Source organism: Falco cherrug, chromosome 8 (assembly GCF_023634085.1).
Source record: "Falco cherrug isolate bFalChe1 chromosome 8, bFalChe1.pri, whole genome shotgun sequence".
Lineage (NCBI taxonomy): Eukaryota > Metazoa > Chordata > Aves > Falconiformes > Falconidae > Falco > Falco cherrug.
The window spans coordinates 13,749,193-13,820,135 of NC_073704.1; the positions used below are offsets into that span (position 1 = coordinate 13,749,193).

The 70,943-nt window shown below is 42.8% G+C and overlaps 2 protein-coding genes and 3 non-coding genes across 7 annotated transcripts; 4 read left to right on the plus strand and 1 right to left on the minus strand.

Annotated features, from left to right (window-relative positions):
* Positions 1-18,191: 18,191 nt before the first annotated feature.
* SUMO1 (small ubiquitin like modifier 1) lies at positions 18,192-31,625 on the minus strand. 3 transcript variants are annotated; one of them, XM_014276226.3, is made up of 5 exons: positions 31,602-31,625; positions 23,179-23,253; positions 21,852-21,929; positions 19,984-20,055; positions 18,192-19,068 (listed from the first exon to the last, which is right to left on the minus strand). In XM_014276226.3, the coding sequence occupies exons 1-5, from the start codon at positions 31,608-31,610 to the stop codon at positions 19,000-19,002; spliced, it is 303 nt and encodes a 100-aa protein (XP_014131701.1). In that variant the 5' UTR covers positions 31,611-31,625; the 3' UTR covers positions 18,192-18,999. The 3 variants fall into 3 exon arrangements, with proteins under 3 accessions (XP_014131701.1, XP_005434601.2, XP_055573753.1); XM_005434544.4 differs by lacking the exon at positions 31,602-31,625 and adding an exon at positions 31,110-31,163; XM_055717778.1 differs by lacking the exon at positions 31,602-31,625 and adding an exon at positions 28,433-28,587.
* Positions 31,626-32,218: 593 nt separating this feature from the next.
* Positions 32,219-57,885, plus strand: NOP58 (NOP58 ribonucleoprotein). The gene is made up of 15 exons (XM_055717777.1): positions 32,219-32,372; positions 36,411-36,487; positions 38,184-38,236; positions 40,126-40,250; positions 41,283-41,419; positions 42,600-42,664; positions 43,940-44,074; positions 44,972-45,117; positions 46,059-46,185; positions 46,857-47,020; positions 47,744-47,878; positions 49,126-49,187; positions 51,837-51,970; positions 56,698-56,816; positions 57,553-57,885. The coding sequence occupies exons 1-15, from the start codon at positions 32,328-32,330 to the stop codon at positions 57,607-57,609; spliced, it is 1,581 nt and encodes a 526-aa protein (XP_055573752.1). The 5' UTR covers positions 32,219-32,327; the 3' UTR covers positions 57,610-57,885.
* On the plus strand, positions 43,244-43,332 carry LOC114014573 (small nucleolar RNA SNORD70). The gene has a single exon (XR_003558124.1). It is a non-coding gene; the product is annotated as a small nucleolar RNA SNORD70 (small nucleolar RNA).
* LOC114014575 (small nucleolar RNA SNORD11B) lies at positions 45,216-45,299 on the plus strand. Its single transcript, XR_003558126.1, has one exon. It is a non-coding gene; the product is annotated as a small nucleolar RNA SNORD11B (small nucleolar RNA).
* LOC114014574 (small nucleolar RNA SNORD11) lies at positions 46,349-46,434 on the plus strand. Its single transcript, XR_003558125.1, has one exon. It is a non-coding gene; the product is annotated as a small nucleolar RNA SNORD11 (small nucleolar RNA).
* Positions 57,886-70,943: the final 13,058 nt, after the last annotated feature.

Genomic DNA, 70,943 nt, shown 5'->3' on the forward strand with positions numbered 1-70,943 from the left:
CCAACCAGCCCAAATCAAATTTTGCCCTCCAGCTCTTTTAAAATAGTCTATAAAGCTAGTCACCATATTATCATACTTTGCATGTTTTCCTGGACTAGAGTCTTACAACAGCTTTGTTGCCAAGTTTAAGTGTCACACAGAAATTAATTCTGCATTGCTCAAATAGACCTTTAAGTCTTAAGTATCAAGAGTCTCTCATGCTATGTTAACAATGAATCCAGAAAGCCACTTCTTGCTAAGATCTACCTTACAAGAGAAACTATTAACTCTTTAGCTACTCTCCTACACCCCACTTAGATTTGGTACTTCTAACCAGAATCTTAACCAAGTTCACTTGCCTTTATTCTTGCCAGGTATCCTTCCACAAAGGATCAGTTACATGTTTTTCAGTTTTTGTTGCCAGATCCAAGCACTTTCTCTTAAGCAGCTTTTAGCACCATGCTTACTGTTCCAAGAACTGATTTAGTAGAAGCTCAGCATCACACAGATCACAAGGAAATGCACTTCACATGCTTAAATTTACACAACAGTGACCTTCACATCACACTGAGTTACCAATTAGCTTGTTACACAATTTATTTAAGTGAAGATATGGAGTAAAACATAACATCCTTGGTGGCCAGTTGCTGATGCTTGGTCACTGCAGAGTCAGTCTCTACATCTATCCCCCTAGATCATGCACAGAAAGCCACACTGGCAGTGATGCAGCATTTGGTAACTCAGGCCTAACTTCAGGCATATGGAAGTTCAAGAGACAAGGGAGGGAACAGATCAGAGCAAAGTTCAACAAAAGAAACTCATGGAAGAGTGCCACATGTTCACTTTTGTACTTTACATGTACAAAACCTTCACGTGTGTATCAGACTAGAACTGCTAACACTGAGTAATGCCAGTTCTCTCCTGCTGTTTTTAACACTAAAGAAAACAGTGTAGTGCATTAGTGAGGGAGTTTCATTCTCTTATCTGTTATTCTCCAGCATTTGTTAGCTAAACCTCTTAACTCTCCCAGCTACCCATTGCTCACACCGGGGAAGTTCCTAAAGCACACCTTTTCACACAGCATGGGTTTCATCTCATAGTTGATTTCTCTTTTCTGAACTCCACACATAAGGAATTTCTTGTTAGTAAGCCCATAACGACTGTACATCCCAGCTCTGAAAACTCCCTCTAGAGCCGTTTCCACAGAACTCATTTTTATTTTAGTTTCTTTTCCTTTTCTTCTCCTTACAACAACCTTCCAAAAAGTCCCTAGATCTTTCAAGGCAAAATACTACTTCCTGCAGCGCAGATACAGTGGTAAGGAGCTGAAGTTGCTGAAGGTTTGAAATCTCAAATCATTAAGGTCATACAAAGGTGAAAAGCATTTAAAGGACTGGAAGAGGTGAGAAAGATAAGATGCATCCCAACATACCAAAAATATTGCAGGATTCCAGTAATGTAAATTATGTAATAATTTAACTGCAGCAAACACACATGCTTTGACTGTGTTTGATTCTTTCTGTAGCTGGTCAGCTCTGTAATTTAAACTTACTACAATATAAAATAATAAGAAATAAGCCTGCAGAAGTAGCAGTGAAAATTCACACAAGGCTTAAGAGCTTTGAAGGATCAAACAGAAATGCAAAAAAAAAAAAAAATAATAATGAACAGAGCCTCAGGAAGTTTCCTTTTATATATTGTGGTTGTCACTGGAAAAAAGATTCATATTTAAAGACTTCTCTCCATTTTGATATTTTTATTACATAGCTGGCATGATATAGTTTTGGCTTTTCTTAGCATATAATGTTGATTCTGGATACTTGGAGTAGATCTCCTAAAGTCAGTATTTCCTATTTAAAGAAGGAACTCTGGCAAAAGGTAGTTTCCTTGCTCTTCCATCTGCACTTGAACTTTTAGTGACGATTGCAAATTATGTCAGCAAAACCCTGTTTTTCATGCTGCCATCACCGTTTCCTTTTTGCTGTCTCATCAGGGCTGGCCTTACATTGTACAGGGCTCTACATGCCAGTATCACATACAAGCTGATATCTGACTCCTTCCTCAATTATGATTAAGTCAATATAATCAGCCAGCATGGGGAAACTATGCAGGTGTTGCCTCCTTTTCCGGAGACAGAAAGATACTGGAGTTGTTCTCCCCCAGGCAAGAAACAAGAAGTGAGAGATGCGATTTGTGATGAAATTCAGAACCATGCAAAACTTGCCTGGTTTCAGATTTCATTACCCCTACACTGGAAAGGTCTGGCAAGGTAAGAGATCCTCCGCCAATTAAGGACCATATATGACATCAAGAATTCAGAAAGCTTCCAGCATGCAGCAAGGTGAGAAGCTGCAGCTTTAGTCAAGTCTTCTATTGAGATTTGTGCAAGCACTGAAGTCTTACAGAGTTTTGCTCATGGGCCAAGAAGCTGCCAAGCAACTACATGTGCCCCAACAAAAGTAAACAGACCTATTTCAACTTTGCAAATGGTCATGGGTAACAGAAAGCTAGGAATGCTGTGTTCCTTCTTGGGCTTGCAATATCAGTCTTATAGTCAAAAGAAGACTGGTACACACTCTCAGAAGGAAGCTCAGGATGATAGCAACTCCCCCACACTAAGGATGCACCATTTTCAACAGTGCTGACAGTGTTGTAAGTCTCAACAGCAACTGACAACTTCAGGAAGACGGTTCATGCTGTTACCTTGAATTTGATCACCACCACACTTGACATAAGTTCCAAGACTCATAAGCACATGTTTAGTTTGAATTCACATCTCGCTCAGCCCTTTCCTGACCAACATCCCATGGCACATGAGATTTCCCCCACTCTAAAAGCTCTTTGAGACAAGTTCTGCACATGTCCTAGGTAAGTCATTAAAGGCTATACATTGCAGGAAGCATAAAAAAAAAGCAAAGCATGGATTTAAGCCTTCAACTGTTAGGTGATCCTTGTACAACTTTGTCCAGATATTTGAGTCGGGGCAGGGGGGGAAGATCCTTCTCTACAAGAGATCTTTCATCTGCTTAAAAATTTATGTGAGCTTTCACAGTAACATGTTTCAGTGTTGTGCCCTGACAGCAAATTGTGCCATCTATATGGTTTCACACATATCCTTGGAACAATGGCTCTCTCTACTGGTGCCTTAACATGCTATACCACAGGCCCGGTCTGCAGAGAAAAGCACTGAATACCCACAGCAGGATGGCTTACTTTTTTCAGGGAAAATCCTGCTCTTTCCTCTCCTGGCCTGAGGTTCATTCTTTCAGCAAGTGTTTCCCAAGTACTGTCCTTAAACACACATTGAAAAGACAATCTACTGCTAAAGAATTGCTTACTTTTACAGTTTAATCTTGCACTTTCAGCTGATGCTAGCAAGAAGTTTCCTGGGGCTTTGTCAGGAAGATACATCTCTGTTTACAGATCCCCTTGCCTGCCTTTACTATTAATTTACCCAGCAGTTGAGGTTTGGTAATTGACAGCACGACAGTGTTGATCTAGCAGCTTCAGCCTGGCTCATAGATCATCTGCAAACTTTTATTTTAATTTTTAAAATCACTTTACTACTACTGCCTGATATAATGTTTCAGGAGACCTTTTACCTATCCTAACATTTGAAGACTCAATACTGGTTCAAAGATTTGGAAGTATAACTGTACCTTAAACCTTCAGTTCTAAAATACTACCTGCATGCATCCAAAAAGCAGAGGAAATGCATCCCCCCTCTCAAGCTGTACTATTGTCACTTTTGCCTTTAGAAAGTCTTAAACCTTAAATCTCCGTTTGGCGAGTTATTTTGGGGTTTTGCTCTGTCCCTCAATTCCCAACTAATTTGAGGATGTAAACATGAGTTCTTCATATTTAATCCTTATTAAGACATATTAAATAATTATTTTTATACCATCCTATATATTGAGAAAGAATACATTTGACAGGACTATCAGAAATCCGTAACTCAAGCCAGAAGTGACTGCAACATCAAGTTTCAAATTTCTCTTGGGGTGAGGGAGTTAAACATAACCACTAATTTTTTTTCCCCAATGTCAAAATCAGAACTAAAGCTATTCTCTCATCCTATAGCTTGGCTACTTATTTACTGAGACCAAGAGCACTGAACCACAGCTGCAGCACAGATGTTCAGCAAGGAAAACTCTTCTGCACAAATCTGAGCCCAGTCTAACCTGACCAAGAGTTGATCTTCACTTTTACAGATCCAGACAAGCAAATGGACGGAAAACTTGAACGCAGTATTACACAGAGGGAAACTTGCTCTACCATACAACAAACTTAACTAAAGAGATGTAAGTTACACAGAAACAGCAGGTTTTTAAATTTTAACTTTCATTTCTGAAAGAAGACTCAGACTAGGTTTCTACATCTTTTGTTCCTATTTTAGACAGGCACCTTAATTACTTTATTGTCTAGCACATTGTCTAGCACAGTGAAGCATCAGAGTGGAATTTCTCAGCAATCATACCCCAACAATAGATGTGTCTAAGGCCCAAATTCATAGCAAGAAAGTATAGTAATTGTCTCCTATTTATACAGTCAGAGACCAATCCCCTGTCAGAGTCCTCAGATTAAAATATTTGACTGCTACAGCATCAAAGTGCTTTTAGGGTGCTTTGATAGGATTTCTTAAAACTAGGACTGAGAAAAAATATAAGTCTACATCAATTTTACTGCCCAGGTATAAATCAGCTCATTCACATTAAACACAAAACCATACACTCCAGTCTAAACAGACTCTAGAGGAAAATGAACAAGTTATACAGAAAATGTATAGCAGAAACAAGCTGCACGGTGACACTGCAGAAAACTTACTCAGATAGTTAGGTTTCACACGCTTTGTGCTACTTAGATGATAGAAGACAACTATAAATTATTTATATTTAATATCTGTTAAATATTTATATTTACTGTATATAAATATATAAAATACATAGATATAAATATATTTATTAAAATATTTATATATTATTGTTAATTATATTAAAAAGGCCAGTTAAGCCAGGTTTATGACTCTCTTGCATAGTGATGTGATGCTAGTAAGTACAAGGGACCCTGGAAACATGGGAAGATGACGTGTACTTAATACATATTTTCCTCTACAATTCTCTCTATAAGCCTGGACAAGTTTATCAGCATTTATTTACAGTACATGCCCAAGAAGAGGGTTTTAAGTGGAATTTATACCAAATTACTTCAAGGAAGAATCATTTTTTGAACCAAAAATTGAAATAAAATTAAAATATCCAACTGCAATTAAGATTTTTTTTGCCTTCTCTCTCAGCCTAGTAAGTAAAATAGGATGTTTTATACAGAACTTGTGTTAAGCCAAATGTAATAGTATATTCCATGCACAGAATAAACATCTGTCTTTTTTTCCTTTTCACTACTCTCATATTGTGGCTAAAAGAGCAATGTGCCATAGAACCATAGAATCATTTAGATTGGAAAACACTCTTAAGATCATGGAGTCAAACCATAAACCTAAAACTATGAAGTTCACCACTAAATCATGTTCCTAAGCACCACATCTACACGCGATGGTAGTGTTAACCCAAATATAAAATCCCTACATTCAGGTCACAACTCAATCAACTGCCTGCTCTAAACCAATCTACCCTAAGACAAGAAGCAAAACAAAGCCTTTCATTTTTCTTTTAATTATGCTATTCATTTACAAATGCACCTCTTAGAGCCATATTCAGGAAATACCTTCCAAAGAGGACTTCACAGAACATTCATACATAACTTTCTAATTAAAATGTGAAATGTCATTATTTGTGGCTTGATCTTCAGAGAAACTGAGCACTTGCTGCTGCTAAAGTCACTGGAAGCTACAGATTCACATCACTCCCAAAATAAAAATAAAAATCAGACCATGAATTTCTAAAATACTTCAAGATCTTTTGATTGTAAGTGTTACAGAAATGAAACTGTAATTATTAAAATATTCATCATTATTAAATATGCAAGGCACTTGCAAATGAGTCTTTGTATCTTCATTGCAGCATAAGAGAATGGGACTCGCTTTCTTCAGTAATGAGGAGGCTAGTGATCTCCAAGGAGAGTAGCAGATACCTGCTAGGGCCATTACAATTATACGAGTTGTTCACTATATACTACTGACAAATTATTATGAAGTTTGAGGGCTTACAGATGTGCAAAATATGGTGAGAGGTTAAGGCAGGTCAAGATTTTTCTACAGCTCCCTAAGCTTTTTTTTTTTAAGAAAAAAACCTGGAATCTAGTCTAAATTTTGATGGTTAATTTTATTGTTGCTCTCTCCCATCTCCCAGTTATTTAAAGACAGGATACAGAGCCTGAATCTGCATCAAGAGTTCCAAAGTCTCCCAGCCATCAGAAAATGCAGAAGGAAACAAAACAAGTAACTCTGAAAAGCAGTATGCAAGGGAAGGAGAGAGCTCCCAATGAACAGAGAGCAGGAAAAAAAAGCAGTTTCTATATTCTAAGGAGAGAGCTCCCAATGAACAGAGAGCAGGAAAAAAAAGCAGTTTCTATATTCTAAGTCCTATGGCAGCAAAACTTCCTGCCCCTTCTCCTGGAATGTCTTTGACTATGTATTTGTTAGAGACTGGTTTCAATCACAGTTCAGACACTGAGTGCAATGCAGTAAGCGCTGTCTGGCTTGTGGTACAGTTTCTGTCTGCTTCGTACCATCAAGATAAAGTTAAGGTGGCAAAACAATCATTCATTTGCAGATTAAATTGTATATAGCCAACTGCTAAGAGACATATATGTACATATAAGTACAGATGCTACTGATTAATGGCAGAACATCATTCTTACTTATAAACTCTCCATAGGGCCAGCAGCACTGAAAAAATACAGCTGGAGTAGCAGAGGACAAGTTCTGGCTCAAAGTACATTCTGAGATCCCATCTATTTTCCCTCACTGGTCCAACTACTAGTCTCAGGGTAAAGCGAACCAGAGGGTCCCAGTGCACAGTAAACAGCCAATCTGGTATTAGAAGGAACTGCAGGAGCCATTATATCAACAGCAGGTAACAGACAAAACCAAAACCCAACAACCCACGCAGAGCAAACAGCAATTCTTTATGCAATCAATAGACATTGGTTTAACTTTTAGCTGAATCCTAAACTGTAATTTACAGGGGAAAAGTTTACTTTATCCTTTCTTCATCTATTCACCATCAGTGAGTTCACAGAGCAACTTGAAGTTGTCTTCATGTCTCAGATAGGTTTTCATGCAGAATTTTTAGACCCAGTAGCACAGGAATACATTTCATTTGGGGTGCTCGTACAACAGTGGACTGCAGCAGCTGTGGTGAAGTCCTAGTGTGCGAATCCTCAAGAGAGATTAATATTCTCTTCTCAGCAACTCTCATGAGGTAACTAACAAATTGGTACAACAATTTCAGCATTTGCTGTTTGCCAGGAAGTTAATTGATACCCCTTATCACTGTATATCATAAGCACATACACTTCCAACACTTGTTTTTTCTAGGATGTGGGAGCTGCAGCAACTAAAGTCACAAAGAGCATCAGACAGAAGTTGATAAAGGTGGATCCAGTATCCAAAATGCAGAAAATGAACAGTAATAAAGACTGGCAACACCACAAGGCAGTATTTGTTACAGGTAACGTTAATGAACAAAAAGCAGATCTTTCAGGATCTTGCTGAATGTGATTGTATGCACCTTTCTAGTTTTTTTCAGTGGGAGATATAGCAAGGGCATATAAAGGATTAGCATGGTACAGAATGAAAGAGAGGGTCCAGACAACTTAATTTTTTGTGGTTTTGCTTGGTAGTTGCTTGCAAGATCAAAGACCAGGGAAAATTCTTGTATTTAGGGATTATTTTGTAGGTTTTGTGAGTGGTAATAATCAACTGTTATTAAAACTAATTTCATTATTATTAAGCCTCAAACAAGACATATCAAGCATCACTAAGAGTCAGAATTATTTTAACCACACTTAAAGTATGAGGGTTTTTTCTTTTTTGTTTTATATCAAAAGTCAAGGATTACAAATTGTATTAACAAGCAGACACCGTAGCTAGATTTTTTTCTCTCTAGACCATGCCTGTAAAGCAAAAAATCCCCAAGCATGTCTACTAAAGCATGCACTTACAATAAACATGGTTTGAGGTTATTTAGGCACGCCTGTTTGCATTAGGTTTGTACTTCAAAACAGAAAGTTGGATTTTGTTGGGCCTTACCCTGTAGGCAGCAGACTTAAACTTGTGCAAAGTTAACCAGCAGGCCAGAGGCAGTACAAAGCTCACTACTCACCTGTCTCATATTGCAGCTTCCCTCTGCTGGATGTCATGGCCTTCTACCATTTGTCCACAGAAGAAACTAAGTGTGAGCATTTAATCTAGACAGACAGCTGTGAGCCTTAGCATTTAGGAAAGCATTAGAACAGCAGTACCATTGGTTAGAATGAGATAATTTATTATAGGTTAGTAGTTGTCTGCATCGAAGTCTTAATGTTTTCCCCCAGGTTGTCTGTCTGAAGCTCACTACAATCCTGATCATGCATTTGTTGCACCTTTTTGACCATAACAATGAAGATTCAAAATAATATTATTGGTGTATTTGACTAACTCAAGTGCATGAAACAGAATAGAAGCCGAAACACCAAGAATAAAAGTTTTAATATGAAGAGTCACCAACTCGTATCGTAAATTCTCTTACCTAGAATGGGATTTAGATGAAAAAAATACTTTCATTCTATTCATGAGTTTTTCTGACACTTTGTCTCACCACAAAAATATTACATAAATCCAAATATAAAAACAATGGTAAAAAGAACAGATTTACCTCTGGACTGAAACATTTGTACCCTGAATGAACAACCACCACAGCATCCCCAGTGTCAGCATATCACTTAGATCAAGGGTCCTCAAACTTTTTAAACAAGGCGGGCGGATGAAGTGGCAGGCAGTCATCTGCAGCTGCTTGGTTTCTCCCCCCAACCCCCGGTGGAGGGGGGGGCCGTATCTGGCCCGCCGGCCGTAGTTTGAGGACCCCTGACTTAGATCAACAATGTACTACTGCAACAGTGATTTGGCCATATTAAGGTTTGGAAAGCTTTCTGTTTTTCCAGGAAAACCAAAAGAGAGCGACAGGGAAGAAAAGGGCCCTGTGCAGAGACGGCTCAAGGCAGAGCAAGGTGACTGGAGGCCAACAGGCTGTGGCCAGCACACTCACTTCCCTGACAACCAGCCTCACGAAGATGGCTGTGGCCTCCCCCCAGCTTGGGCCACTTGCCTCACAACAGTCACCCAGCCATCAGCACGCAGGACCAGTGGGGGTGCAGAGGCAAGAAATGGTGCTTGAGGGTGCAGGCAGGGACGTGCACTGAAGCAACTCCCATGCAAGAGGGATACAAAAGCAAGAACAAAGATTTACTCAGCATGTCTCTGCCTGCTACTGCAGCAGGGCAGCTCTGCTGCCAGCCTCCACCACCACAAGATAGCTGCCTCCTCAGGGTGGCTGTGCCCCAGCACTGAGGGAGAGCTGGGCCCCCTCTCCTCACAGGCACCTTCCCAGCCCTTCGGAGGGGCAGCACAAGGGGCTCCCCCCAAGGGCATGGCACTGGGGAACCTGCCCCCTGGCTCTCATTTTGCTGGTCCCACAGCCTCACAGGGCAGCACCTCCCCTCACAGAGCCTGGCCCTTTTGCCTGCCCCATGCCAGGCAGAGCTCCACAGCAGCCCCAGCTCATTTTTCACCCCAAGCACAGGTGTAACTGAGCTCAGGCCACCCCCACAAGCATTTATCGAAGCAACAGGCTTTCTTTCGGTTTTTATTTGCCTAAGCATCATCCACACAGGCAGGTATGGGATGAAGCTATCACTCCTAGAGGCTTTTGAAGCTTTCTAACAGGTTAGTTTGACAAGAGAAAGGAAAGAAGCAGCTCCCACCTCCCATCAGGCCAGGGCAGCGTGTACCCCAGGACAGCCAGGCTGAAGGTGATGCCAAGCCGGTTCCCCACTCCAACACACAACCAGGCCGCTCCCTCAGATCCTCCCCAGGGACAGGTAAGACATGCTGGTTTCTCACCTAACCCAGCCAACCTCCTCCTCCGGCCAGGCAGGTGCAGAGCTGTCCTTCCTACCGTTAACTGGAGCTTCCTCTGAGGAAGCCCTAGCAGAGGTGGAGCCCCCTTGCCCAGGCGGGCTCCTGTTCACGCCCTGTTTCACCCTTCAGTACGGAGGCTTTCCCTCACGCAGCGTACCCGCCTCAGCCTGACGGGAGATGTTTTCCCGCCAACAGCAAGAGGCAGCAGCACACCGGCGCCAGCGAAGTGGCACGGGACACAGGGCACTGAGGGGCGCAGCGCGTGCAACCCCCAGCCCGCCCGTCCCGCGGCCAGCAAAGTCCGCCCTTCCCAGTCGGTGACCAGTCTCAAAGAAATCCTCGAAGCCCTCCCCGCTGTCTTCTTTCAAAGGGACAGTACAGACCAAGGTAAAAAGGCTGGTCGGGTATGCTCCAGAGCTGTGTCTTCAATCCCTGCAGCTCCTGGAAAAGTTTTCCTCAGTTCTAGTTTAGTACCAGAGAAATACAAACTGTTTGTAACCTTCCCGCTTCACCATAGGGATCCTTTAGCTGACTGAGCAGCTACCAGACTTTTAGGTTTTTTGAGTCTTTACTTGTTTCTTCAGAGTGGCCTCTTCTCTGGAATTAGCTGAAACCCCTGTGCCTGCCCCCTCATATGTTACAACTTCAAAACATTTAGAAAAAAATACAGCAGAAAATATGAAGCTAGCAGAGGTTCAGAGAACACAGCTTAAGTAGAAACATACTGGGACACTAAATACTAGGAAATTAATGTAAGAGTCACCAGATATCACAAAGGCAAGCACCTACTGGAATAAAAACAAAACCAAAACCCAAAACATTTACCATATAGAGAAAACAGGCACTACTGGCCACAGTGACAGAAGTCCCACATAAGTTAAATCTCTTTAATAAGTACATAAAGCATATCTCAAGAATTTATATCCCAGTTCATAACAGATAAACCATCACTCACAGAATGTCAATTTGAAGTACATTATTAATTATATTCTTGTTCAGATTCCTCTTGGAAAATGGCAGGAAGAGAAAATCTACACAGGAAAAGGTAAGAGTAGAAAAGGCAGAAAGGTGACAGCTACAAGTGGAGAACAAGAGGAAGGAACAATAACACAAATGGAAAAAGAACAGCGAAGAACAAGTGGAAAAAGTGAAGGCAGATCTGGAAAAGGAACAACAGAGGAGCACGGAGAAGATGTGGTTAGTGAGGATAATGTTCTCATTTGAGAATGGAAGATTTGAATGGATTCATGACACAGAACTACTGTAGTCTTTACTTGTTGTCAGCCAAGCATATGAATCCAAACCCATCAGTATTTCAGCATGAAGAAACATATACATAACAATATTCTAATACAATAGAAGACTAATAACACAGAGGAGTGTGAAGGCGCCAGCAAACTGATCCAGTACCCCTGGGGAAATTCCAAAATAGAGGATAACATCACAGACCTTTTCATATGAAGCATGTGTATACATAAAGTTCCATCTTTTAGCAGCATATTAGGTTTTCCTAAGTTTAGTGTTATGTTTAAGTCTACTAATTTAACTTCCTTTTTTTAATACTTTCATCCACTTATCGTTACTCTGAATTCTGAGTATGTCCTAAAATTACAATTTTCCAAGTCATTAATGAAAAATCAGTATTGACAGTGAATCAGTCATTAAACAAATCCAGTTTTTCAACCAATTGTACCTAGCTTACAGTGAGTTCATGAAGATTATATTTCACACTTTCCATATAGCACGAAAACCACTACTGAGCATTTTCCTTGTTCAAAAACCTCAGCACGGTTACAGCTACATGATTATAAAAGACATATCATAGCAATGTAGGTTATTCCTTAATGATACAAGAATTTTATGCTAAAAAAAAAAATGCAGTCAGAGCACTTTTGCTGTTTAACTCTGCTGACATAGCTTTAGAGGAAAAAAACCCAACCACCAAATACTTAAGGCAAAGCTCTGGAAACCCCTTCAGTATCGGAAAGAAGCTCTGGTGTAATATAATGATCACATTTCTATTCACCTTTTGAAATATTCTGCTTACACTAAACAACACATTCTGACACAATCTCATTGCTTTGCTTCTGCTGCACTTTTTCATCAAAAATAGTATTTACTGGGGAGAACAGCGACCTCCTTGGGTGATTTTGAAGAGCTGCAGCCTACCTAGAAACGACTGAACACCTCGGAGGGTATCCGCCTGGTCACAGGCATCTGTAAGAACCTGGTTTATGGGAGTAGCATGTTTTGATCAAATGGGTGAAAAGAAAGGAAATATCTGACTTATAAAGCATTTTTCGAGATTAGCGCAATGTCCTACTCAACTCTTTTTCAGGAAAAGCAAGTAGGCATTCAAGTCAAACTGCTGGACTGAAAACCCTGAGTTACTTCAGAAATTATCTTAAACAGCACTCAGTGGAACAGAAGACCTTTAGTTTGTTTTACCTTAACTTCCATTTCCCCAAAATAAGGAGACTATTCCATCGCTTCATGAATGCCTTGTCTTTCTTTCATGCTCCTTACTCTCAGTGCAAGTCCTCCTGCAAAAATAGCCTATTTTGACCACCATTCCATTCACACCTAAATCTCAGCCAAAGACTTTGCCAAACCATTGCCTCCTTGCTTGTTGCATAGGTTGGGGTTTTGTTCTGGGATTTTGTTCTTGATCCACAAAGATGCATTCCAATTTTTTCTTCCAGCTCTTGTTCTCTGAACTTTCCTAGCCATCCTGGTGCTCTCCTCCATCCCTTGTCTCCACTTTCTTGTTTCACGTAAGCTGTGTACCTATATCCCATAGTCCTCACACATCCTCCTCAAAAGCACACATGTAAAAGTTACAGTTCAGGTTTTCACGGCCTTACAGTGTGAAGGAAAGTAGACAGTACATTTTTTTAATACTAATTTGCAGAACTAACCAGGCATAGGTCAAATACTACTAACCAGCACCTGTTCTCTATTCTAATTTCTCTCCGCTTTGGCAATCTGCTTAGCAATTTGGGCTAGAACCTGCTCTTCTGGCAAGAATGTTCAGCAAACCCAGCATTGCTATAGCAATTAATAATCATTTATTACAGAAACAGAAACTATAAGAAGATGAAGGCACCAGGAGGAGGAGGCAGCAAAGAAGCCACAATTAGAGAAAGCAGGCCAAGAATGTACTTGGCAGCAGCAGGAGGATTATCATGGAAAGCTTTGGCAGCTCCAGAAGAGACAGCCAGAACAAGAAGGAGCAGGTGGTCTATAGAAAGGCTAATGCTTACTTTAGCTGCAGACAATTCATCTGAATGGATGATTTCTGGTAAGGACACAGACTTAGCCTATGTGTGACACCCTCCCAGACTTGCAGTACCCTCAGCTGCTCCTCATCCGTTAAACAGATGTGGTGACCAAAGTCCTCTCTTCCAGTCCCTGCAGCCTGAAGGGCATTTCCACAGCCAAGCTACGATGCAACTGCACAAGATGCTAGCAATAACAACATTCATGCTACATCTGTTCATTTCTTGATGTTTCCATTATACACGTTTTCTGAAAGCCTGAACCCCAGTAACCACAGCTGGAAAAAAAACCCCAGACATTCCTCTGCAACTATTTATTAGAAGGCTTGAAAACTTGAATGCCAAGCATATTAAAAAAAAATAATTACCCAACTACAATTTAAGATAAATCCATGTGTTTGAACCCAATATTAAATACTTGTAATGTCAGTATAACAGTATTTTCTTTCTATTGCTAATGGATGAAAAAATTATTTCCTAAATAGGAAGTATGTGAGCAACTAATAGTTGTTGGTGATCTGTTTCCAAGAGGCAGAAAAATGCAGACAGAAAGAAGGTGCAATGGGGTTAGAACACCAGCAGCTGGTGGAGATGGCAGAAGAACACCTAGAATATGGAAGAAGAAACTGGGAGAAGACATGGTATGAGGCTGAGGAGCAAATGAAGAAAAGAGGAAGATGCTAGATTAGTTCTAGAGGAAGCCAAAAACACAAGCAGAGTTTTTAATCAGGTATGTAGCTATTAAGAAGTGAAAGGTTTTTTTTCTCAGTAATAATAATACATCTTTACACCTAGTGCTAGTCTATACAAAAATACTTTAGTCAGGAGTTCTGTCAGTGTAGTTAACATTGAAGAGCAGCATCAGTACCTCAGTAGTTAAGCTGCCTTCAATTCAAATTCCCATACACAATGCAGTTCTTTTGCTATTTAACCAGTTTCCCTATGTTTCCCCAAATTCTATCAGCAATTCACATACATCATATCCATAGTCTTTAGCTATTTTAGAATTTGTAACACCTATCTACACTACAGAAAAAAAACCCAACTAGATTTCCCCACCCAACTGAAACCATGATTACCTTTACACAATCCATCGGCGCAGACTCCAGCACACGTGCTTCCTGAACGATCCCTACAGCACCTCAGGAGACAGGAACTAGTAGGATGTATACCACATCCTACAACACTGCAAATAGCATGATAGGCCTTCTTAAGGGGGAAGCCCACATCAATTTTTGAGCCACAAAGCACTATCAGGAGTAAGAAGATACACAGTAACTATGGCTAAGCAGTAATAACTATCTCCTTCTTGCTCTATTCATACTGCTGTGACAAAACATACTGGCCCACAACAAGGTATTAGCATAAGCCATATTTTCTTCCCCAACCCATTCCAAACCTTGCTCAAAGTCAACTCCTGGGGGGAAATCCAGTCTCCTGTCCAGGCTCAGTGTCACCGAAGGCACTGTATGCACTGTGGCAAAGTCAAAGAAACTGTCAGTGAACCAGCTCACAGAGCGTGTAGCTTTCAAGTTAAAGTTTCAGCTTTCTAACCCAAGGAGGAATTCTGTCCTTTGTCTGCAATCTGCTTTATTAACACTGTTCACAGACAAATAGCAGATCTGCAACATCCTCTGCAGTTCCAATGAGCACTACTAATAGAAGCTACCAGACTAGAACACGCTCCAGATGTTCCTCATCCATGGAGTTTTCTTACTTTCAGCTGCTTGAAAAGCTAGGCCTGAAAACCATATGAAAGAAAGAAAATACTTGGTGCCAGGAATGAATGGGTCATTGCAGTGAACTCTTTCAGTTGCCTTTTCAGGACAGGTGCTACTCTCACTTACAAATCTAATTTCCCAGACTGCAATAGTAGTCTGTGTGTACATCCTATTGACAGCAAGTAAAGCCATTTATGTTTCATCAGCCAGTAGAAATGAATCCAGACAGATCCGAGGTGCCAGATGGTCCATTTTGTGTTAAGAGAGAAAACAGTGAAACTATCAGTTTACAGAAAGGTATGAAGACCTCAGTGTGGACTTTTGGAGGAATCCCCCAAACCAATAAATTGCAATAAACGTGCTACTGTTTAAGAAAAGGCTAATTTCAGATTCAACAATAAGATGACATCAGAGAAACTATAGCAAGATAGGAACATTTCTTCCCTGGTTAATCTCATTTTCTGCTTCTCCAATATTATCTAACAGAAATGTAACACTTGTGGATCCCAGTCATATTACAGTTTCCTGTAGAGTCTCCTGTGGAGAAAAGTAATCAAATTTTGCGGTCTCTAAATTTAAGCTGAACTTCATTAAATTAAGTATGCATTAAGTACTGGTTCTAAAAGCAAAACAAAACCAGTTTACACTACTTCCAGCTTGCATAATTCCTATAGCTCTCTGTATGGTGCCTCAGAAGCCGATATTCTCATTTAAGAAAATTTACCTGAACAGCAGTAATTCAAAAGCACATACAGATGTGCAGGTCAGCTCAGATATTTTAGTACTGTAGTCTTTAAAATAATTTCTATTTAAAGTAGGAAAAGCTAAAAACTAATACACAGTTGTAGTGCCTCTAAAAACAATACATGGTTAGTAAAATTTCATGGCAGACCAAGTTTTAGCATTATCTGGCATCCTAATGGAAGTCCAAATCCTACCAACACTTACACATTTAACTTCAAAACAAATCTCTTTTTGTCAAATAGATGATCACGTAAACATATTTACATTTAAAAGAATGCATAAATCCTTTAAACACATCAGCTTTAAGAAAAGCTGTTGAGACTGATAGTTTTGTAAAGCACTTATCAATACAGCTTTTATATGCCACTATAGTGAATATTAAATATATTAATTTCATAATTAGAAATAAAGTATTAGCTTCCACCTCCTACTGCATAACTGAGTCAGTGAAGATTGTTTCATTCTCCCACCACCACTTTTTTTAACCGCATAAAACCAACCATCAACAGCTGAACTCAGTTGTTCTAATATACAGGTAATGACATAAAAAAAGAAAAATTGCAGGAGGAAAAAAAAGATTATTTCCTGGTTTTCTCCAACATATGAAGGCCAACCTGAATTTCAGTCATGTACTTCAAAGCTATGAGCGGCTTAGAAATTCCACTCCAGACCATCTTTTCCAAAAGAAATTCTTTGAGAAGTATTAGTTCTTCCAGAGAAATTAAGGGAATTCAACTCTTGTCTACTGCTTGACTTCAGAAATTCAGGTTTTATTTCCATGTACAACTTCCAAGAATGAACTTCCTTAAAAAGGGTACTAGTGCATCTGTGTAGCACTCATTTTACATGAAGCTCTGAATACTAATCTTTGAGGCAGAGTACAGTTTTCCTGTCATTACCATTCCATCAAGTTATAACAGTACAGACGTTGCTTTAGACCAGCAGTTCTGTTGAGGCACTAGCAGTTTGAGGCTTTACAAATCTGAGAAAAAGGTCAAATCAGTTTCAGTGGTACCACATCCACTCTTCTATAAAGAGATGTATTTTAGGACAAGGTTACACAACAGAAAGAAATCTTCCCCTTGAGCTTCACCTTACTGAAGCTGCATTCTGCAGGAAACCCTCCTCAATCTCAAGAGAACTAAATGCAGTGCTTTAACTAGTAAGCCAATATAAATGAGCATAAAAAAAGATTGGGAACAGCAAGAAGCAAAGAAAGTTGGTGAAGCAACTGAGTAACCCAGGGATCTGGATTCACTTCTCAGCTCCACTTTCAGCTTCCAGAGTGAGCAGAGTAAACTACAATCCCCTGCACCTCAGTTCCTAATTTACAGAAAAGAAATAATGGAATTTGTCTACTAACAAGCGCATTATATAAATTGAAATTAGAAGATGATCTGATAATAATCACAAGGCTGTTTTATTTCTGGTATTCTGAAGCAGATATATTTAGCATTCTAAAAATGCAATCGGAGTAAGTGCAAAGAAGCCACGTGGTTCTACATCACAGTTGCAATCCCTCTTCCCCCTAAGAATTAAATTACATAGAACACTTCAAGAAAACCCCATATTCTGACATTTTGTAAACAAAAATTTTAATCTTTAAAAAATTGCTTAGTGCAACTACGTGTACAAAAGTATTACTAAATCAGAAACAGGACACAAAAAAACAGCATGAAAGAAAATGCATTTCTAGCTTTACCGCAAGTGCCATAAAAAAAAGTAATCATCCAAAAACTGTAATTTCTTCCAAGTATGCCAGTACTAAAACGTCTTTAATGAAGCTGGCATTCATAGCGAACTTAATTTACTAAACCATAAATGAGTCCCATTGTCTGCAGAAAAGCTGAAGCAGGGACAGTGCAGAAATCTCACCACACTACTCTGCCTATAACCTTCCATCTCAGCTTTCATATCCTGCAACATGTTCTCAAAGTGACCATTTAGAACCTGCAATTAGGTAGAACATGAAGTGGACCCTCAATGATGCCGGATGAACTATCATGACACTTCCATATCATCCATAGAGAGATTATTTAATGGTACCATGATCATATGAAACAGACATTAAAAACCATCTTCGTATTTCCTTCCAACCTGCATTTGCAGTTTAACTTCTGTGCATGAAGTGAAGCTGTATGTAACTGTATGTGGATATTCTCCAACAAGAAAAGGAACAGCTATTAGTCTCAAATAGTCAGCTGCAAACCACACAGATAAAGTATTTTACTGGGGCAAGTAGAAAAAAGTTTGTTGTTTTTTTTTTAAAAAATGAGGTATATTTACAGAGCACAATTTTTTTCTGGCTTGAACATAGTTACTTGAAAAGCATACCCTAATTATAACCTGGTTTTGGTTTTGCTCATTTCCAAACACTTGAAAAGAAAATGCAAGTTGTTTATAAAATTGTTTTTCTTGTTTATTTTAAATGAAGCTGGTACAGACAATGTCCATTCAAAACCCACGTCCCAGGCCAAAATGTACAAACAAGAGTGTCAAAGTAACACCAGTTGTCTGCTGTGAACATTCTTGCATGAATACCTGCATGTACTAATTGCTATATGAAGTTAAAATGCTTCTGGGCTCTTCTGGCAAGATTTAAGAATCATAGGGTTTTCAATTTTATGTCTTCAGCAAAGCCATCTCTGGAGCAAGGTACAGATGACAACAGTTCTAGCTTTTCCATTTCCAACTTGGTAATCTTCTTCATTGGGCCATCAGCACAATTTAAGCAAAATAGCTCTGAGTTATGGATACACAATTTCTCCACAGTTTAGTTCTCTGAAAAACTTCATCTCGCACTGAAAGTTATAGTCCAGGAGTGAAACAGTCACACATCAAAACTTCAGGGCAGATATGGAAGTCATTAAGAACACTCGCCCACCTGGCAGATTTTACAGCCTTCGTGCCCGAAATGCACGAACCCAGTGAACATACAAATGCATGTGTGTACATGTATTTCTAAAGGGGGAGGGCAGAAGGGAAGAGGGAAGCAAGGCTGAAGCTGGTTCACAAAAGTTCAGCACAATGAAAACAAACAATAGTGTATAATGAGCACGAGAATTCAAAATACCAGACGCTTGAAAATAAAACTCCCAGAGATGGGGTGCCAGTTTCAATTCAGTGTTGAACACCACATTACAAAAGAACTATTATTTAAAAATAAAAAAGGATTAAGGGGGAAGAAAACAAACAGAAGGATCTAAACTGTTGAGTGACCCCCCGTCTGTTCCTGATAAACTTCAATCACATCTTCCTCCTCCATCCCCAGCTGTGAGAACAGAGAAAAACAGCATTTAATTGTTATAAATCTGGTGTACAGAATTCGGAGCAGGTCCTAGACAAGTTATACAACGGTTTCTTCCTCTGTCCCACCACAATTCAACAAAGAGTGAAACAATTTCAGTTGTTTCAATCTCACCAGCCAACACTCATGATTTTTAGTCCTCTTCCTTCAGTTTTATACATCCCAGTCAAAGCAAAAGCCTTGTTAGTGAGGTCTAAATCTGCTTGTGGAGCAGTACACATCAGCCTGGAAGTTGCTAGCTTTACCTTTCTCTAAATCCCTTCTTGGGCAACAGATGCACATAACCAACATCACAGTGAACACATCAGCTGTACAGCCACGTGAATTATATATAGCACACTACTAGCTCACAATACAGCCACAACCTACAGCTTGCAACTCAAAGCCTGCTTACAACTGTTCTCTCAAAGACGGTAACTTTTTTCAGTTCCACAGTACACAAGTTCATTAGACTTTTCAGAAGGTCATTATTATAACAGTGTTTCCTCCTGCTTTGCTGTAACAATTGGTGGAAGTCACTGGACAGCAGAAGTAACCCATTTTCTGTTTATTTACACTTTGATCTAATAAACGTGAACTAAATACATATTTATTTCAAAGTCACACCGAAGTTCTAGCTCAACAACTGGGAAGTTCACTTAGGGTTTCCCTCCCCCCAGGGTAAACAGTGACTACACCCTCCCTTCTGAGACAACATTACACATGAAGGTCCAATCAGCCTTATTAAAGATACTAGTTAGACAAATATAGTCAGAAAGTTGGCTATATTTAAAGCAGCACCTTTATTCTGGTTAACAGTTTAGCAGAACAGAGAAACTAACCAATTTGATATTTAATTTCTCCAGTGAACTACTTAACACTTTCTAGAAAGAAACTTACCTCCTTGGGGGTATGATTATCAGTAATTCTCTGACCCTCGAAGAGGAACCTGAGTGAATTCATTGGAACACCCTGAGAAAAAGGAACAGATGTAAAAGGGAAAAAAAACACTTACTGAAACTTGTACAGATTTACAAGAAAAACAATTTTAATAAAAACACACCTGAAAGTCAAAACCAAGGAGCTCAGCTATTTTGCGGCAACCAGGTAAGCTATGAAGTGATTCAAGGAGCACAACGGTGCTGAAATGCATGTTTATTCCAAAGTCTCACTGGAGTTCTAGCTCAACAACTTGGAAGTTTCCGTAGCTTTTTTTTCTTGTCTTTATGTTTATTTATAAAGTACTGACTACATCCTCCCTTCCAAGACAACATTACACATGAAGGTGCTGTCTTTTTCTGAATTGCATATCAGCCTTATTAAAGATCCTAAGACAACAGGAGGAACGTGATGCATACGTGATGCAAAAAATGGGGGAAAGAAAGAGCAGAGCTGAGGGGGAAAACAAGGAACAGCATTCAAACAGAGAGAAAGGAGCATACCAATGGTGAACAAAGTTGCAGTACATCTGTTGTACAGCGTGCCTGTGTTACAGAAGAATAATACTTCTGTATTATTCAGACACCTCATCATTTTCTTCCCTTTCAAGTTATGAGCAAAAGACACACAAGTGAAATATGACCTGGTTTGTGCATCTATGAGATCTCAAATATTGCCTGCAAATAGCTAGGCAGAAAAATTCATAGGAAAGAGCAGCTCTTCACACTGTTCCAACAATCACTCCGGCCACCTTGGAAGAAGCGTTCATGGTCTCTTTACCAAAGAAAGGCTGCCTGACACCAAAAAACATATTGACTGCCGATGAAGGAAATCACAGACTCCAGAATTCAGCCCAGGACACAAATACAGCTGTGTTCATTCAAACAATTTTCTTTCTTAAAAAAAAAAAATATTCCACACAAATGCATTTTCATCAGTCAATAAGATGGCTGCATGAACTATTTCCAAAAATCTTATTTTAAAAGTTCATGTTTTTCATAGAATCACAATTTTAATCATTTGGATACAAACACATCTGGTGTTTGATCTTTCCTTTCCCCCTACTCCAGAAGGATCATAAAAAAGAACACTTTCTACAGAAGAACATTTCAACTGACAAGTTCAACTTGTCTCAAGGTATTAAGAAAAACCCCAACCTATTATTTCTTGTATCTCCTGAAGCGAACTCCAACACAGTTACTCAAGAAAAGGCCACGCAAGGCATCTGTCCCCAAAGCTGGGGGTAAACTAGGCCAGGGCTTCTGGAAATAGTAGCAGTGAACCCACAGTATCTGCCACAGAACATGGACGTGAAAATTCATTTTTGTTCTGTAACAGTAGTTACTATTTACCTACACAATTAATGTTGTATATTTCTTTAACTTAGAGCATAATAGCTAGTGTTAATCAATCACCACATTAATGGCTGTAACAATGCCTAAAGCTGCTCTTATCCTAAGCTGCAGTATTCTACAGCTTTAAAGGAATTTCACTTGGAGACAGAAGATTTCACAGCAATAATAAAAGCATGCCTGGGCATTTTAAAATGTAATGTCTATGTTTTCTGAGCAGCCACTACATATTTTCAAACAGTAATTTTAACTTACTACAAAATTCACAACCATCTTAAACAGAAGTACCTTTACTTGTCAGAAGAAATTAGGAGATCCATTATATTTGTACTGTCAGACACCCGTCCTGCTGGTAACTAGACAGAAGCTTCAATGTCTCAACAAATGTCTTTATTTGAAAGAACACTGAGAAAAGTAAAGCTGAAGTGTTTGGCTTTTCTATTTCCTTTTTAAGGAGAACATCATTGTTTCACAAACCTGTCTTTGACAGTATGATTCTTTGAGTTTCTTGAGGTGTGTTGTCATTTTCACCTTGAAGTGAATTTCACTGCTGTCCTAAGACCAGAAAAGAAAAAAGTTACTTTCTTTGCAGTAACTGCTTGCTTTATCTATGCCAATTTAAAGACTTTCATTAAGAAAAATTTACATAAAACTAACACGGAATGCAGTTTAACTATCACCATGCATATATCTTGATGCATCATAACATGAACCTCCAGGATGATTTATCAGTCACTAAATTCATCATGCACTTCCACAGGAAGCTCAGTTTTAAAACAGATGGCATAGTATAGCTTTAGGTTCACTATGGAGATTTTGGATTTAAAAGTACTAAAACCATACATGGTTCAGCCTGTGCTTCCATCTTTACCCAGCTGATGTACTTACAAAATACAAACATACATATGCAGGGGACTTCTGCTCTAAGATTCCAAGAGACAAGTTAAAGCTTGCACTTCAAAATATATATAAAACCTTGTTCAGTTACAGTAATTATGTAGAAGTTAGGATACAGATACACTTGGCAACACAACACTAACCTAAGGAGGAATCTTAGGTCTTATTATTCTATAGTGCTTCCAAGTAACTACAACTGTCAAAATGGCTACAGATAAAAGAGACTGCAAGAGGTTCTGTGCAAAAAGCACGTGGGTCATATTCAGCTTTTGCATGTGTTCTCATCATTGCCGATTAAAGCAGCAAGAGGTAAGCTAGTTTGTGTTAGTCCTACTTTTAAGTCAACCATCTCCAGTCATAGCACAGCAACGGTGCCAATAAACAATACTGAGTTAAATCACATGAGCTAGGGGTTCTTTGCACAGAGGACTTCTGTTCAAGAAAGATCTCAACATTCACATCCCAACAACTTGAATTTGGACTTACAATCCACCATTCACATCTATCAACACGTCAGCCAAGAGAATCCTCTTCCTATCCCTGTTCAAGAAAAATGACTTCATATTTGGTGTACTACATGCACTCTAAAGACCTGATTTTTTTGATTTTGTCCTGTATTTCATTCATATCCTTGGATAAACTAACCCCTCAATGCATCAGGTCCCCTAGTTTTAGGACGGGGATCACACTGACCAAACCCTGAGTCATAGGGATAAATTACTCAAGCTTTTAAAAAACCACACCAGAGAGTACACTAACACACATTACTGGCAATTGCCAAGTAGTTTATAGCAGGGGAGGATCCACATTGGAGAACTGGAAGTAGCAACTTGCATTTGTTCATTTCTACAATACAAAAACCTCACACCTCCACGAAACGTCCACAAATAATTATGTAAAAACTCACCTGCCCAATGACTTTAAGTTTAATGTATTCCCCTTCTTTCTTATCTCCTAAGTCCTCAGCTGAAGGTTTTGCTTCCTGCACAAAAAACATTTAAAAAAATCTGATCAGTTCAGCACGTTTTTATTTTGACTGGACAGTATGACAGCTGTCATCCTCTATTACAAGAAATCAGAATATCCAAGGCACCTTATTTCTTCCTTTCTATGTGTGAAAACAGCTGCAATATAGTATTATGAAAGGCTGTCTGTGAAAAGTTGAATTAATGACAGAAGAGAAACACTATGAAGAACGTAAGAGATGAGAGAAGGATCATTTGGAAATAGATGACAGAAGCAAAAATGAGAAGCATGATTTTATACCACTACCTCAAGGTCAACAAACAGACTGAAAAAGAATAATACAGGAAGCAAACTAAGAGGCTCAAATATTTTACAGGAAAAAAAACCATAATGAGGAGAGTAAACAGAAAGCACCTATGACACTATCAATGTAGGGTGAACCATGCAAACATTTTTCAGTGTACTGCATCAACAGTAGTCACGACTTTCAAAAGGATGGTCAGCCACCTTCTTTTCTGTAACAACAAAACATCATCAAGTAACAGCTTCCTTCTCACATGTTTAAGACCACAATTCTTAAAAGTTGCCATTCTAAGAACCATAGTGTTTTAATGTCTTTCCAGAACAAGAACTGTACAAGGCAAATTTGATTCAACAACTCGAGCACTAAAGCTTATCAAAAGGGTTTAAGTGTTATGTTAGATAAATACATGAATTAAGGACATCAAAGTTTTCATGTTAGCTGCCAATAGATAATACATGATCTCTCACTTGTCTTATTAACCCCATCTCTTGTCTGTCAATACATATTCTGGACCAGGCCTTTAGTTATGTTCCACTGCAGCACAAAGGGATTTTACACAGATGCTGCCTTCAGGTCCAGATGGTGCTCGATGAAGAAATCTTCCCAAGTAGTCAGAAACAAGGATACCCTGCTAATCACATTTCAAATCTTCCTTTTGTATTTTATTGCTTAACATAGTAGACAAAATAAGTAAATATATACAGGTGCCTACCACATAAGTTTTCCCAGCCCCAAAGGGACTTTTTGCTGAGTATACAGAAATATCCTTTTTATGGTTGGACTCGAACTTTAGGATCAAATGCCAAAAACACATACTAACCTTCCATATTAAGTCCATCCAGATAGGTCTCTACCTCCAGATAAAAATAGCAGACAAGCTTTTCAGGCATTTACTTTTTCCTTACAGAGGTTAAACATGCACAACTTCTTTGAATGTTAAAAAGTTCAAGGAAGGACAGAGGGGAAAGTTTGCGAACACCTGCCCTATCTGTACCAGTCTCAGTCTGGAGGGAAAAAAAGAGAGAGGAAGTGTTCTTTGCATCAGTTTGACTCACTGCCTCAAGCCAGATCTATTCAGTTTCTGTGACAGCAAAAAAGTATGAGCCAGAGAATACAGCTGGTTTGAATACTTTTTTTTTTTTTTTATGCCCACCTGGGCACAACCTGGACTGCTGGGACTGATTCATCACCCCTTCAAGCTCAAACCCCAAAACTGACCCCAAGCTTTCAAGAAACCAGACACTCAGCCTCAGGTCTCCAAGCAAGTCACTTTTGAAGTGTGAAAGGAGTCTTCACTGGTAACACAGTCACAGCAACTGTGCTCCCCACCAGTTTTCCCTTTCTAACATATCTGAACTTTAACTTCCTGGGACTATTTGCAGGAATAATAATATACGTGTTTCCACTCCCGACTAAAAAAGAGAAAGAAAACCAAGAACCTGTGATTTGTTCTGTTAACTTGCACAAGCAGCATTTTTATTTTCCATGTGCAGGATTACTAACCTTCAGGAATCAAAGAGAACCAGATCTCTACAGGTCTGAAGCATGTAACTTCAAAACTATCTCCTGTTTTGCTATCACTGGAAGAATTAAGAACATACTGTCCCTTTTACATGGCATTTCAGGTCAGTCACTGTCTTAATTTACTTTGCATAAGAACGAAATTGCACAGCACAGAAGCATTTGTAGTAGTTTATAATTCTATGCATTGTAACAGATCTACCTACCTCACTTTCCAAATCATCTTGTACAAGGTATGACAAATCATCATTGCTACTGTGACAGTGCCTCTGGCCACTAGAGTGGAAAGCAATGATTCATAAGATGTTTGATTCCTACCCTCAGGGAAAGAGGGCTCTAGTACTAAAAACAAATAGGAGAAGCAGCAAACAGTAGAAAAAGCAGAGGGAATTGGAGTCTTGAAACGTCATACCATAAAGATGCTTGTTTAAAGCCCCAGCAGCTTCTCACCCACAAAACAAGAGTGAACAGAGCTGCAATTTCAGGAGAAGAGAAATCAGATCAAATCAATGTTGACAATGCCAATAACTGAAGCTTAAAAAAAGCACAAAATATTTCAAATCAGAACATAACAAGACCCAGCAAGTCTGAAACAGCTCCCTGCATTTTCTCAGTGAACTATACTGCCATTCAATGCCAAATGGTAAAGCCAACACAAAAACACTCAAGAACAAAGAAAGCAAGGAGACTGCAAAGTTACTAAACTACAGGCATTCACTAACAAAATCCTGGATCAGCAATCTCCAAGCAAGCCTCCAGACTTTTACTTGAACCATGAAAAGAACTGGCGTTTAGGGTATCTCATGAAACAGTACATTAAAAAAAAAAACAACAAACAACAAAAAACTGTACAAACAGAACAGGAATACCACAACACTCCAAGTTTAACTTTTCATTAGATGCCTAAAGTTTTAAAGGCTTCATTCCTCGGTTTTTCTAAATAGAACAGAACAAGGTTCCTAGTACTGTCTTCACATTTATATATCAACATTAAATTCATGACCGTAAAAAGCACCCAAAGTTTCTTGGAAACACACTGGTATTGCTATTACAGCTAATGAAAACACAAAACAAATATTGTTCAGCAATATATTGCAAGTTTCCTCCTCCAATTTTCTGAAGTGCTCAAACTTCAATGTCCAAGTTTTAAAAAAAAGTCCTACACTCAGCACATGTCAGATAATGTTTAAAAAAACCAACAACAAAACCCACAAATTTACTAGACGAATAGGACTACAACACACTTCCTAACACAGCAAATAAACTCTTACGTTTGTTATAGGAATGGAAAAACGCATACAAACTATAGCATTCTTTATTAGTAGTACATGAACAGATAAAAATGTCAGCATGTAGATTCCACAAAAGCAAAATAAGCGTGAGACCCTAGAGTGGAAAACCAATTTTTTTTGTTTCTGCCTAGAACCCACCAAGAGGCCATGTGTTTTTTGACATATGACCTTCTTGCAACTAATTTTACTTATCATAAAAGTTAATTTTCTATTGGAAATAAAGTAACTAAATCAAGTATGTGTCTTTATACTAAAAAGACAAGCCAAAATTATCATAATTGGTGAAAAATTATGTCATCTTAATTATAGAGTCAAAAAGAAAGACACTGTAAGAAATCTACAAGTTTGGGTAATCTAATTATTCCTGTAGGATTGATAAACAGAGCAATGAGGTTTACAGCAAATCACTACTGTATCCTGTACTGTTACTTAAGCATCTGCTTAGCTCTTGTTTGCACAGTCCCCCCCAAAGTGAATGACACAACATATAACAATGTTTAGCTTATCCATTAAAAAAAATAATCAAGGTTCTTATTCAAAAACCTTTAAGTTATGTATCCAAAAAAGCTTATCACACACAATGAATTTTACATACTTCAAGCAGTCCCAGAGAACAAACATGTATGTGTTCTTGCCTGGAGAAGGAATTAATGAAAGCTGCTATGTGTTAAAACATGCCTTGGTTCACAGATGCAGACAGCTACAGAGCAGGTCACGTGAAGATCAATCTACAAAATCTAGTTCAGATTTATTTATTTTTTTTAAACCGCAGTCACTTTCACGTATTTTACTACACTGGAAACATGTCCTAATGGGTACCAGCGAGAGCTGTGCTCCCAGCAGCCACTCTGCAGACACAAACAGCGGCACCATCCTCACCAGCAGTTGCATCGTGCTTGAAAGTCGGGGGCGGGGAGGCAGACCACCAGCGCATGTAGCGATGGTTTCTATTCACGGGGCATAATCTATCAAGGCTATTCCTCAAAGCAGACACCGTAGATACTAAGCTTAGCCTTGTCTCTGGGTACTTTTAATTTCACGGCTGGCACTAGTACTACTCTCGACTTCACAGCCCTGCAAGAAACATTTGTAGATACCGACACCGATTTTTTCCAAAGTCAAATCATCATGACAAAGTTAGAAAACAGTGCCATATGAAGGCAGTATGAAAAATAAAGCAAAACAGAACGCAAATTAAAATCGGAATGCTGTTTTAACTTTCCACCAGCAGGTTACATAGCCTAAAGCAGTAGTTGTAAGCAAAGGACTGTATACACACCACAGCAAGCCAGCCAGGAACTTAGGGTAGAAGTAAGGATCCGAGTCCCCCGTTGAGAAGCCAGAATTAGATGGGGACATTAACGATGTTCAAGGAGCGAAGGCAGGACAGAATCTTGGTGAAGGGCGAAGTGTTTAATACAGGCAAGCAATGCTCAGCTAAGACAGACTGGTGTCTTTCTTACATTCGTGTCGTCCCCGTCTCCCCCCACCCCCCCTTTGCATTCATTCCTAAGGCAAACAGAGGACCCGGCAGGTCTAGCCCAACCCGCACAAAGCCTGCTGCGGGGAAAGAGCATCCTACCACGCACCTGGGAAATGGAAAATGAAAGCAAACAGCAGTTGTGCAGCACGGCTCACCCCTCGCTGCACTCCCGTGTTTCCAGGGCCAGGGCTGCCCCGGCAGCGATCCCGGCCTGGGCCCCCGCGGGGTCGCCCCTGCTCCGGCCGGGCGCCGAGCCCCGGGCCCCGCGTACCCCGCGCCAAAGGGCAGGGGGATTAAATAAGGGCGGGGAGAGTGAAGGGGCGGGCGACAGAGTTTGGCGGCAGCCGGAGGCTGGCACCCCCTCACACCGCCCCCTCACTGAAGGCAGCGTCACTCCCAGCGCCCGCGGCCCCGCCGGCCCCCCGCCGCCCCTCGCAGCGCGCTGGGCCGGGCCGGGCCGGGGCTGCCCCACGGCAGCCAGGGGGGGCGGGGAGAGCGCAGGCAGCTCCTCCTGCGCCCGCGGGGCTGCGGGGCCTGCCGCCGCCCCCTCCCCCGCGCCGGCGGCAGCTCCCCCCGAGGCCGGTGGCGCCCGTACCTGGTCAGACATGGCTCGGCCCCGTTGCGTGCGGCAGGCTCGGCTGGGCCGCTGCAGGCGCTCCGCTCCTTTCTCTGCCCGCAGCGCAAACACAGGCCGCGGCGCGGGCGGGATTTCCTGTGCGCCTGAGCTCACTTCCCGCCCGGCGCGGCCCGCCGGCTCCTCCCAGCCCGCCCCGGCACCGCCTTCGGCCCCGGAGCCCCCGCACCCCCGAGGGGGTGCCACCGCCCGCGGCTCGCCGCGCCGCCCCGGGCCCGCCAGAGGCGGCCAGGCCGCAGCGCGCCCCGGGGCCAGGCCCGCCGGCGGCGGCCTACAGAGGCCCGGCTGCGGGAGAGCACCTAACGGCAGCCCCAGAGAGGGGCAGGTAGGGGGGTTATGCCCAGCCCCCGAAAGCAGGGTCTGCGCGGCCGCCTGCCCTGCCTAGGAGGGCCGGGCCGGGTCACGGAACCCTTCCAACAAAAGCAGGTTTTACAGCAAAAGTCACGCCCGTTATACCTACCCGTAATAATTTACTAAGGTTTCTACTAAAAGATACATGTAAGAACAAGACTCACTTTTCTATTTACGCACCGTTTGCATTTTTTTAGTCACTGCAACCACACAAGTAATGGGGTCCACAAGCATTAAGCAAATGATGTACACTGAGGCAGTTGCATTTGCACAAACTTCTCATGATGCACTGTACTAGCACGGAAGATGTCCTACTTTACATTGGCACAGCACAGCTATTTAGAGATTTGCACAAGAAGCAACACCTACACCTTAAAAACATTACATTTAGACTTAACCAGCTGTTCAGACTGCAGCATTGCAGTACTAATATCACTCTACAACAACTAAGGCATTTCCTGCACGGTATCACTGCTGTAATAAGTGCACACTTGGCTCTAAATCACCAATAAGTAGAAAAAAAAACAAAACCACAGGAGAGCCATATAGTAACAACGTCATTGTGAAATAAATGGATCAACAGAAGACAGCCCCACTGAAACAGATTCTTTCCTGGATGCTACTGGACCAGTTTTTAACTTCACCACCTACCTTTTGGGCGATCTCTACAGCCTCTTAAGGCTCCGTGTGCCACATTCCTTTGTTGTAACACAGAAGCAGCTGCACTGCATGCCTGCATTGCTGCATTTCATTGAACAGTGTTACAAACATAACTACACCAGGGATGCACTTTCACTAGACAGTGAAACTATGCAGTATCCAGACTCACAGGAATTAGTTTTCATCACAACTGTTAAAACAATTCAGAATTAACAAGGGAAAGGGAGGGGGAAAAGCCTAAGAAGAACTAAACCAGATGCTAATACAGAGCTACAGAATTAATGTGATCTTTCTTAGGCAATGTCTAGTAGGCAGGAAGGCCAAATATGTTCATACTATGCCAAGCTCACAGTAGGAACTTGTTATGAGCTTAATAACACTACACAAAGCACCAAAATAAGTCATTCAAGGGCTTCACAGCAGCACATGATACTAACAGAACAAAAAATGACAAATGCTTCCTCCATCCTAAACACCACTACTATTCATAAATGAAATCAATTTTAAGAGCAGGGAGAGTAGCCTTATAGCAATAAGGCTAAGGTCTCAGGCTCTGGCACGAAACCTGAGCGCAATTTCTCATGTTACCAATTTTTCTATGCAACCTTGTAATAAAAAAACAGTACTCACACGTGTCAGAATGCAGTTACCTACCCCTATGCACAGCGATGAGGACATAATGTTGAAACATGCACATCTGCATACACAACAAGTAACAGTAACACCACCTCACTTTACTCTCTTCTTATTCAGTTGGCTGTGGACACATTACCTGTTCAAGATACAAGCTACATTTGTACAGCATCTGTAAAACTATTCTTTGTTCAGCCAATAGAGGTACCAGCCCACTATGGAGATATATCAGTAAAACTCACACTTTTCTTCTTTGACAACCCAAACTCAACAAATAGCATACTTCAAATTAAGGCACAACAGAAATAATGCTGTTTTAAAGACTAAATATACCTATGCAAGCTTCTTCCCACAAAGCCACCCTTACTGTAGCAGCCACCATGAAAGCTACTTACCCTTATAACCTCACTTAATTCTCAGGTGTTTTATAACTTCTCTGATTTCCCTGCAATCACCTGAAGTCAATAAAATTCACCTCTGTTCTTTCAAGTTCTGGCTAACTAGCTTCACCAAAGCAGCATGTATGGTCTAAGAGCCAAGAACTGTTAATGGTTTTCTGAAAACTACTAGCCTATGTGGTCTCATACAAAGCCTTTTCAGTCCATCAAAACTAGATTTCTTAATCTAGTTAATTTCTTAATCTTAGACATTAAGGTAAGAATAATCTATACCTTATAATACCAACATGTTTGCTTGAGAGCAGTTAGTGCTAGCAAACATAATGAATACAGTGTTTAAGTCAGACAACTGAATGATGTTTGCTCTTCACAATAGTAGTATTCCCCCTGAGGCAGCAGCACCAGTACTTTAGAACAAGGGGGAACCTGGAAATTCTTTCTAGTTGAACACAATTTCTTCAGCAGTATTACCAGTTGTAGGACTTAAAAAAATTGGTTATCTAAAGCACAAAAAGCTTTCCTTAAAAAAAAATATTCTTAGAATTATGTGAATCCCCAGATTTCTCTGGCTGTTGGCTTTCTAGCGTATGCCTTACATGAGAAGCAGGAGAGGAAATGAAGCCATGCTGACTCATAGAGATGGTTGCGTAAAACGCAGCACGAACGCCTGATATAAATCAAGCCCAAGTGTTGCTTGGAGCCTCTCTTCCTGCAGGCAGGAAGAACTCTGCCTCTATTTTCGTTACAGGTAACCCTCAATGTGAAATAAGTGGGAACTTCTAAGGGCAAGGGCTGGCGCTTTTCGCCTGCGCTCCACTGGCGTGCAGCTTTTCAATTATTCAGTAGGGCCCAGATCCAGGTGCACAAGTAGGTCAGGCGCAGCAGCGCGTACAAAGACGCTCCTTGTCGAGACAGCAACCAGTAGGCGGCACAAACGGGACGGCTTCGGGCGCCTGCGGCCTCTGCCTGCCCCCCCACAGGAATGCCCGCGTCCTGGGGACACTGCGGCGGCGTGGGGAAAGAAGTAGCCTTTAAGACTTATGTTTTATATGCACGTGATTTGGTATTTCCCTGTTGGAGAAGCAAACCTTTAACATGCACGCAACTGCACAGTCGCCACAAATTCTTCACGCAGGAGCACTGTATCTGTATGGCGGCCCGCGGACAAGGCCTCAGCAACCTGCCCAGAGAGCCAACCCGGTGCGGAGGCCCGAGAGCCCGCCGACCCCGGCGCTGCCGGCTCGGGCCTGCGCCGGGGCTGATCCGGGAAACAAGAACGCCCAGCACGGGCGCCAGCCCTCCGCGGCACGGGCCAGCCGCCGCGGCCGTCCCCGCCGCCAGCCACGGCACCTGCAGCGCCCTGCAGGCACTGGGCAGGGGCCCGTTGCGCCTGGAGGAGCGGGTGGGCGGCTGCGGCGGGGCCGTGCCCAGCGGCCCGTAACGCGGGGGGGCGCCGCAGGGGCCGCCCCGGCCGCATCTGAACGCGCAGAGGAGACTCGAACCTTAACGACCGCGCAGCAGCGGGGCGGTGCGGCCCCTGGGGCGGGGGCAGCGCTACCCGCAGCGGGCGGGCCCTGAGGGGCTGGGGGGGGGAGGGCGGAAGGTAACGGCCCTCGCGCAGGCGCGGGCCCCGCCGCCCGCCACGTGGCTCGCGGGAGCGCGCGCAGAGGGCGGCCCCACCGCTTCCCCTTCCCGCCACAGCTGCGGTCGCTTCCGCTGTCGTCACTTCCCTTTCCGGCGCGCGCCTGTGCTTGACTGGGGGTCCCGTCCGGTCGCGCACGTGGCCCCCGCCGCGGGTCGGGCCCGCCGCCGCTATGCTGGTGCTGTTCGAGACCGCCGCTGGGTACGCCATCTTCAAGGTGAGGTGCGCCGTGCCGGCCGGGCGCCGTGCCTCCCGCCTGGCCGCGGCCCGTCCCCGCCCGAGGGGGTCTCGGCGCGGGGGGCGGCTACCGTCCCGGCGTGAGGCGGAGGGGAGAGCCGGGGGCTTCTCGGGGGGTTACCCGTGCGGGGGGCCGGGGACCGGGCAGCGGCGGGGGGAGCAGGAGTTGGGAGGCCGTGTGGTGAGGGGGGCGCGGGCAAGGGGGTGCGCCGGAAAGTGATTAATGGGAGGAAGGTGGGGGGAGGAATGGGGGGGCTGCCCCAGCGTTCCCGCCAAGCGCCACCCGTGGCTCTCACTGCCTCCCACCTGCAGGGGTCTTTGTGAGGGGCCGTGCCCCTGCCCCCTTCGGAGGCTCTGGAGCCGCCCATGGGTGGGCACGTTGCCCGCCTTTACCCCCCCCGGCTCTCCGCCGCGCCCGGTGTTCCAGCAGGCCCCCGCCGATGGGGCTGGCGGCGGGTTCCCCCGCTGCCGCGGCCCGAGCGTTCCCAGAAGCGGGGCCTGCCCGCCGGCCGCACACGGGCAGGGCAGCGCTGGCGGGCGGTGTGCCGCCCCGCTGGGGGGAGCAGGCCGCTGCGCCGGGCCCTGCCGGCCTCCCGCTGAGGTGCCTCAGCGGTTCCACGGTGGTTCGAACAAGTCCAAGCCAAAGCTGCTGCGGTTTTGTGCTCCTCTCTGCTCAGTTCTCTTGCTCGAGTGTTGGTGCTCATACAGTTCCACCAGTTTGCTTATGGAATTTGATCCTAACACTTGTATCCTACCCTGCCAATTTAGTCTGCTTTTTTCTGAGTTTAGCTTGTGTTAACACAAGTGCAGGTGCAAAGAGAGCAAGGTGGTAGTTTTCTTAGTCAGCTGCAGAACTACGCCCTTGGTGCTCTGCAGAGTATTACGTTTACTTGATCTGCCCTGAAACCTTTTCTCCTCATTGCAGTGCAGCTGTGCAGTTCAGGCAAGGAGAATTTTAAGGTGTAAGCCTCAGGGAGAAGACAGAAATACTTCTGTCCTGTGCCCCCTCCCCAACACTTAGACCTGGGAAACTAACACGTGCAGTGGTCTCCCTGAAGGTTTTGCTCACTGGATGTTTACACTGGCTAATATCCTGCACCTTCCAAGTTACAAAAAAAAAAAAAAACAACAAAAAAAAATACCTTTTGAGTAGGCTCGAACCTCTTGTGTGGTGCACTGTGGCTTTTTAATCTTTCACAGGAGCCAGGAGAGGCTTAAAATAACCCATATTTTAATTTCTGAAAGCAGGGTAGACATAAAGCCAAGGTGGGAGTGGCATAAAGAGAAATGGAAGTTCTGCAGAGGTGCTGCAGCCCCCTGCTGTAGGTGTCGCCGGCTGGGGCGTGGGGTCTGGCTGCCGTGTGTGTGCAAAGCGGCTAGAGGGCACCAGGCGCCAAGGCAGCGTTAAAGGCAGGCTGTTAAGCACTTGCTTCCTGGGAAATGCAGTGGCCTGCAGGTGGTGTCTGGGCTGGATTGGATTGGGAGAGAGGTGAAAGCGGTCTATCGGATCTGAGCACAAGTATTTTATTAAAATATATGTTTTGAGACAAGCTTTGATTTTCCATGCCGACGCTCTTTGCAGCTGCCAAGGCCAGATCTGGCGAGCTCCAGCCACTGCACATCTGCAGGGCAAGGCTCTCAATCACATAGCTTTCCTTTCCTAGACAGGGTAGCTGTTCAGCTGCAAACTTGAGTCATTGTTACACTTGTATGCTCATTCTGTATCAAAATATTCTCTTCAGTTTAGGTTGGTTTGGGTGGTTTTTGTTTGTTTGTAAAGCAGTCTTTAAAGGTTGTCACTGCTCGTTTTGTTTGGGGAGGGTGTTAGGGGTGTGTGTGTTTGGGGGGTGTTTTTTGTTTTTAGTTACTTGAATGTTGAACAGAATTTGTGCTGCTGAATTTTGGGAGACGGTCATGGTCACAGAATCACAGAATGGTCAGGACTGGAAGGGACCTCTGGAAATCATCTGGTCCAACAACCCCCTGCTAAAGCAGGGGGGTTCACTTAGAGCACATTGCACAGAATCACATCCAGGTGGGTTTTGAATGTTTCCCGGAGAAGGAGACCCCACAGCCTCTCTGGGCAGCCTGTCCCAGTGCTCTGTCACTCTCAGGGTAAAGGAAGTGCTTCCCCATATTTGTAAGGAGGTTCTTATGTTGCAGTTTGTGCCTGTTGCCCCTTGTCCTGTCACTGAGCACTGCTGAAAAGAGCCTGGCCCCATCCCCCTGACACTCGCCCTTAAGATATTTGTGTACATTGGTAAGATCCCTCTCAGCCTTCTCTTCTCCAGGCTGAACAGGCCCGGCTCCCTCAGCCTTTCCTCACCAGGGAGATGCCCCACTCCCCCCACCATCTCTGTAGCCTCCGCCGGCCCCTCTGCAGCAGTTCCCTGTCTCTCCCGAACCGGGGAGCCCAGCACCGGGCACAGCGCTCCAGATGAGCCTCACCAGGGCAGAGCAGAGGGGGAGATCAGCTCCCTCGCCCTGCTGGCCTTGCTCCTGGCCTCGCTCCTCCTCATGCCCCCCAGGGTGCCATCGGCCTTGGCCCCAAGGGCACACTGCTGGCTCACGGGCACCTTGCTGTGCACCAGCACGCCCAGGTCCTCCTCTGCAGAGCTGCCCTCTGGGTCACCCACTTCCCTTTTCAGTACTGCTAACAGATGACCATTGCCAGCATAACTGCTCTGCCCTTATGCCTTGGTGATCAAGAACTGTTCTCCTCTGCAAGCTGTGTAGGTCTTGGTTAGTGCTTGTAGGTGTTACTTCCATCAGAGGAACTAACACTCTAAATATAAGGGCAAATGGGACATAACCATGTTTGAAATCTTGAAAGACTTTTTTCAGTGAGTATTTCAGGACACAAAATATCTATAGCATGTAATTTCTATATATTAAAAACATTGATGTAACAGCTTCTATGTCTTTATTTTTCTCTATGCACCCATGTCTTTATAGAGGCTGAAAATACTGTAGGCCTCAGGGTAGGAAGGATGAATGGTAGGAAAGAATCAGCAGGCTGAGGGAAGGAAGAGTTACCCTCTCTTCAGAAGAGAGGTTTTTCTGTGAACAGAAGGTTTTTCTGTGCCTCAGAGTCCTGTGGGAAATGAGTTGCTATGTTTATTTTCTCAGCTACTAATCGAGTTTAAAAAAAGACAACCTCTTTTGGCTGGGGTTTAAAAATTTGCAAGGGAGCAAAATCTCATGATCCCAAGAATGATTTCTGCACCACTGCACCAAGTCAAATGGCAATTGCATTGCATTCACATTTTGTGGTTTTGTCCCCACAATTTTTGAGTGAGGTGCAGAAAATATAAAGATGTTGACTGTACTGTTCTCCTGGGCACTTTTCTAGGAATCTGCAGTACATGCTGCATTTTGTGAAATGTTTGTAGGCTTTAGGGGTGTAATTGTTAATCTTGTCTGGTTAAAAACTGAGGGGGAGCCCCTTTGTACAGAGATGGGATTAAGCCATTGCTGCCTCTTTGGTAATTCTTGGCTCAGTTTACCAAACTGCGGTGAAAAGTCGTCTTTGTAGAGCTGTTCTCTTTGTCTCTTGGGCTAGCTCAGATTAATGAAAGTAACTTGTGGGATCACGCCTTCCTTTTAAATGTCCCGGATGTGTTTGTATTTTCCCAGAGCAGTGGCAGGTTTGGTTTTGGGTCAGTGGCGTTGTGAATGAGTCTTGCAGAGGAGGTGGAGCAAGCCCAGCTTTGATAAACAAGGAGAGGGTTTTGCTTTAATGTGCAGTTTCAGAAGAGCCCAGCCATTACTGAGCAACTTCTATAAAAACACTGTGATATTGTGTGTATATTAGTAGGATAAAGCTGCTAAGAGAAAATGCTGAAACTGAGATCGTCGAAGCTGAGTTTGTTGCCTTGATCAGTATTAACTTCCAGCGGTTGGATACACTGTAAATCTGCTTCAGGTCTTCTCTACTGAATGCAGGGTTGAAGATTGTTCAAAAGCACTTTAAACACAGTTGTGTGTGTGTGGTTTAATATTTTTTTTTCTTCTACAGGTTCTGAATGAGAAAAAGCTCCAAGAAGTTGACAGTTTATGGAAAGAATTTGAAACTCCTGAAAAAGCAAACAAAATGTAAGCAGCTTTATGTGGGGATGGCAGCCTGCCTTTTGGAAGGACATGACTGCCTGTAGTTATGTACATCTGAAGTTCAGAAAGTAGTATTGATTTTTACTTTTCAGTACTGTAAAACCTGAAAGCTGTGAACAATAACGTGAAGTCAGCTACTCAGAGAAACTTAAAATTGAGTATCAGTGGAAGAAATAACTTCTGCAGCTTAATTACACTGCAAGGAAAGAAGTCATTACCATGTGTCACCGAAGCAAAAAATTGAACAATATTTTAAGGAAATCTGGATGCTTTGACAAGAACATCCAAGCTTCTAATGCTGGAACTGGATGAAATGACAGGGTTTTGTGCTCACAAGAAATTAAAAAATAAAAAAAGTTTAATCCAGCTGAAACTAATAGCATATGAATCACTGTGAGTTGAGAGTTAGTGTTGTTGCCCATGCAATCGGTGAATGTTAGCACCACTGCATAGCTGCACAGGGATTGCAGTGTCTGCTGACCAAGCTGGCCTTTCTAGCAAATTGCCCTAAAGCTGGGGACAGCAGTGGATTCCTTCCAAGCCTGTCTAGGGCGTTCTTATTGGAAGATTTCTAACCAGCTTTGGTTGTAACGGATACCTCTGAACAAGCTATGCCTTGTGATTTGGATTTATCCTGCTCTGTAACAGTATTAAGAGGAGAGGCTGGAATATCCCACATCTGCCTGTTTGTAGTGTTGTTAATCTTGTCTTGGAAACATCTTGGCCACTTGTGAGACAGGATGTGGCTCTTAATGGATCTTTACTCTGATCAAAGTAATTCCTCTCTCTCCTGCCTTTCTAAAAAGGCATCAGTATAATCCTGGAGCTTCTGTTGGGCTCTGCTAATGCTTAACTTAAGTATTCAGCTTTATCTGTGACCTTGCTTCCTTTGCAGATACTTGACTCACAAAGAGCAGTAGTTAATCAGAACTGGATTAGTCAAATGCATGTCCCTGACAAGGAATTTACTGGATTGAGATAGCTTCTTAACTGTAACTGTAGATATCAACACCACAGGCTATGTGAGGGGGAGAGGAAAGCTGGGCCTAAGGATCCAGCACAGTGTGATTAAACACTGTCCAAATGATTTTTGACTCTGGTCAGCAGTTAGGGCATGGAAGAATTTTCTGTTGTTTGTTTTAAGCTCAGCTTAGAACTTGTATTCTGATGTCTAATTACAGGGGAGGACTTGAGGATTCATGGGCAATGAATCAGTTCAGTTTTAAAGTCTTTGAAGATGCATTTGGTTGAAAAGCTTGTTAAATTTGAGCTGTGCTGGCAATACATTCCAGAGAGGCAGGAGGTTCCCATTTGAAGATGAGTGGGAAGATGCTACCACCAGTCAGTCAGCAGTGACACCTAGTTAATCAGAGTGCAGTGTTGAAATTTAAATGAGTGATGTCTGTCTGTTAGATATGAACTACAAAACAAAAAGTGGGCTTAGGTTTTCTGATTATATTGGTCCGAGAAATACTAATTCACAGTTTTTTCTTTTTTCTTTTTTTTTTTCTCCTTCTGAATAAAGTTTGTGGGACCCAGCTGAGAAGTCATATAGGGCTCAAACAAAACTGCAGTCTTGGAGAGAAGAGGGGAACTATAATAGAGACAGAAAAAATGTAAAATGGTTCTAGCATCTGGTTTATGCATGTTCGTTTACACACTTCTATTTTTTTTTCTATAGAGTAAAGCTGAAACACTTTGAAAAATTTCAGGACACAACAGAAGCACTTGCTGGTAAGTGGGTTAACACCATTCTTAAAAATAAAAAATATCCCTGTCATGCACTAGTTCAGTCATTGCTTACCTCTGTCCCTTCTCTGTTTCCTTGCTTATTTTTTAAATTACACATTTTTCAAAGTCAACTGTTTTTGTTGTATTATGAAGTCATCCATCCAGTCTGTAGTGCAGTAGAGATGTAATGAGTCCAATTTTTTTCCACCGTGCTTATTTCCCAAGCAGCTCACTAATGAGCACCATGTAGAAGGTTTTGACTGATATATGTAGCTTGTTGTCAATGACGGATTTTTGTTGAAGCTGAATATAACTGATTTGATCACTGTTTAGTCACTATGACAGAGACAGACGGATGTCAGAGTACCTATATTATTACCACTGCCCTTGTCTTGTGGACATGTTTTGCCTGTGTTTAAGCCTAAAAAATGTCTGTGTTCCACTTAGAAGAAATTCAGGTGTTTAAAGAGAATTAAAAGCCTTATATTCAATATTTTTACTAATTCAGCATTTAAATCCTTGGTGCTGTGGACTAGTTTGAACAGAAATCATAAAAAGTTCTATCTAACAATTCAGAAATTGTGTGACTATTACAGCTGAATTTGCTTTATGACCTCAGTAGGTGGATGTTCCAGGTCACATTTACAGCTAAAGAGCAGTTCTTCATATTCTGATATAGTAGGGTTAGCTTATAAAGGAAGCTAAGGAAAGGAGAATGGAGACACTCCCATCATGCATGAGATGCAAGTGAAACAACTGAGATTGAAGCTTCTGTATATTACTCTCCCTGGCATATTTTTTTGAATTATGTTGCTTTTGCATAGGTTTGGATTCAGATCATGTGTAGTTAGGCTGATTTAAAAAACAAACAAACAAACAAACAAACCTCTCGCAGAACAAAACACAGACACACACCCCAAAAAAAACCCCACCCAACCAAAAAGTCTTGTACTACTTTGCTTCAGGTTTACTTATCTGAATGGGAGATTATTCAGACTGTCACATTTATTTTGAAAGGAAGACTACATACATGGCTGTTGTAAGTGGGTTGGGAGCTATTCGCTGGCTTGAAAGGTGGAAACTTATCTCCATTGTAGAAAGGTTGAGAGGAAACTCAGCACAGCATTTAGATTTTACCCTTGCATTTCATTAAGGTTCTGGAAATCAAAAATCACTGGCTTCTGCTCTTATTTACTGTGATGAAGATGGTGCATCAATCACAGAAGTTAAGTGGAGCACAGAGCTGACCCACAAAGACAGTTGTATAAATACCTGCTTAAAATATATTGTGTGGAATTGTAAAGCTTTTTCAGATCTATTAATACTTGAGAATGAAGAACGTCCTTTTAAAATTTTTCAGTCTACATGCTATATTAAAAGTTTGTGTCTGACTGCCCAGTCAGTGTGTTTCGCATCATCCTTTGTTGAGCTTTAGGTAGTACATTATTATCATTACAGGATGCAGATAGGCCGTTACTCAATTTTTAGGATATCATAGTTGCAGACTAAAGGACCTGGAAAATGGCTTGTTAATTAAATGATACACAAAATGTTCTCATATAGCCATGCCTTCAGGAATGTTAAACATATATCTAAAGCATATGGCATACTGTTTGTAGAGATCCTTAAACAAAATGAACAGAAATAGAACTGAAACCACATGGAGAAAGGAGAGGCGACTGGGAGAAGGGTTTCTGATTTAGGCCTCCAAAGGAGCAAGTATATAATTTTCTTCTATTTCAATTTTAGCTACTGCATGGCGAAGTAGTATTGCAGCTTAGACTAGAAGTACTGTGGGCAGTTAAAATAAAAAATACTGAGTTAGGAGTAGCATTTTTACATGTTTTAGGAGCAGAAAGAAACTACATCTTTGGTCTTTTTGTTTTATATAGCATCCACAGCTCTTGTAGAAGGCAAACTCAGCAAGAACTTAAAGAAAATTCTTAAGAAGATAGTGGCAAAAGATGCCCATGAACAGTTGGCTGTAGCAGATGCCAAACTTGGAGGTGTCATAAAGGTGATAACTGATTTTTCCATTCTTCCTTTTGTTTCATGCAACTGAAATCTTATAATTGGGTTTCAGAGATCTTGCAATTATTAGCAATGGATTATGCTGCCAGTGCTGTGTTTGCAGTTTGAAAGATAACTAATCCTTACAGTCAAATGTGTATTGCATATATACGGGGAAGATGTCGTCTTGAGTACACAATTGAATGATATGGTAAAAGTGCGCTGAGGTGTTAAGGTTTGCTTGATTTCTTTTGAATATTTAAATGGTTAGAAACCCAGCAGATTAAAAAATTCATTTCCCTAGTGATCCCATCCAGAAGAAGTGTGGGGGGGGGAAGAACCAAAGAACTAGCCGGGCAGAAATGTTTATTTCTCAATAACGGATGCAGCAGTAGCAGGGTGTGACTTACTATCCTGTCAGGAATATGCATCGTTCTGCCTTCCTCGGTCTACCAGCAATTGTGCACGTCCTTCAGTCCTCACGTACTGGGGGAAGGAAGTAGTACGGTAGAGGTGGACTACTTTTTCCAATGTCTTGTAGGTGTCAAATATGAGGTTCCCATCTTATGTCCAATTACTCCCTGTTCCAGTGAATTTTATTCTGACAACCTCCTCTTGCTGTCTTAGGAAACTGGTGTAGGCTGCAGACTGAGGATTTAGTGTTAAAGCGAATAATACCAAAGACTCTGAACTAATTATTCAGTTTTGTTCTCGGAAAAAGACCCAAAGTCCCCAGCGCTTTACCTCTGAAATTCTCTCTGTGGCTAAACTGTTTCTAGTAAACCGCAAAATCTTGAATATTCAGTTCCAGTGTCTGTATAACAGATAGAACGTTAATTATAAATCTCTTCTTCAAACTGGAATTGTTACTCTGTGGGGAACTGGGGGTGTCACTACCTCGAGCACCAAAGATGACTGAAACTGTTGTGTGATCATGGGATTGTAGTGGGAAAACCAGGTATAATGCGATAAGGCTGGTGGAAGAAGGGCTTTATAGGAATGTTATTGTCACGCCTGACTTCAGACTTCCATTCTGCAGGATAAGCTGAATTTGAGTTGTATACACAGCCCAATGGTTACAGAGCTGATGAGAGGAATTCGCTCCCAGATTGAAGGGCTTATTACAGGCCTCCCTTCTCGAGAGATGGCAGCTATGTGTCTTGGTCTGGCGCACAGGTAAGTTCCTACAACAGGTCTATTTCATCCTGTGTCTGCTCCACTCCTGTGTTCTTGGCTGTGCTGTGCTGCTTGGAGTGTCTCTGACTATGTTACGTGGTCTTATACTCCGTAAACTAAGCCATATTTGTATCTGAAATCTTGTTTTATAAAGAGCTGTCCAATTTGCACACATCCTTTTACAGAGAGGCTTCATCTTAACCTGAAGTTGTATTTGATAGCTTTCCTTTGCATGTTATGTACTTCAGAATTTGATTTGCAATGTCTGTAACAGCCAGATGGGTCATTTAAACCTCCATTGCCACTGAGAGACAAGGTGAAGACCATGATTTGCTGAGTTATGCCAGAATAAATACCCATATAATACATAATGTAAATGTTAAAGGCAGAGTTGTCTTCCCACCTTGCTATCACTGCCTCCTAGGTTTAGTGGAACAGTAGTTAAATGCAAAGTTGTTGGATCAGCATGGGGTCAAACATTCATTCATGAGTAACTTTTAATCAGTATCCTGATGTCAGCTTGTCCTGTCCACGAGCCATTGGCAAGTTAAGAGAACTGCTTTGCTGTAGCCAATTCCTTAAAAATAAATGCATGTTTGCTTAGAAAATGGGCATTAATGTTGAAAAAGAACTTTGAAGATGCAAGTCCTCATTGATATCAAGTGTCTTGTACTGTAGCATACTAAGAAATGTTAAACATACATTAAAACCAGATGGTAATGGGCTTTCTCAGACAGTAAGAATCTGCTCCAGGAAGTTTATTCTGTTGTTTCACATTAGCGTTGCTGATGCTTGCTGCTGGGTAGGTAGAGTTTTGTGGATGACCTCCAGCTGCTGCAGAACTGGAAATGCTGTTGACAAATATTTTTTGTGGGGAACCATGCGGAAAGAAACCAACAGCCAGTTTCCTACCACAGCCTTCATGCTCAGTCTGCTGCACGTGGTACAGATAGCCTTAACTTTCACCCTGGTCACAGGGTGTGCACATGTACACATTGGAGCTGTTGTGAAACTTGTGTCAGTGTAGTTTCTGGCCACAGCTGAGAGCAGTCAGTGGCATAAAACTGAGCTGGTATGAATGAATGTATGGACAGCTGCATTAATACAAGAGAGGAAGAGGTGGGACGTACTTTCAGCAGGATGTCAGGATGCTGATGAAACTGTATTTCTGTCTCCTCAGCCTTTCCCGGTACAAGTTGAAATTCAGCCCAGACAAAGTAGATACTATGATTATCCAGGCAATTTGTAAGTATATTTAGAGCTTAAATTATTAATACATTCAGCTTAGGATAGCTGACTACATTGGTTACAGAGAAGTATTGCTGTTGGTTTCCTCCTAGCATCTTTCAGTAGACTGGGCATTGGTGTTCAGGATGTGTTTTCTTAATAGGGTTTTCCACAAGCAGGAACATTTTTTGGATGATACAGTAAATTGTCATCCACTCTTTCTTAGCATAGAGAGCGGCTGAAGGTACAGGCAGTGTTAGCTTAGTCCTCTGAGGACTTCACTTCCCAACATGCCTTCTGAGTAGTGTTGGGAGAATGGGCCCCGCAGGATTTTCTGTGGATTTTCTAGCCCATCATGTTGGTGGTATCTTACATAGTGGGCATTGTAGAAATACATTCTGTAATTGGGCATGTAAAACTCACTGCAGTGTGTAATGCTGCATTCCATCTCCTTGCGTTCTTAATGGAAAACAGACTGAAATTGTAAATGCACCTAGGGAAGTTCATTCCTTATTTTTTCCTTGAAGACATCTGCATCATAATCAGCATGCTTGCTGTGAAGCAGTGGTGAGGAATCCTGTTTGAAATATTAATTCCCAGATTGTTGTCAATGATGAAACATAGTTAAGCTGAAATTAATGATTTGATTTCTGTTCCTTCGTCACTACCACTGAGACAACAGATGGGAATGTTGGTATTGTGTTAGTGGGAAATATTTTACCCTCAGGGCTCTGTAGCAATATATGCTGTGGGTGCTACACTCTTCTGTTTTAAATCCAGTTACTGGTCATATCTGGTAAACGGTAAGACTGTTGTATTTCTGTTGGGTATATTTATATTATAAAGGCAACTAAAGGGCTTAGTACAATCTTTTAAATGAAGTAATTAAATACCAGATCAGTTTCTCACCATTAAAACATTTTTCCTTAAAGTTTATTAGATGGCTAAGTTTAACATCAGTCTTGTGTATAGCATTTTGGCTGACTGAGAGGAAGGCTGACTGGCTGCTGCTCGCCTTTCAGGGGAACGTGCTTTGCAGCTGTTAGTCTGTACCAAGACTGTCCCAGTGATGAAACTTTCGGGCCACACTCACAGTAATACTAGAATTCCATAATATTGTGCCTGGGATTATGCAGTTCCCTGAAAAGTAAAGACTTCTAATGTACCGCAGCTTATATTTTATTCTAGCTTTTATGGGATAAAACACTTTATGCTATTTAAATCTGTTGATTTGAGAGTTTTCCATTTTTAGATTCTTTTTTAAAAAAAAAAGTCCATTCTTCTTTCTCTTAGCACTTCTTGATGACTTGGACAAAGAACTGAATAACTACATCATGCGCTGTAGGGAATGGTATGGTTGGCACTTCCCTGAACTGGGCAAAATCATCACAGATAACCTAACGTATTGTAAATGTGTGCGGAAAGTTGGTGAGTAATAAGGAGACATGAGCCTGGAGAATGTTGCATGTTAGTATGCAGTGCATTAATGGCACTGATTTGTAGACCAGCAACTCGCTCATCCAGCTAGTCATGACCCTGTATACAATCCTGCCTTCAGCAGCAGTGTAAATACGGCCAGTAGAAAAGTAGTGTATGGTCGCGTCTGTATCTTGATGCAATTTATCATTTTTAAGCTTAAAAGAAAGCTAATGCCATATCGTCAGCGAGTTCTTCCTGGACCACCAGCATATCTTCTTAGAATTACAATTAATCAGCAGACCACTTTGGAAATTAGCTGCCAAAAACTGATACGAAGAGAATTGCTGCATGTTTGTGAGTGATCTCGGAGAGAACTACTACTGTAGTTGTTCGTAAGAGCAGAAAAGAATGACCACTGTAACATTTCGGACACTTGCCTCAGCTCTTCAAGCATGTGCTTTGTATTGAAGATTTTTTTTTTTTTTTTTTAAAAATAATGACATTTGCAGTCCAGAGAGAGACTTGTGATTTTAAGGGAACTCTTTTCCCAATTATAGGAAGAATTACATAGGTTTGGTTAGTGGTAAATGACTGCTTGCTTCCTGGAATTCTTTGTAATCCTGTGACTGAGAATTTTGCAGCAAGTAGCTACTGAAAGATGAAGTTTCTGCAGTTACAGAATAAGGGCGCTTTTTTCCTAGTTTCAAATTTGATATTTCCAACCATTCTCAGCTAGTATAAGCGTAAGTCAGAACACTGACATGTATTTTGGGAGTTTGGAATAGCATGACAGCAGTCTTGACTCACTGTTGTTATTTTGGCCTTTTATCTTTATCTGTTTCTGTGCTTTTTTTACTAGTTCATCTTGCCCCCAGCATGAAACATGCTTTCATCTGTCCCCCATAGGAGACAGAAGCAATTTTGCCGCCTCTGATGTTTCTGACATCCTACCAGAGGAGATTGAACAGGATGTGAAGGCTGCTGCTGAGATTTCCATGGGGACAGAAGTATCGGAGGAAGACATAAACAATATAATCCATCTCTGTGATCAGGTATGTACACGTGGATGAATAGTAACAGGAACTCCATTTTAGCCATATCGGAGCCCCTTCTGCCAAGGAGAGGTTTTTCCTAAGGTATTGCTAACACGCGATGGCAGTGATGATTCCTATATTGGTGCTTTCCTGATATACAGACATGAGGGTGCATAGTCACTACCTCATCTGAGCCATCTCAGCCTGTTGATATCTGCACGGTCTTCCAAAAGCGGCAGTCTTACTTTTGTGTGACTTTTGGCATCGTCGTGCTTTTTTAAGTCTTTGAGATAATGGTACTGTATAGCATCTTTTTAGTCTGTCACTTTCAAAGCTAGGTGATAAACCCTGGGTTAAAAGTGGAGTGCTGAGGCCTCAAAAGGAATTGGGAGACCTATCCTGCTTTCATCTGGATTGTATGTGAACTCCCTCAGACTTTAGTGGTGCCAGTTGGATCCCTTTGTGACTACCAGGGAGTGGCAGGGTTAGGAGTTCCTGTTCCTGGTCTAGACCCTGCTGCTTTTTTATGTCTGTTCTAATTGTGTGTATTTGTATGGAACAAGTAAAGAGCATTTATCCCACTTCAAGAGAATGGTGGCAAAGATTTATGTGAAAACTGAATGTTCCAGGGTTTTGTCCTAAAGAAAATGTCTTTACTAAGTACTTTTGTTCTGCCTCGCTGTCTTTGGCATGTTGTCAGCTGCTTTATCGGGAACGTTGCTGAGAAAATAAGTTGCATAAGGGAATAAGCAGTACAGATCCAATATACTTTGTGGATGGAGGTCTGTTCTGGGAATATGCCTTATAGAAAGCTTTCTGTAACTCTGGCTCTTGGCTGTTTGCATTTTGTTAATCTCCTTCATTGGAATTCTCAGCACTTCCTCTTTTCAATATGTTTAGCTCTTAAATCTTTATTGGTCAGCTGATACTGATTCCTGTAACCAAACTCTGTCTGCCAGGTAATTGAAATCTCTGAGTATCGAACACAGCTGTATGACTACCTGAAGAACAGAATGATGGCTATTGCTCCTAATCTTACTGTCATGGTGGGCGAACTGGTTGGAGCAAGGCTCATTGCTCATGCAGGTGGGTTACGCTGATCAGCATAAATAAAGCTTAGGTGACCTCATCAGAGATTTTCTCTGACTGGTCAGTTAAAAGGATTATGCAAGGCCCTGATGAACATCTCATGGTAAAGTGGGGGAAGGTGGCTCTTGAAGAATCTGAGAATACCAGCATGAGCTTGGAAGTAGCCTGTGATGACAGAGTTCTTAGTTGGCCTGAATTCTTTTTGGAATATGAGGGCAACTTAAGTCACTACCTCTTCTGAGATGCTTACTGAGCCTCCTGCTGATAGTCCAGTCGCTTCTGAGGTAAAATGGTGGCAAACTGGCATTAGACTTTTATAGTCAGACTGACTCAAGGTAGCAGCCTTATTTCAGTTATCTAAGCTGCAGTTCTGTGATGACGCGTTCTTGCTGCCAGACTTTGTTGGGAGTAGGCATTACTCCAGTGCAATATGTTTTATTGAGTCAGCCGCCTTTCCTGTTGCTGAAATCAAACCGAGACAGTTAGTTGAAGCATGAAAGACTGAAACGGGTCACCTGTCCTTCAGGAAATGAATGTGAAGCAGCTGTCATAGAAATAGGAATCAGATGTCTCTGAGATTCCTCCTTTTGAATAGTGTGGGAATCTAGCCTCCTGATTCTCTAGCTGATCCTCTGACAAATTACTGTTGCTGTGTTGCCTCTTTCTAGGTTCCCTCTTGAATCTGGCAAAACATCCAGCTTCAACAGTTCAGTTACTGGGTGCTGAGAAGGCACTCTTCAGAGCACTGAAGACTAAACGGGACACACCTAAATTTGGCCTTATCTATCATGCTTCCCTAGTGGGACAAACCAATACTAAAAACAAAGGAAAGGTGAGTTGCAGAATTGTTTACCAGCTTGGCTTTTTCCAGAGCGTGAATGTCTGCTGATGACGTGGCTTGAGCTTCACAGTGCACCTCTTTCCATGGCTTGCTTTACTGTATTGCTTCATGGTTACGTGGAAAATAACACTGTCCCACAAATCTTTGGATGTCATTCATTCCTGTTCAAAAAAGCAAACAGGATTGTCCCTTTGATGCATCTGAGTAATAACAGATGCGTAGCTGCTGAGTTATGATGTAATGGTGAATTTCTCAAGGGGTATGTTACTACTTTCTTCTACGTGATAGTAAACTAAGCTGTTACAAGCTTTATTTTTGCTTGAAAATCAGTTGTGTTGTGCTTAAGCTAGTAACTTTCGTGGCTGGCTTTTAAGGAACTTAGGCTTTTACCGTGCAGGTGTTTGGGAAAAAAAAAAAAACCAAACTAGAAAGCTATCCAGACAGAAATGACACCTCAAACTAATCTGATCTAAAGGTTGGGCTAGTGTGGGATATGTATAACGAACTTGCTGTCTCAGATGCTTCCCCTCTATTTATCAAGAAAATAAGGTGTAACATTAACAGTATTTCAATGTTGAAAGAATGATGTACTAACTCTTTTGGACTAAACACTGCTAGTAAATGGTTACTTTGTTCTTTTGTTTGTGAGTGTGGTTTCCTGTCGTTGCCTTACGTGAAGTCTTAGCATTTAATACTCTTTTTCGGCTTTTCCAGATTTCTCGAATGCTGGCAGCTAAGACTGCCTTGACTATTCGTTATGATGCCCTTGGAGAGGATACTAGTGCTGAAATGGGAGCTGAGAACAGACTAAAAGTAGAGACGAGACTGAGGCTTTTGGAAGAGAGAGGGGTAAGTCTGTCAGAGGGTTGCATGAAGCTGACATTCTTGTTTATGATATGATTTTCTGATGCACTGCTTTCTGAGTCTTTTCCCTTCACTCAGTTGTGTGATCTAGTGTCACTATTACTCTACTTTCTCTCAAGCTTGGCTGAAGCAGTAGGGTTTTTAAGCTGGCTGCGTCCATTTGTTTATATGTCAGTTTTTCTTCTTTACATGCCTGTCTTCACTTACATTATACTGAAATATCTTGGTTCTGAACAAAATAAGTAAGATTGTGTATTTACGTTTTACTAAATCTCTGTATTAATTGCAAAAATGTGCTTATTATTTCACAGCTTCTTTCTCTTCACCTTTAGAAGAAAGCGCATTTGGCTTTTCTGCCCACCTCTCATTTTCCACTGTGGTTGCCCAAAATCTGAACACTGGTGATGCTTTGTCTTAAGGAGCTTTCTCTGTAGCTAATGCAAGATGTTGTTCTGCAAATTGCTGCATTGCCCTCTCATCACCTAATGTATATCCTGCCTCTGTACCTGCTGTTCCATCTGTTGCCATCGGCACAGCATGCTGGGAGAGCATAGGGTTTGTTTTTCTCATTTAGGTGGCATGCCTGCTGCGTGTGATCTTGTAAATGATGACTAGGTTCAGCCTTCTGAGCTAGGAGATCTGATACTAATGCTTTGGTACTGGCATCACTAGAACAAAAAAGAAAAATCCAGAAAAACCTGCCTGCTCCTCCTTAAGCATTTCATGGGAAGCGATACTTCCCATCAAAACAAAGGCAAGGAGACATGTTAATACCAAAATGCAAACTGGTCACCTGACAAGTACAAATTTAAATCAAATCCAGTTTGGGGCCTGTATTGTGGTTTTAAGGTTGGCTTTATGCCAGGTGATACCTGCCCTGACATGCAGTTACTCTTGCAGAAAAAAGTGCAGAAATTTGAGCTGATCTTGGGAATTTAGAGGTATGATGTTGTATGTCATGTGGCTGTGGTATGTTTGATCCAGTACTAGATGTCCCTTAATTGAGTTTGGCTCTTGAAGAGCAATATTATGAAGGCACATGACTTTCTCACCCCACTTACCTCCCTGTCACTGTTCTTCCATTTGTGAGACTCATACAGGTACACAAGAGCCTGACCAATAATAAATGTTTGTCTTTACTTTTTTAATTCCTTTCAAGGGCTGTAGAACTAATGTTGTGAATTGTTTTCATGATAAGCAATTTATTTTTCACATCCAAATTTTTCTTGTAGATAAGAAGAATAAGTGGTACTGGAAAAGCCTTGGCCAGGACAGACAAGTATCAAAACAAGAGGTGAATAGTTTTTCCTTTGTGCTTGGCTGAGTATAAATAGCTCTCCATGTTTTTATTTCTGAGAAGCTTTTTGGTTGTGGGCTGAGTTGACTTAAGATCCAGAAGACTTTTTTTTTTTGTGTCTTTAAACACGGATTACAAGTCCCATTGCTAATGGGAATTTTCATTTTTCCACACTTTACAGTTGTGGTAAAACCAGTGAATAGGAGAAAGTCCTGATTTTCTAAGAGTAATTTACTGATGTAATCAGGTAACAAGTATATTTAGATACTATCAGTGTCAGACCAAAAAACTGAACAGTTTGGGGAGTTAATATGTAGCAGCTTTATTTAATGCAAATCTGAATAAATTAAAGTTGGCAAAATCAGAGCTTGAATGAATTTCTTTGTCAGGGAATCATGGCATCACAGAATGGTTTGGATTGCAAGAGACCTTAAAGATAACCCAGTTCCAATCCCCTTGCCATAGGCAAGGACACCTTCCATTAGACCAGACTGTTCAAAGCCCCATCCAGCCTGGCCTTGAAAAAGCTGTCCTAGAGACCTACTTAGTCATCTTATTCTTAGAAAAGAAAAAATCCTCACTTGTTTTGAGCAAAGCTTCACCTCCTTGTTTAGGTTTTGTATGTAATAAGTAATATGTATCTTAAGCAATATATAGGTTCTGTACTCTGGACACTGTTAGAGCAGTTTCTTGTGCCTGAAGTGACACTGTAGATTGCAACTGGGACAGCTGAACATCTGTGGATTTGAACAGGGTATTATTAGTCTGAGCTGTGACATCTGGATATTTTCCTTCATTTGGTTGCAGGCTTCTTGCTTAGCTTGGCATGCTTATTTTGCTGAACCTTTGGTGTAGAGAGGGCAAGTGCTTAGCAAAAGCAGGGCTGGGTGCTAGTTCTGTGAGGAAAAAATAGCACTGTTGCACCCATCTGCAGTCCCCAAACATCTTTCTCAAGCCTAGCTGTAACTTTTGTTTCCATATGCTAGACATTTCAAAGCATAGTGAGATGGCTGTGATTTCTGGAGCAGCTTTTGAAAAGACAGCATCAGGGTGTGTAAGGAGTTAGTAGATTAGGGGAGGAGGGTGTTGAGGAGACAACATACATGCTGGTTTTTGACCTCTTGAAATGAGGAGTCATGAATTCCTGCCAGGACATGTGTCTACTGTTAGACATGCTTTGCAAACATGTCTAGGCTTGGGGGAGAGACTGAAGACAGTTCCTGGCTGTTTGGCTTAGTCTGGCTGCCTAAAAGGGAAACCGATTCAGTCCCTGTCAAATTGTCCTTGTAGTGCTGCTTTATGGAGATTGTTTGAACTAGTGCTTTAAGGAGACTGGCAAGAATCTCTTAGTCTTGCATGGAACTGTGGATCATGTATGAATTAGCTACATCAAAGTAGTATTTCAGAAATGAATTATGAGATAGTTTTTAGAGATGATGTTTAAGTGAAGCATTTCAGTACACTTTCCAAAAAAGACATGAGTTTGCATTACCTATCTTTGGCATATTTATTTGCTGGGTTTTTTTTTTCATTTTTTCTTCATTAGCAGTATTTTGACAATGACAAGGAAGCCAGTGAGCTCTTGCCTGGGTTTAATGGAAGCAAAGCCCACTATTTGCAAAAGCCGGTGTAATCAATTTCTGTAAAGCAATATACAGTGTTAATACCAATAAGAATAATTTCTGATGCTTGGAGGACGAATTGATTGATTGTACTGTCTGCTAGAATTACCACATGCTTTCCAGTCTAGTCACTAGCCTCAGTTGGTTTTGTAACCTGTGCAAAGTGGCTACTTCAGATTCCTACTTTAGAGAAGTTCAGATGCTGAGTATGTGGCTGGGGCCAGGGTGGGGATAGTTTAGGCTTACTGTTTTAAAACCCTTTTCTCCTTCAGTAGGAATTGTGTTCTGAATAAGTAAAAAAAAAAAAAAAAATCTTCATTACTATTAGGTGATTCATTTGCCCCTGAAGAGGTCCAGCTAAAGGGCATTGGGTTTCAGCGTGGCTGGTTCTCTGCAGCTTGTAGAGGAGGTTGGGACCAAACAAAGGAGCATGTCATATTTGAGAAAAGGCAGCTTCAGGTGCGGATTAGATAATTGAGAGTCCCAGAAAGTTGGTGATACAGGAATGAGCCATAGCATTATCCTGCCTTGTGAATTGTGCCCTGTGAATGTAATGCAGAGGCAGCAAAAGTAAAGCTACTTCTACTCCTGTGTATGTGTATTACCCTTAGCGTATGCTTATATGGCCTTAACAAATTGTGGGGAGCTATGTGCTTGTGACCATACAGGTATGCTGGAAAAGCTTTCAGCAGCAGAGATATCAATCTAATAGGTAATTTAAGTGCTCTGTAGAGCCTTGAACAGATATAAACCAGAAACAAATTCTTACTTAACTGATATCTTCTGTTTAGATTGGACAGTTGTACTTTGTGTGGTATCTCCTGTAGTCATGATTACTGATGAGCCATTCATGCATTGGAGAAAGGGCCTCACTACCTGTAGATATGCTTTGTTAACTGAGCAAGATTGATTTGTCAATATTCTCAGGAGGTTGTGTTGAAAAGTCTATGTTCAACTGCAGGATCTCACCGGGGGGCTAGCTCTTCTTTTTGTTACTTAAACTGACTTGTTCTCTTCATTACAGCGAAGTAAAAATATTTGACGCTTCTGGTGACTCTACACTTCCTGCCGTTTCAAAGAAACGCAAAATTCAGGAGGTAGAAGAACAAGATGCAGAGGTTGCTGTGAAAGCAAAGAAGATCAAAGCAGAGGTGAAAGGTTAGTTGCTGCATCTGTGCTGCTGGCTTGTTGCTGTGTGCATTGTGCAGTGGGGCTTAACATCTACAGCTAGCTACAATACCTGGTTATTCTCCTTGCGTATGACAGTGTATTTTAAAAAAAAAAATAATCCTTTATGGACTGACACCAGAGTGCAGTCAATTTACTTTAAATACATGCTTTTGAACAGTTGTAAGCATATAAGAACACTTAAAACCAAAACTCTACTCATATTCTTCTTGCAGAATTTCCTGCTCAACACGTTTGTATTTAGTGGGCCTCGGTATCTTGAAGACAAAAAAAGCTCTTCTCTGTAAAAACACAGCTTGCCTAATTTTCTTTAAAGAATACCATTTTATTATGTATGGAATTGTTTTCTGTCATATTTCAATATATAAACATTGAAAGTCAGAATTTGAGGTGAAATAACACCTGGAAATTTCAGTCTGAATTTACATAATATGGGAACAGTTGTTATTCTCTGGAGAGCTGAAACTGAACTATGGCCATAGCTGTTCTTCCCTTCTCTGATAAGTTACTGTGTGGAGAAGGATTTTGGACTGCATCTTCAGTCTGGTTCATTTTAAGAAACATTCTCTCTGTTCTTTACAGTGTGCACTGCAGCACCTCTAAATGGCTGGCCTAATACTTGCTGTGATAGTGGAGTACTCGGTGTGTAACTTGGGGGGGGGGGGGGCAGCGGGAAAGGAAAAGGAAGATGAATTTTAAGTCACTTCTGTGAGACCCTAAGCCACATCTGGGTGTGAGCTACTCCCAGGTTTTGCCAACTACTTGTGCCTGCAGCAAGGGAAGGCTGTCAGAGCCATCCTTTTCTGGTGTTCTCTATGCTGTTGTGTTCTGGACTATCAGGGTGTAGTCAGAATTCTTGTTCTGTACCACTTCATGCTCAAGGTGCGACCTTTCTAGATGCCACTTGGTTCATGATGTCTGTGTACATGGATGGAGCAGCTTGTAGGAATCTAAACTTGAAGTTACACTGGAGGGAGAATCGTTTGTGCTGTAAAGATGAGATCTGTGCCTCAGCTTGTTCACTTGTGCTTATCATGAGACAAGGGCACAGGAGTACTTTGGAGGCTTGAACTTTGCCTGCTTTTTTGGAGAATGTGGGTATGTTTAACAGCTACTGGTTTTGATAATCTTTTGAACTAACTTCCCTTACTATAGTCTTGGAATTGCTGCCTTGGGCTTCCCTTGCATTATGAAAGCAAGTGTTGACAGCTCACAGACATGAGCTACTCACAGGTGAAGTATTACATTGATTTCTAGCCTGGTCTCTTACAGTATGAGTAGGATTTTTCTGTTCATAGATATATTTATTATTCAATGGTTCATGCTTTTATACACAAACCTGCTTGTGTTTGCTTCACTTGCTTTATTGAGTATCGATACTTCCTGGTTTAGGGGTTGGGTGGAGCTTAGCTGTTCTCCTTGAGCTACCAAGAATTATTTGAGCAGTAGATAGTGTTCGGAATGCTTGTGGCCTACTGAAATTTATACTGTTTGCTTGGGGTTCTTTAACTTCCTAAAACCTGAAGTACAGGATTTAGATGTGTTGCTTCTTGTCACAGGTTTTCTTGTTGAAATGCTAGGGCATCCTTCAGATGTGTGGTTCATAGCGCCTGCTTTCTCCCAGTTCTTCATATCAGCTGGATCATTTAATTTGGATACTTGGGCATTAGAACTAACTGTGCCAGCTCTTCAGACTATGGAAGAAGTGTTTTCAGATAACTTAGTTATCTCATATCTTCTGTATGCAGAACTACTCCCATCAGCCTTTAAAATAATACTGCCCCTATGTTTGCAAATTCTGGTTATTAAATACCACCCAGCAAAGTACATGCATTTCCCTGACACCCACTAGACAGACCTTGACCTTGCTCTTTTCTAGTACTGTGTGTATGGCTGCACAGCGTGCTAGAAGGGGGGGTGGTGGTGGTCCGATAAGTTAGTTCTGTAATACACAGAAGAGTGCAGAGGACATCCCAGTGTTAAGATTTATGTTGCATGTCCACTTAAATATGCACGAGCTTTTAACATTTATATATTTTATTTCTGCTGTTCTTGGCTCTATTCTTTTTAATGCAGTGCTTTATTAAGCTTTTCCCTAGTCAGAGATTACACATCTAGACACAGTGTTGTAAAAGAAAGCTCTGCCCCCTCCTTCCCCATGCTGTTTGTGCATGTGATAAATGGGGAGAGGAGTGCAGGCAAAAAGGGAAATTAATCTGGCTGAAGAATTCCATCTAGTTTGTATTACAGGAGGAAGGTAAGGGACGGGAATAAGCTGGGAAGCTGCCACTGAAAAGTGATTTGCTTTAATACTTGTTGTAAAGAGAGACAATATTTTGAATTGTGCTAGCCTGAAATGTAAATGTTACTGCGAGATTAGATGCGTGATGTTTTCTCTCCACGTTTGTGGTGCGTGTACGGCAGTACTTTGGATAGGGACTGGCAGGGGGGTGCGAGTGAGGCATGACTTCAAACTACTTTTACCTTTTTACACTGAAAAAGAAACTCAAGTGGAAGGATGGAGCCTGAAACAAGATATAATTCATTTAAAGAGTTGTCTGTTAAAACCTGTTTGAATGTTGGGGGAAGGGAAATAGGACAGGTATTTTTGTGACTACAGTCTTGGCAGTTGGATAAAATGCATACCACTGACAGGGCAAACCAGTGCCCCTAGTGAAGCATTCGGCTTGTATTTAACCATCAGGATATAGTAGCAGCTAGTCACTTGGAAAAGACTCTCTTAAAAAGAAAAATACAATCTTAAATTAATGGAGTGAACCCTGTGAGGCACAAAGCCTTAAACGACAGCAACATCATGACCCGGCATCATGAGTTTTGCTAGAAAGCAGCAACTGAAATCTTCAGGAAGGCATCCGCTGCTAGCTGTGAGAAGTGACAGTGCCTATGAGTGCACAGTGCATCATCATCTGCGGTTGTAAATTGTGACAGGTTCTGCTGCCTGGTGTGTCAGACTTAATGGCATGTAGGGTCATAACAAGGAGTTACTTTTCCAAGGTTACCACGCAGCGTTTTGCTTGAGAATGCATAGCTTACCAATCCAGCTGACCAAAACTGTTACATAGCAAAACATGGTGCGTATGCCTCTGTTTGTATGTACCGTATGACTTTAATGTAGTTTATGCTTATTTTTCAGCTACTTTCTATTTCCCTGTGTTACAGGGAGGTGAAGATACTTACTTTTACACGTTTTTGAATGCCTTCTGCTTGCACACAGTTCACTGTGAATGATGTGTGCGGCAGAATCCACGTACAATTATATTTACCCATTCCTTTATCTGGAATCCTTTGCTGTTTTGCTTCTGGCATTTTTTTAATGTCAGAAAACTGCATGTGTTAGCTGCCTGTATTTTCCTGTAGACTTGTCTAGAAATCTTTTACCCTGAAGCCAATTTTTTTGTCTGAAGCTTATGTTAGAAGCAAAGATTTAAGTGTATTTTTGACTCATCATCCTTCTGCTGCCTCGAGGAACTAAACTTTGTGACAAAGTACAATCAAGATGTTAGGAGGTTGTGTGTTTAGGTTTTTTTATAATTGCCCTGGTTTTGGTTTTGTTCCTTTTGTAAGTGGTGAGTGTGTTTCAAAATTAACTTGATTTGATTGTTTGGGGGAGTACAGTGAGAAAATTACTTTTTGAGTCACACCTCCAGTAGCAGCTGTATGCACCACAAACACCATGGGTTTCAGCTTCTTGGTTTTGTAGCTACTGAAGGACTGCTATATCATGAACTTACTCATGAGTACTGCATACCAAGAAACTTGTTATCCAGCACTGGACTCAGCTGTTCAAATAAATTTGACTTGGGTATGCTCCGGTAACAGCCTGGCTACTGCATAGGTGGTCAGCTTGGTAATGATTTCTGCTTGGTTTCTTTACGCAGAGATTCCTAAGACTGTGGTGTGTATTCTAGAAAATTAGTGGTGTATCATAGTGCCTTTGCCACTGTGATAAGATAGACCAGCTATTGATGAATAGTTCTGAAAAATAAATGTAAGGGGGCATAGGTGAACCTTTCTTGGGTTAACATTCCTCTCAGCTAATATAAATAATTCAATTCCTGTCTTCCAGGAGAGGAAGGAGTTTCTGCTTTTGCATTAAATGCTTTACATTAGCTCAGCATTAAGAGATCTTAGTGTTTGCCAGTCTAAATGGTAAAAAAACTGATCGGCTTCTCAGCAGATGTCCAACCTCAAGATAGGGAAATCATCTGCAAACAAGCTGCTGCTGGCTGAACTGATTTCTAACATGGGTTTTAGTCCTTCCCCAGCTCTTGTGATGCTGGTGAAAATATTTGTCAAACTGTGGACAGTCTGTTTTCAGAAAGAGTACTTGAAGGTAATTTGGCAGACCAATGAAAACATCCAAGCTTGTTTCAAACTTTGGGAGCAGCATATAGGAGTGGCGTTTGTACTAGGAGATGCGAATAGTGCTGTCTGAACATTGTAATTTGTGTCCTAGGTAGTTGTATATTTTGATTATAGCAATGAGTAGTCATGCAGGTCAGGGCAAAGCAGAGGGAAAACAGCTGTAGAGAGATATAAAGGAGGGGCAGTGTGGTGTTCGGTATTTTTCATTATTAATACCATTATTGCATCCTCCTACATAGTGTAGAAAGGGTTTTTTTGCCTTTTACATGCTTAACTGACAACATGCCTTTCATTTTTCTTCTGTGGTACAGAACAGACAACTGTAGAAGATGATGAACCTGTCAAAAAGAAGAAAAAGAAAAAAAATAAGGAAAAGCAAGCTGAAGAAGAGGCACTGAGTGAGGAACCCCTCATCAGCCCCGTAGTTGAGGTGAGGCAGAATTGCATGGCTCTCTGATCCTTTATGGGAATGGACACTCTCCAAAACTTTTGGAGTGAGGGGGGAAAATGTATTCTCATCTGTGTAACCCATGATATGCAAGGACAGCTTTACCCTGATAACTATTTCGTTATGTCCATTGCCATAACGTCCAAGAGATTTGCATTACAACAAGGTCTGGGAAATTTGTGACTGTAATGCCTCCATATTTCCCTTCCCTTCCTTTCCTCTGTCCACCCCCAGCTTTGGTCTTCTCTGTTAGTATGTCTTTTCTACTGGGCAGGGTGTCCCTTGGTGCTGATCCACAGGCATCTGTCTGGTGTTTAGGATTTGTAGGGAGTGGAGGCTGTTCCGGTTGAACTGATGAAGTATCATTTGATGTTTTCTAGCAACAGTAGAGTGGATGGGGCCAAACTAAACTATTTGCTCAGTTTTGAAATCTTGTTCGTAACATGGGGTTTAATTTTCTCCCCTTGGTTTAGTGCAAGTTGGCTTGGTTTACTGCCTGGCTGCAGTGCTGAGCTCCCGGCTTCCTTTGCCCACTGGCCCCACCGTGCTGTAAACATCGAGTGCATTTAGCAGTAGAGGAGGGACATCTCTTGGGTTGTGCTTTGCTGAGTATGGCAGCTGCTGTGATGCTTTCAGGTGTAAGCTCTGTTGCCTAGCTACATGTGTTGCTTTACTTTTCTATTATGCTTTTATCATAGCAACGTTTATTTGTTTGCAGAATACAGAGAAAAAGAAGAAGAAAAAGAAGAAAGTGACAAATGAGTTTGAAGACTGATGATGAGCCGGGGGAACACTGGCCCTTGGACAGCTGCTTCAGAGTAGTGTTTCTTGACGTAATTTCTTTAGCCTCTTGCTGAAAACTGACTTTCCTGTGTTGCGAGAGGGCAAGGAGACGATTTTGATAGCTGTCTTCTGCCCTGGAACTGGATATGTGTCTCCGCTACTTAGGAGGATTGCTGGCTTTTTTCGGTTGCTTTTATTGAAAAGCTCACAATAGATCCTCTTTTCATATGCGGTCTCTACCGATAAGGAATAAACATGTTTTTATGGAGATTTTATGCCTCTGTCTCTTAACTTGTTTTCTAAACGTTATTGAGAACATTTCTGAGATTTATTGTTTTCAATGAATGATCAGCAAAAAAAAATTAAGTGTGTACATGTTCTGTTGCAGTTTATTCTCTAAAAAATTCAAAGCTTGTAATCTCAAGTTCTCTGTAAAATTGATACAAATATATCTGCATAATATCAAAGATGCATTGAACAGCTGAAGTGTGTTACTGAGTTTGTGCTGTAGTTCTCCTGAGAGCCTTTTTTTTTTTAATGATTTTTCAAACATTTTGGTTTTGCTGCACTGACTGACAAGATTCAAATGCATGTTTTGAACTAATGTGAGTTAGCTTCTAAATTATTTCTGTGGTGATTGTGGCAACTTTTTTTTTCTGAATAAAAAAAAGCTCAAGGCAAAGTTAATACTTCTATCTCATAATGAAGCTGAAGAGACAAATGTTTTTTATCAGTAGTAGAAATTTGTCAATGCTGCTATTCTCTGTAGGAGATACGGATGCACTGAAGTAGCATGAAATGATTGAGACATTACAGCTCTTGAAGCTTTATGGTGGAAAACAATTTTTATTTGACTATGCTTATCACTGTTTAATAAATGTGATGAAGCTTTTATTTTCCCTAGGTGTAGAATACTTAAACAAAATAGCAGTGTCTATAGTTGGATAACATTTGGTAACTCTGCAGCCAGTGTAGCTGGCTTTTTTTGTGGAATACAGGTTATTAAGCAGCTCTTGGTATTTAATGGCCTGTGGCTGGCTTACCTGTTAGTGTAAGTGGATATACTGAATCCCTAATAACATTGGTAATGTGGTTATTAATTCAGGTTGACAGGTATCAAGAACATGAACTGCTTTTTTTCTTTTTTTTTCCCCGCCTTACTACGGTTGCAGTGAGTTTAACTGCTAAAATTGAGAGGCTGGTCAAGGAGTACCCTGAAACCGCATACTGGGGCTGTGCTACCATATTGCAACCATCTCTTGTCCCAGGTGCTATGTATGGATCCTTCTGTTGCACTGTCTGCAGTCAGTGATGATTTACTATGCAGAGCTCTGGATTGCCTGGGAATACTGAGACCTGTCCAGATCATCTGCTTTGTGCTAGACAAGTAAGATTAATTTAAGCTGAAATGTTTAAGCAGGCAGCAAAGGTATTAAAAACTATTCATAATGTGATGGAAGACTTGGCTATTTAGTGCCTTTAGTTTTTCATTGTAAATGCATTTTCAAACAGAAATCCTTACAGACAAGAGTTCAGCTTCCTCTGAACTGTTAACGTAGTCGCTTCCTCAGAAGTATCAGATAAATTATGTATGTGCTGCTCAGAAACTGTCCTATATAATTTACCCTAATCAGAAAATTTATATGAACATCAGTTGCTCAGTAAGTCTATGGGATCAAAATGAAGATAAGTTGTTTTTGCATGGCCACTTTTCTCCTCCCTTTTGCTTATTATTTTGATAACAAGGGAATGAGATTCACCTCTTCTCACATAGTGCATTTTAGTGGTTTATAATTGGGAGCCAGTGTCCACTGCAGGCCAGCTTCCATCTCACAAGGCAGCCCATTGGGGCTGTAATGATGAAGCAGCATGTCTTTGCCTCTCTTCCTGCTCCAGCATTGGGAATGTTGATTTCAGTATCAAATTAACTACAGCTTCTACTTTATTCTCTTTCAATTGTTTTTGCTGAATGAAACTCCTCTGAAGGAAAAAAAAAAAAAAAGAGCACTGAGAGCTCAGTGTGACCCAGAAATACTGGGTGGAGAAAAGGAAGCAAGTTTTAAGCTTTTCAGTCCTGGATAGACCATGCACTTAACCTGCCAGCACCTCTTTTAAGCAGGTAAGGAAGTAAGTACTCCGGGTTCTGGTTTGAACTGTTAGACTCCTTGTCTTCAAAACATTAAGCTGCATATCCCAAAGGGCTGCTGCTAAAACATTGATAAGTGTATTCATCTCGAGTGCTAAATATGACCAATGAAAATAAACGGCGGTGCTAGACTGCACTCAGTGTAAGCCGGCGTCACTGCTTCCAAGTTGCTTGTCCATTCAGGCAGATACGGCTGGTTTGCTTGTGCATGGTTTTCCACAAAGGAGGTCTGGGCATTTGTGTACAGTCTCACACCTTAGTAATAATAAAGCCTACAGGTATAACTGGGAAACACTGTAACCACTTTGCACAGAGTTGTTCTTGCCCAAAAAGTAGGACAGGCCTTTAATTGGGACTTTGATCTTTTTACAGTAGAAGTTTAGATCCTGAGCCTTGTAAAAAGTAGCTGTGCAACTGGGCATTTATATAGAGCCTGTGCTGTTGGTCACTTGTCTTTGTGAGGGGGTTGATCAATCCAAAACTGGAACTTCTATCTATTGATAAAGAAAAACCAAACAAATGAAGCCCCAAAACTAATGCTAGATTAAGGTTAAATGCTTTCAGTTGCTCGATTGCAGAAACAACAGCTAGCCAGTGACAAGGGCACTTCAGGCAAAACACTGAGATCTGTGGAACAGAAGAATCTAAAATGTTTTAATATGAGCCTTGGAGCATTTTAGCAGTATGGGTTTACTCTTACAACAAAGAGGGATGGCTGATGGTTTGAAATCATTCCATGCAGGTTTCTTGGGTGCTTAAATGCTCTGTCCCCAGGTCCTGCCATCCTGGGATATGGTGTGGGCTGCGCTCGTGCTGTTGAAAATCCAGCCCCGTGTTGACCGAGAGCTGAAGGGGCAGGCTTCCTTCACAGCCCAAGTTATTCAGTAGCCAGCGGTCCCCTTGACAGTGTGATTACAGACCCTGCCGGGATCCTCCTGGGGAAGGGGTTACATGCAGGCTCCAGTTCCCACCACAGGGGACACAGCCACCAGACCAGCCTTCTGGGAGCTGCCGGGTCCTCGTCTAGTGGCAGCGGAGCTCTTCTGTGCTGGCCGGTGAGAACCTTTTGTGTTCCCTCTGAAGGGACCGGTTTTGTGAAGTATGTGGGTGTGAGTGGCTCTGGGCTGAGGTTCTGGGGGTCTCCTACCGGCTTCTCTCTTTGTTGTTCACACTGACCCCAAAGGAAAGCTGTGCTGGCTTTTTGGCTTTCAGCCGCAGAATCAAAGTGGCAAGAGTGCCTGGTTAAAGTGTTTAGGAGTCTTTTGGGGGCTGACTTTTCTTTTGGGTTTTGTTTTGGTGTTTTAGGGTGTTTTTTGATGGTGTTTTCTGCTGGTGTTTTTCCACTTTGAAACTGTGGAGCCGTGCACCATGCCCCTTCCCTGCCCTGCAGGGAGGGCATTGGCAAGCACAGGAGCTGCTCACCTTCTGCTCCTGCTGGGGCACCTTCTCACCAGAGGCATCAGCTGGTTTTTTAGTTGCTACACTGTGAAAGCTATTGGCAGAAAAATGAGTGTTTTTTTTCAGGCTAAGACTAGTCTTTTGGAAGACAGATGTTTGGGTTTTGGGGTTTTTTTTCTTTGCTACTTGGGAATTTGCCTGGTGCATGCCTCCCTGCGCATGAGGATTTGTTTGCATGGGACTGTTGGGATGTGGCTGCCACCCTGCCCTGCCCTGCAGCAGTCCCTCACCCCAGTGCCTACTGGCCATAGATGAGCGCTTCCTTCCAGACATCTCCTGCTGCCTGTGGGCATCCTGCTTACTCCAGCCATCCACAAATTGTTCCTCCTACCCACAGACACACACCCTGTGCATGACTTTCTGTGTCCATGCCTCTTCTTGGGCACCAGAAGCCACTTGGGGTTTGTTGGGACTCTGTTTTTTCCAGCCACAAGGAATAGGTTGGGCAGGCACCCTGTGCTGATCTGGCCACTGGCCCTTCTGCTCTGGAGACAAGGAGTTCCCCGGAGCTATCCTGGGATTTTGTGTGCCTCTGCAGTGAGAGGTGCCTGCTGAGACTGAGGAGGAGAAGTGGGAGGTAGCTGCTCTGAGGTTACAAAGCCTGCCTGCTGGGGAAGGACAGAATTCCTGCTGTTTTTCAGGTAAAATCTCAAGCTCGCCCATCCCTCTCAAGCCATTTCTTCACATGGAAAATCCTGCAAGTCGGCTTCCTGCCGTCTGCGCCGCATCCTGGTGCCTGTGTGCCCCTGCAGTGGAGCTTTCCACTTTATCTGGAAAAAATAATTTTTTTAATAAATGATAGACAGCTCAGCAGTAGCTTCCTGTCTTCCCTAGGGAGAAGCACAGCAGCATGCTGTCTTTTAAGGTAGCTTAGGATTTTGAATAGAAATCTTGCTTTCTTAATCACCAGGCTCAGACCCTGTGCCTCTCCAGCTGTGGGGTGTGATGTGCAGCCCTTGGCATCAGGCAGCCTTGCTCCCACGGAGCCGGTGAGGCCCCGAGCTGGAGGCTGCCTCCTTGGGCTAGCACAGAGTGCTGCCAAAGGCTCCGTCCATGCTTGCACTCGTTTATGCTTAATTAGAGCATAAGATCTAGAAATCCAGGAGCTTCTGCAGTGAGCATCCATCCTCCATAGGTGAGCCTTAGCTCAGAGCTTCCACTTTCTTTCCACGTTCTTTGCATTCTGTCTTATTTCTTAAGCAAAAGGTTATTCCTCTCATAGCAGTGAGCATCTCTCTGTTCAATGACTCTGTTTTCAGTAGTATTAATTAATCTACAATAAAGATTTTTCTCAAGTTCAATTTCTCATCCCAGTTAACTGGCTAATGGAAACAGCAGTTTTGTCTCTACAGACCTTGTGCAAAACACCATGAGGGACCAACGGTGATGTGCTGGTGCCAAATTTGTCAGCTGCCCTGGAGAAAAAGGATGGGGTAGGACTGAAGTGCTGTGACAGAGAAGTGGGAAAGCTGGGCCAATGGTGGGAAAGCCAAGAAAGGCACCAGATCCAGGAGAAAGGATATAGAAAAACTCCTGTCATTTGGATCACAGCCCACCGGGTTTGCTATCTTTAATCACTAATCTTCATATTCCACATCTTAAAAAAGGAGATAATGCCTCCCAAATCCCATAAGTGTACAGGACCCTCATTATTGCATTATTTATGAAGCGTTGTGAGAGATCTGAGTAGGATGTGATGTACAATTGTTGTGAAGAAGGAGGAAATCTGTTTGACAGTATAATGGCTGCAGGCAAGGTTGTCTGAAGTCCACGATGAGATCTCACTTGATAAAGCTGCAGCCAGTCTCAGGGCAGCCATGTTAAATTCTTTCTTAAAGAAGGAATTAAAACCAGCTGTGCCAAAACACAGAATATTTCCTTTTGCACAGGGGCAAAAAAAGGTTCGCTTTTGTAGCAGTGTGGAAGCACATTTTAAAATGATCTTTTTAAAACTGGTGTGGCGCTGGGCAGGTGGGGGACAGCACTGTCAGCCTGGGCTCAGGCTTTATGGCTGCTCTCTGCTGCAGGATCAGCAAGGCCATGCGGGATGGAAGGCGCTGCAGATGGGAGACGAGCTGTTACTTATACAGCTGTGAACATAACACCATAACACTGGAGATAAAGATAAAGGCAACATAATTGCCAATTACTCAATTAGTGTATTGTGACATGCTGAAGCAATAATGGGCAGTGCTGTGGCAAGGCAGCTTCTTCCTCTCTGCACCCGCCTGGGAACAGCAGGACGAGGTAAAAACTGCCCCTGCCCTTTAGTGCTGCTCTCCACGGGTTTGCTCAGTTGATAGCAGGCAGGTGTGGGAAAGGAGGTGCCAAGCAGGATGAGGAACACCAGCAGGTCTGTGCTCCTGTACCTGGAACCAGCATGATGGGGCCTCAGCCACGTGTGGTCTCCCCAGGATGCAGCTGCAGCTGTGGGGACTGGTGCAGCCAGCTCTCGGAGCCTGTTGCTGCATGACAGTGCATCCATGCAAACAGCGATACCCATCCATACGGTACCTTTAGGCTGTGGTAGTTAAAGAAAACAACCAAGGATGTGGAAACCATCCCCAGTGTGTCCTGGATATGTGAATCTGTCACAGGTAGAAAGTGTAAAAATAGAAATCCAAGTTCCAGGATCTGTACTGTAGTGTCTTTTTAAAAAAGTCGTCAACAACAAATCAAAAAAAGAAGCCTTTGTCCAGACGCTTGTTTCCTAACACTGGATGCCAGCAGTTATGCTCCTGTGACTTTCTGGCTGGGGAATGTTCTTTTTCCAGAGGAAATCCCTTTAACTTTCAGCAGTTCAAGACTAATTGGGTGAAATAATAGCTTGGCACTCCCCCAAACAATATGATTTTTATCTTTTTTGTTGACTGCAAAAGTCTGGCTTGTTCCAGTCCTATGAGTCATGGAGGGAATGTGCATGTCAAACTGCCCTGGTATCTAGGGATGGACTTCTGGTGAGATGGGCATGGGGTCCTCAGTCAGAGGTGACCATGGGGGGGGTCTGCAACATCCTCCACAGAGCTGAGGGAGTGCTGCCTGCCCCTCTCCAGCCTTTGCTAGGGCTGATGTCTTGTCGCTGATGTGCGTGTTTCTAGGCATCCTCATTCTCATTGAGCTATTCAGAGGGGCTTTTTGTTGGCTACTGCTCTGGTTTCTCCAGGTGACTCATCGTATAATAACTACGGATTCATGCTTTGACTTTGCCAAATGCTAACTATTCATCAGCTCCAACTAGCATGTTTAGATGTTTTCAGCAGAGACTTAGATTCTGATGGTTTATTTAGCCCAGAAATGAGCCTGATAGTAAACACTGGAGCTTTGAACCTCTCCAGATTTTGTTTCTGTATGGTGGATTAAACAAATCGAGGTGTTTAGCACAAGTCTCTCTTCCTTGTCCTGGAAAAAAAGACCTCGAGCCTGAGGGTGCAAAGCAGCACCCATGGCTTTGGCTGTAAGTACCCTGCCTTCCTTGTGTCCCTGGGGCTGTGCAGCCGCTGGTGCGTGGCTCTGGTGCAGGAGGGGACCTTCTGGCCAGGCCTTGCTGCTGCCATCGAGGTCGGGTTCGTGTCAGGGACCACGGCTCAACCACGTGAGGGTGAGGCGCGCTCTGTACTTGCGAGATGCACCAAGCGAACCAAGCGCAGCAGGAAGTTGTGTGGATGACCCCATCTCAGGTCTCATCTGTCTCATCCCAGTTTATCACCAGCTAGCTGAATACAAACAGGACTGCAGGGGTCCCAGCCCCGCAGCTCCTCCCTGTGCTCATAGCAGGGCTCCCGTGGGGCTGCCGGTGCTGGTTTTAGCCTCCAGATCATGGAGAGCCAGAACACCATGTCGTGCATTGCTGTTTCCCACCTCCATGTGGAAAATCCAGCTGCCCCTGAGCTCCCAACCTCACACCATCCTCGCTGTCCAGCAGGGCACTCCATCCTCCTTTTGTGGTGGCTTGGGGCAATGGGGAAAGGACCAGAAACAGATGGACATATGTGTACCAGGGAACTGCGCTGCATAAAATTCCTGCGGGATGGGCAGATGCGCAAGGCTGGGCTGAACAGGACTAGTTTAAGCTAAACTGAAACCAGTATTTCCCCCCTGAATCCTTGCCTTGCTTGAAGCAAGGTGTCCAAGCAGCAAAACCTCCTCCAAGAAGGAAGTGGTGGGCCTCCACGGACCCCCTGTGAAGGTCCTTGTTCTCCCTCTACATCTATGGGATATATTGAATTCAGGGCCTGACCAGCTGCAATAGGAGGCCAAACCTGGAAAAAAAACCAAGCAACCAAAAGAAGCTAAGGGGATGAGAGTGCAGATGCATCCGTGTTGTGTTTGGTTTGCCAGGAGCAGGGCTCACGTGGCTGCTGGGCTGCCTGTGCCATCCTTCGCCTGCTGCCTCTCTTGCAGGAGCTGCATTTCATCGTCTTCCTCCACATTGTGCCACCAGATGCTTTTCCTCCTGCTGCCACGATGAAATACCCATCAGGTCAGCAGCTTGTACCTGCCTGGGAAGCGCCAGCCCGCACAACTTGCTTCCAGGTAAGTTTTGTCACCACTAGCCAAGCAGCTCCCAGTGTAGGTGGCCTTGCTGCCAGTGTCCTGGCTGCTCCCCCGGGACAGTTTGGAGGTGAGGTGGGCCGGAGCAGCTGGACGCGGGTGGGCTGTCCCACCCCATGCCAAGGTCCCTGATGCCCTGTCCCAGCACCAGCTGCCTGAGGAGGTACGGGACAGTGCAAGCAAGCGGAGCTCGGGGGCTTCCTAAGGCAGGACATGATGCTGTTTGACTTGTGCTGTTCATGTTTGTCTCTGTGTTACTGTGCCCTTCGCAGACAAGTTCTTTGTCTCCTGCGCCAGCGCCGCTTCCCTTGGGGCGTTTTTTTCCTTCTCCTTTTACCATCTTTACAGCTTGTTTTCCTTCCTGCATCTGCAAGGCTGCCTCCAACAAAGCCCTGGCAGACAATCTTATCTTGAAGCACACCAGTCCCGCTCCTTTCACTACGATGTCTCATCCGCTTGAGCGCTTGGCTGGAGCAGGGACAGGGACCCCGCTGGCGAGCAGGGACCCCGCTGGGAGCAGGGCTGCTCTGCGTGCACCCCTGCCCGTGCCACCAGCAGCTTTGGCCTCTGGCAGGGCCACAGCCAGAGCCACATCCCGTGCCCCAGCAGGGAGGGCAGGAGAGGGGCAGCTGCAGGAGCCTGGCCATAAAAAGGCACTCGGGGAGGTTTGCAATGTGCTTGCTATTTCTGGAGAGGAATGCTATTCATTAAATAGGTAGGAGAGATGACTGAATCTATTTCCCCCCCCTCCCCTTGGCTTATTCACTTGATTCAAAAGGCCTTTTATCTTTTTCCCCCTGAGTTTGTGGGTTTTAGTATTTTGGCGATGAAGTAGTTCTGCTCTGGAGCATCTCTGGGAATGGGCCTCACACCTATTTCTGGAGAAGAGGTTTTAAAACCCTGCAGGGGAAGACAGATGGAGAACTTCCATTGCTTATGCCTTGAAGCAGATACTCCTGATAACTAATGGACCTGAAACTACTGAAGAAAGCATAGATACAAATAGCACCAAAATGAATTAAAGAAAACGAACCATTCCTTACATCCCGCCGCACCCTGCAAACTAGGAAATATCTCCTCTTATGCAAGAAGTGGAAAACGCTGTACTGTCCTGGCCAGAGCAGGCTCCAAGTCTCACAATATTCACTTTGTTTATGTTGCTGGGGCAGGATGGTGAATTTAGTGGAGCTGCAAGTGAAAGTCTTCATTCTCCAAAGGCTTGCAAAAAGCTTCACATCCCTTGAAAAGTCTGCGGGAAATGGAGTTATTGGATGCAGCATTCCACACTGCAACTCTGGCTAGCTACCATCAGTGGTGACCTTTCTGTGTACTTTTAAAGGCACTTGTAAATGGCCTCCTCAAGACTGTGTTGACAGGCAAATGCTCAAGAAGACTTGTTTTGTAGTGAGGGGTGGTAGAGCTTTGTTCAGTAATCAGCCACCTGTTTTATCAGATTGTTTACCTTTTGTTTCTGAAGTCCAGCTGATGCGCATCATTTTACCAATGAAAAGGGCTGGGAAGACCACTTTTGTCAAATACTGTGCCTAAAGCACAGAGCGGGACCATACATACTTCTTTATACTAAAGCTCTTCCAATATGCAAGATTTGGGTTTATTTTTGCTGCCTCCAGCTCTTTCTAACTGGCATTTCTCGGAGCCTCCTGCTGACTGCCAACAACAGGCAGCGACAGCAGGCACCTCTCCTGCAAAGCGCACACCTTTCCCTGGCGCGGGGATTGCACAAGGCTTTATTGGATGCCGGCGGCGGTGGATCCTCCAACAGCTCATGGTGTCGCAAGTGCAGGCACAAAGCCTGTGACAATGTAACAGCCCAGTCCGAATGTACCTGTGCAATAAAGTGCAATCTAGGGTACAATCTAAAAGTAACTCCAGGCGTTAAGGAAGAAAAATCGAGTGTTATGTCCCACACAGTACTGTGTGAGTAAATGGGCGGTCAGAAGCACCAGCTGGCATGGTTCGCTGTGAATCATTGGAGCTCATGACTGATGCTGACAGTTGAACAACTACCATTTGCTGAGGTCAAAACTACAAAAAAGGATTCTGATTGCGTTTTTAACCTACAAAAAATAATCTGAATGCATCTGAAATTAATAGTAGAATCTGTATTTGTTACATTTCTCTGATTTCTCAATCAAATTTGTTCAATAGGCAACCTAAACATCTGGGTTTCCTTGGGCTGCCAGCTGCTGATCGCCATCCCCTCGTGAAACCTTGACCCTGTGAAGTCACTGCAACAAGCTGTTTCGTTTACCCATAGGTAGGTTTCACGCCTGCAAAAGATTCAGGTCTTGCTTCATTGTTTGTTTGTTTATTTGGGTTTTTTTTAGGCACATTCCTCATTTCTGGTCTCTGAGCTGCTGGCTCAATGGCAGAAAATGTAGGAAATGCTGCCCTGCTGGGGCAAGTCCCCTGAAACAGCAATTCCCTGCCACCACCTTCCCCTAGATGAATGAAGTCAGGGGAAGAGTGGTGCCTCTGCCTCTTCACAGAGGGTGGATGAGGCCCTGCCAGTTTGCTTTGAACTGCAGAGCACCCTGAGCCACCAGAACCAGTGCGGTTTCCCCCCCGAGAACGGCATTTAGGGCTGAGGTCCCAGTGTGCTGAGGGGACAGCTTGGGAGAAGGGTGAGGGAAGGAGGGAGGAAGCATGGTCCTGTGCATGTCCTTTCCTCTCTCCTGTCACCCACCAGCAGGCCGGGGGTTTTTCTGCAGGCACAGAGCAGGCAGGGGCCCACCCTGGCCCCCATGGAAGCCTGCATCAGCCACCCGTGCTCTGAGCTGGGGAAGGGTCTGGGCCAACTTCATGTCTGGGTTTGGCTGGACTGGTTCTGCAGAGTAAAACTGAGTGTCCTTGCTCCGAAGACTGTACTCGGGTGTTGGGTTTGACACAGCTCCATCATTGCATCATATAGACACGCTTTAGAAATTCCCTTCAGCTGAGCTGTGTGACTCATCATAAGATGATGGCTACAGGAAGAGGAGCGCGCTCGGTGAGGTCTTCCAACAACTACTTCTCTAAGACGGACAAAGAAGTCCAGGTGCTCTCTGAAGTATTTTTGGCTGTGCAGGTTACATAGAGAAGACAGTTTTGCTCATCTTTCCACAGATAAAAAGTGATACTATGCCTTATGCAAAGGAGGATTTTTTCCCATGAACATGCATATGAAAGCAAATAAAAAAAGAATCCAGTTTTCCCCTGGGAGTAACTCCCTCTCAGCAAGCTGCGCTGCCCTGATGTGAGAGGGGGACCACCACGAGGCAAGCTTCGTGGTGCCACCGTGTGCCCTACAAAGAGACCCAAGGAAGAGGGTGCCAGAGACTCTTGCTTATCCCAGGCTGTCCCTGCACGGAGGGGACGTGCTTCCCATGCGCCCGTGGGCTGGAGGAGACAGGCTGGCTCTGCGCTTATCCACCGCACAGACTGCACGTCTTGGCCTTTCCCATTTACGCGGGGATTAGTCATGTCAGGGCTTGGATGTTGCAACTTTGATGGCGTAATCCCGCCATGGCTTTGGTAACTCAGAGTCTTCCTGAACAAGACAGGAAAGAGTTTAATGTCTGATGTGAAAAGCAGAAACATCTGTAAAGGTGAGTATTAAAGTCTTTCAGGATGAATTGATGTGTCATAAGGAAACGAGACTAGAAATCATGCAGAGCTGATTTTTTTTATCTGTCATTGCAGACCACTTTTCAACCATGAATTTTTTGATAAATACTTAACATTCATTATGCAATTCCATTTTGGCATGAATTCTCCGGGGACGCACAGTCCTAATACAGCAAAACCCCACATTTCTAAAAACAAATTTAAACTACTCTTGGTCTTGTTTGATGTACTTATTCTAATCTTTCCAGGTCCCTGTAATCTCTTTGCACTAGTTGAGATGCTACAGAGACCCCAGGTTTGCTTTGGCTGGTGATCCAGCAGAGCTGGGATGTCATGCTGGTGGTGACCCACTGAAGTCCCAGGGAACAAGCTGCCGGAGGCAGCCTGTGGAGACCGTGGCCCTTGTGATTCATGACAAACTTCACATGAAACGAGCTGCCAGGACTGGGGACACCCCAGCCGCCCATCATTGTCATCTTATATGAAAAGCAAGTGGTGAGGAGCGGGTGTCTGGCTGTAAGCAAGCTGCAAGGGTTCCTGCAGACCTGTGGCTCAGACCCATCCCTGTCAATCCAGGTGAAATTCTTGTCCTGAGGCAGCTCGGTTTGGCCTCTTTTGGTTCAGGCACCAGAATCGCAGCTTAAAGAAAACACCATGTTTCTCACGCTGTGCAGGCTACCGAAAACAGCATGCTTACCGTGGTTGGTTTTGTTTGCATCACTTCTTGCTTTTAGTAAGTTTCTGTTAAAGCATATCAAACATGCTGGAGGGGTGGTGAAGTTCCCTTCAGCCTTCACAGCATCCTTCATCTCTCGCTGGGTGCAGTCACCCTGCTGCTCTTGCACTATGGGGACAAAAAAGTGTTCTGCCTAAATATTTGTGAAACTCCTTGTGCTGCAACAAACCCTCTTGAGCCTTGACAGAGGCTGGGCTGCTGGGCGGAGTGGGGGGCACCTGAGAAGCGAAGGTCTGTGCGAGTGCCAGGCCAGCCCAGGGGCTGCTGGAGGTGCAGCTGGGCAGAGGGGGTGGAGGGGGAGAGTCCTGCCAGGCTGAGAGATGCTTTGGAACGCTGCAGTTTCATCTGATATGATTTCATAAAGCTAACATTAAGGGTCAGATGATGCGATACGCTGCCTTCAGACGCTGCATACATAAGCCCAGCCCACTGTTGAGACAAAAGTGGCTTTAAGCCTTGTCTATCCAACTATCTGATCCATCTCTTTGCCTTTTGCCAGCTGGCACGAAAGGGTCTTTTATCTGAAACTACTTCTCCTTTCAGAAACTCTGAAGTGTTTGCATGACTTGAAAGGGCTATTTCCAGCGTTTTTGGCGGGGCAGTATTCTAGCTTCAGATCTTACGACAGGTATTTGAGCATGTTCCCTTGCTTTTGGAAGGGCTATTACCGCAGGTCATTTTCATAGGAAGGGTGTGTCTCCTGCTCAAAATACTAACAATTTTTTCCTGTTGTTTTCGATATCTCTTTAGAAGTTGCAGGTTGGCAGTGTATTACTCATGGCAAGCCAAGTCCAAAGCATGAGCAGGG

Excerpts from the sequence above, each read along its gene's own strand:
- SUMO1 (XM_005434544.4), bottom strand. The coding sequence starts at position 31,148 with ATGAGTCAGCATGGCTTCATTTCCTCTCCTGCTTCTCAT. Across the intron at positions 21,930-23,178 it reads AACTTAAAGTCATTGGGCAG|GACAGCAGTGAAATTCACTT; the intron begins GTGAGTTTTTAC and ends TTCTGGTCTTAG. Across the intron at positions 20,056-21,851 it reads AATCATACTGTCAAAGACAG|GGTGTTCCAATGAATTCACT; the intron begins GTTTGTGAAACA and ends CCTTTTTCTCAG.
- NOP58 (XM_055717777.1), top strand. The coding sequence starts at position 32,328 with ATGCTGGTGCTGTTCGAGACCGCCGCTGGGTACGCCATCTTCAAG. Across the intron at positions 47,021-47,743 it reads ATACTAAAAACAAAGGAAAG|ATTTCTCGAATGCTGGCAGC; the intron begins GTGAGTTGCAGA and ends CGGCTTTTCCAG. Across the intron at positions 56,817-57,552 it reads TCATCAGCCCCGTAGTTGAG|AATACAGAGAAAAAGAAGAA; the intron begins GTGAGGCAGAAT and ends ATTTGTTTGCAG.